The 72,089-nt window shown below is 41.4% G+C and overlaps 1 protein-coding gene across 6 annotated transcripts; it reads left to right on the plus strand.

The window, feature by feature from the left end:
• Positions 1-4,062: 4,062 nt before the first annotated feature.
• Positions 4,063-46,929, plus strand: LOC121332264 (core histone macro-H2A.1). 6 transcript variants are annotated; one of them, XM_041397552.1, is made up of 9 exons: positions 4,063-4,191; positions 11,809-12,009; positions 24,699-24,805; positions 26,269-26,466; positions 28,285-28,395; positions 33,457-33,556; positions 38,874-38,963; positions 42,031-42,205; positions 46,201-46,929. In XM_041397552.1, the coding sequence occupies exons 2-9, from the start codon at positions 11,838-11,840 to the stop codon at positions 46,364-46,366; spliced, it is 1,119 nt and encodes a 372-aa protein (XP_041253486.1). In that variant the 5' UTR covers positions 4,063-4,191; positions 11,809-11,837; the 3' UTR covers positions 46,367-46,929. The 6 variants fall into 6 exon arrangements, 5 of the variants coding, with proteins under 5 accessions (XP_041253486.1, XP_041253488.1, XP_041253487.1 ...); XM_041397554.1 differs by lacking the exon at positions 33,457-33,556 and adding an exon at positions 35,031-35,121; XM_041397553.1 differs by having other exon boundaries at positions 28,288-28,395.
• The last annotated feature ends 25,160 nt before the right edge of the window (positions 46,930-72,089 follow it).

Below are 72,089 nucleotides of genomic sequence, written 5' to 3' on the forward strand. Positions count from 1 at the left end.
CATTTTATTTAAAGTATTTTGAAAGCAATTAAACATTTTCTGACAGTGGGTGTAAACATTGATAAAAAATTTCCATAACTGACAATTTTTTAAAAGAAAGCAATGACAAATGGCATACATGTTTGAAAATTTACACAAATACCATCTTGGGGAAAACAGTAAGAGGTCGCCTGCCTAAAAAGATTTGGAACAAAGTAAATTACTGGTACTAACTTATCTCTGTCTTCCAGCCTGGGAAAGAAATCCTAGACATCCACTTTTTGTGCCCTGGAAGTATTAATCTCACCATAACATATCAGCACCAGTCAGCACTTCTGCTACAGAACAACACGCCTGGCAATTAATAGTCACCAGTGCCTTGACAGTGTCGCGGCAGGAGAAATGTTCTGAAGAGGGAGGATATCCCAATTGTCATGACTTGGATGTCAAAGCAAAGATTGACTGTTTGAAAATGGAATTAATCCTGTTCACCTGTGGCAGATAAAGAAAGGCTGAATGTAAAACAGCAGCTCAGTTCAACAGTCAGCTCTCAGGTTTTGAATTGTGCTGAAACCAAACTGCAGTTCTCTGGTGGTCTAGATAGAGGAGATAAAAAGGGACCATTAAGATCAATGGCTCTGACCCTGAAGCAAACAGGTATCAAACATACCATGCTTCCAGCACCAGTTTGTGGGCAACCTTTTTTGCAGAACTTCCTGATCTTGATGGGCTAATTTTGAATAAGAGGGAAGCTGAGTTTCTTCAGAGTGGCTGGAAAATAGAGGGAAGTGAAAGCAAAGGCCTGGCTCACACACATTCAGGTCCTGAGGTGCGTCATTCCTCAGGATGGTAAGAACACTGGTGGATTACAGCAACCTGCTGGAAGGCCAGGATCAGCCCTCTGGAAGTCACAGCTTGTACTCCCATGGGACAGGCAGTAGGTCTGTGGGTCACATTAGGAGCATGAGCACTGAGTGGATTCAGTACAAAGTCACTGTGCCCCTCTGATGATGAAGGCAAGAATGCCACTAGCATGATGCACAGTACAGGTATATTTATCTGTGTCACTGTAACCTGAAGTTAAGAAGCATGGATTAGTCACATGGCCTGCAAAGAGAGAGGAGGCTGAGCAGCTGAAGGAGGTTCAGAGAACCCCTTCTGAGAAGCAGCTCATATCTGAGGAATCTGTACTTGAAGGAAAACAGCAGGTATCCACTGGTTAGGCACACAGCATCCTGAAGGAATATTTCAGCAATCTGCAGTAACCCAGGACAGGCATTTCACTAGCCAATAAACATACAAGAAATACCAGTGCCAAAAGAGGTGACACATTTAGAATTAGGATAGCTATCCCAAAGTGAAAACTCTTACCTAAGTTTAAGAGGATTACCCCCAGCCACAGCCCTTCCCACGCTGCTCTGCCCCCTCCCAGTTAATGTTTCCTTCTCCACCACCTCTGCTGCATAAACAAGTTAAGTGTTTGTATCCTCAATCACTCAGAACTTTCTTCTGCAAATAGTCCCTTGAGGTTCTTAGAATTGATTATAGAATCAGAGTGTCAAAATAAAATAAGAGTAAATAAATGTAAGAATATGAACTGTTTATATTAGGAATAAAGGCAGTGGAACCCTGGAAAGGTGCTTTTTATCATTCTATAGATAAATAAATATATCACAACTGGCAAAGAGAACAAAATCTAAGCCAAGGTTTGTTTCAGTGAGGTAATTAATGTAGTGTAGTTTCACAGGCTTTTGTAGAAACTTCTAGACAGTCATGATACTTTGCGTGCTTTCAAAACAGGCACTCTTTGTAGATCCAGCAGATGTTCAATATAATAAATCTGTATTCTGCTGGGAGGTGAGTCAGTCAATGCTAACATTACACATTATCAACAGCAGTCTTCATGCTACCATCCTATTCCATGGACAAATTGTTTAGGCCCTCTGCAAACTCAGGCAGCTCCAGAAATTCTCACCAATTCAGAAGGCTTTGAAAGATAAAATTGAAAGTTTTGAAGGCTTTCTTCAAAAGCATAAAATCCATAGACTCCCTTTCAAATGAAAAAATGAACAATGACAGTAGAAGAGCATAGAAAATGGCCTTTGGGTTGTAAGGGACCTTAAAGATCATCTAGTTACAACCCACAAGTCCTTACCCCTTGCAGCCTTCCACCAATCCCACTAGACAATGTTGTGTGTTCTTTAATCTTACACAGGCCTTTTCAGCTCATATCAACAAAGATACTTGGGGGATGGTTGGTTTTGTGGTTTGGGTTTGTTTTTTGTTTTGTTGGATTTCTCTTTATTTAAATAAAGCTTGTGTGGGTGCCAGGAAAACAAAGTGTGAAGAGCCAAGCACTGGAGGACCAGCTCTGTTGGTGCTCTGCACAGCATACAGAAAAGGTGACTGCGTGGGCAGCACTACCACCAAGGAAAAAAGGGAGCGGGCCACACGGGGGAGGAAGAGGAGGGGGAGGTGGGAAGGAGATGATGTGTGTGGATAGAACACAGGGAAAGCAGAGTATGTCCTCAGCTTCCTAAGAAAAGCCCTAGCAGATGGCCTAGTAAGGACTGTATCCATATCCTTGGGTTAAGGGAAATCAGGGTACTCACCCAGCAGGGAGCCTTTGTTAGGCAAAACTGCCCCACTGCATGACAGGCAGGGTACAAACAGCACTCATGGAGAGCAGTCAGGACTAGGCTGCATTTGACTGTGTGCTGCACTGAGAAGTAATGAGAGATGTCTCAGGAGACAGTGAGTTTAGCTCTGTTAAAAACCAGACCAGGTCTGGCCATTTAGATGGATGAGAGCACCGCAATTATAATGCCTGAAACACTTTTTGAAAGGATTTTCTCAGACCAACCACACATTTTACATAGGCTGTTCCCACTCCCCTGTTTTTTCTTTTTTTTTTTTTAAATCCCCTTCTTCCTTTCTGCTTTCTATTTTGTATGACAAAGGCCCTGTAATGATATGCTGATATTCAGCAAAATAAGGAGAGCTGGAGCTCAGAGTGGTTGATGAGAAAAGCAGGAGAGAAACTCCTTGTAATCCACTAGTAATGGCATTATGCCACTTGTCACCTAGTACAGCTCTACCCATGAAAGAACAGCAAGGGACACTGGGGAGGAGGCTAGGGGCTGGCATTCTGCTTTGGGTACTGAAGAAATAGGATGCTCCATTCAAATGGCAGCGGCACAAGAGTCTGGGAGCATTAGCAAGCTAGTAATCTTCCAGGACATTCAAAACTCCAGCTGTTTCTAGTCCCACCATTGTCAACACAGAGGCAGTCTGCTGTGACTTGTCTGTCCTGACTTGTCCATCCTGCAGCCAAGATCCGCTGTGGCAGCTCCTCTTTTCCACTGGCAGCCGGTGCACAAGGCAACTGGGGGAGGAAGGAGAGGAGAGGTGGAGAAGGGAATGAGCCCTTGGTCTGGCACAGGGCGTGGGGGCGAGGGGCAGCAGCAACCCAGCACGACCCATTCCGCAAGGTGACCTCAAGGGCATCCGTGTGGCCCATGCACAAACGCCTCCAAAGGCTCCATCTGGGGCCCTGGTAAAATGGCACTGAGCCATATTTGTATAGCACGAGGAAGAAGGTGCGTGCCCCTCACGGAAAAATCCGGCTGCTCATTCTCTTCCCTCCGTGAACTTCATTCTCCAGAGAACACAGCGCGAACCCCTCGTTCTGACCTCCCCGTCCTGAAAATTTGGGAGCGAACACGTTTGTACACAATGGCTCGGCCGGCAGCAGCTGCGGAGGCCGCGGTGCCAAAGCCCAGCCCCACGCGGGGACCGGGCTTTTCAACAGCCGGGCCGGGCCAGCTGCCGCCTGCGGCCCGTGCGGGCGGGAGGAGAGCCAGCAGAGCCCCGGGAACCTCCGGGATCGCGGCACCCGTGGCCCATCCGTGAGGGATCGTGAAGAAATCCGTGAGGGGATCGTGAAGGATTGTGAGTGGAGCATGGGGAGACCGTGAGGGGACGGCGAGGGACCGCGATGAATCGTGCGGCGCCGCGAGACGGCCCCGCCGTGAGGGGCGGGCGGTGGATGTGACGCGCGGGCGCGCGGGGCATTGTGGGAGCTCCGCCAGCCCGTCCAGCCGATCCCGGTGGCCCCGCGGGCGGAGCGGAGCAGCGGGAGCGGCAGCGGGGACGGGAGCGGGGATAGGAGCGGGGCCGCCGCCGGCCGACCGGAGACATCTTGTCCGCGCCGTAAGTCACCGCCGTTGTCCGCCCGCCGTGCGGGAAGGAGGGGGCGCGGGGGGCTCTGTCGCGGCGCGGTGACACCCGGCGGCGGTGGGGGGGCCGCGAGCCGGCCGGGCGCGCCGTGGGACGGAGGGGTGCCGGTCCCCTTCCCTGAGGGAAACCGGGAGCCGGTTCAGCTGCTTCTTGCGGCGCCTCGAGTGAAGCCGGGAGATCCACCCGCGCCCCGCGAAATGGTGGCAGCGGGGCTGTGTTTCCCTGGAATCCGCTGTGGAATGACGCTGTGGGGCTGGAAGGAGCCCGGCGGGGGTGCAGGAGCGGCCGGGTGTGCAGCCGTGGTCCCCCGCGTCCCCGCTGTTCCACGCGCGGACGGGCTCCGTCCTTGTCGTTCCCACCGCGGGTCGCCGAGCAGGGGAGGATAATCGAGCGAGACTGCGAAAAGCACAAGGCAAAAAACAGCAGGACTCGTTTTCCGTGTGTTTCACTTCGGGATGAGGCACCCGTGGTGTAAAAGTTACCTGCCTCGTGTGAAAGACTTAATTTAAAAAAGCCTAATGATGTATTTTAAACCGCAAGCAGAGGCTTCTGAGAATAGCAAAAATAAATGTTTGTCTGGAAACAGGGCTCCTTATTCTTTTAGGACTGTCACTTCTCGTAGGGGCTGCAATATGTCTGCCTGCAGGACCGGAGCAGCCCGTACGGACTGGCGGGGTGTGGGTGTTCCGCCAAGGGGACTGCGAGTGCTGCAGGTGAATGCAGCTCCTGGGGCTCCGCGCCGCCTCCAGCGCAGCGGCGCTGGCACTCAGACTCGAGGCTGATGTGTTTGTGCGTGCAGGAGACAGTGAGGGCAACAGACCGATTCTGTGGCTCGCATCTCCCTGTAATCCTTTTGTTTCTTCTTTAATTTTTAAAAGTAAGTTGTAGAAGGCCCGTGAAATTGTGTCTGAAGGCAGCAGTTGGAACTAGCTTCTATGCAAGCAGGGTGGTGTAAAGCTGAGGTTGCTTCGTTTGTAGAGATGGAAAGAGACTTGTTGTTGAAATATACTTGGATGAGACTTGTTATTTACCTCTTGACCATGCAAGTGAACAACCATTTTTTCTCCAGGACTGTGTGTGGCTGTCACTTAGCAACAGGTCTGTAGAGAACTTGGCAGATCCACTGCCTCCCCCATTCTGAAGAGTAAAAGAAATAAATTAGTGAAGGATCAAGAGTGCCATTAATAAAAACAGTACCTGGGTTCTCAGGGGCAGCCCAGAGTTGAAAGACTTATGTTAGAACAAGACAATTAAAGTTGCTTTGAAAATCATGTTTTAATGCAGTTGGGTATGAAAGATTTTGCATCAAGTAGTCCCTAGAAAACTACCCAGTGTATTTGGGAGTTCGGGGCTTTTTTTTTTTTTTTAATGTTGAGAAAGAAAGGTGTTCCATTGTTTACTTAGTAATGGTTGCAGGTTATTTTGCTGCATTATGTTTCGTAACCTTTCTCACTGAAATCTAGGCCTTCTGCGTTTCTGAAGAGTAACTTTGCTTTGCTGTGTGTGCTGTATACCCTTCTGATTGCCAGTAAAGCCAAATGTTGACCAAGCCAAGTGTAGATTAAGCCATAACTGTTATAAAAACTAGTGGCAAGATTAGAATTTGGTTTAATGACAGTAAAGTCAGTAAGGTGCTTAAGCACTGCTTATTTTGTAGAGCATGAGCAAAAAGAGAAGTCCACCACTGCAAGCTTAGTCTTAAAAGAAACCAGTGTGTTTAAATTTGTTCTTACGAGTTGCCTAGTTCTGCCAATACATAGCAATAAGCTTTGATAAAAGATACTCTCTTGATAAGGTAGGTGATATAATCACAGTCTGGAAGAGTAATCATGAACCTTTGCTCTCAGAGAAGTACAGAAATATTTTTGTGCAGCTCTGTCAGCTAGGATCAAAGCCTGCTGTCTGTTCCACAGAAAAGGTAACCTACCCCAGCAAGGTTACAAAGTAGGAATAAAGGAGCAGGGGTCTGTAACTGATGCCACAAGTGGAGAAAAGAGCCTCCAGATAGATCCTCCATTGGGAGAGGAACTGTTGGCCCTGTGGGTAATGCTGAGCATTAGGTTTTGTCATCTCAAGAGATAAAATTGGAAAAGAAAAATGCAGCACTTGTGGAAAGACTGCAAGGCTGGCTGGCTTGCTTGCTTGCTTGGGAAGGATGCTGTGAGCACACAAAGAAGCTATAGTTCCTTACCCAGGCCCATTCTAAAGACAGGGTGGTCAGGATTCAGCTCATGGTCCTTGTTCCAGGAGTGATGCAAGAATCACACCATTCATGACCTCCGTGATGGATCAAGTTCATGCAATCCCTTCTCTCAGCAGTATAGTATCTATATTAAATTTTGTTCTGCTTCTGAATTTTGCCTTGGAAGCATCCACATGAATTTTTTATTATGTTTTTATTTTCCTACAAAAATGTTAAGGGACAAAGTTGTTTTCAAAGTGTTATTTAAAACAGTTTTTCTGCATTGAATTCACCAATGGTCCAGTGACTTAAGGCCCTCTAAATTTTATGCTTGCTATCTAGTATACAAAAACCTATAATGTATAAATGGTTATTTCAGGCCAGTTCTCCCAGCAGTGGTCAGTGAAGACAATTGTATTTACATTTTCCTGGCTATTGGTGGCAGGATGCCCAGCAGAAACTCTCGTCACACTCCCAGCACTGTTCTTAGTGGAAATTTGCACATTAAGGGGTATTTGTTTTGGTTTTTCAGACCCACTGTGGGAGGGAGGGCCTTCTGCCAGTTGAATACAATTGTGCAGCAGTATTTTGTTTAGCACACAGATTTTGTGAAAACATTCTTCCTCTTTGTCCCATCCTTTATGTTCCTGCTATAGGAATTTTAATTGTCTTAATCTTCAACAGAAAGTACATCTATTGTGCATTCCTAGATGGGGAGTGTTCTCTTGGTTGTCCAAGAAAATGAAAATAAATGTATGGTGCTACCTTCTCAGATGAGAAGTTAATGGAGTTTTGGAACAACTGGTTTACAACTGTTTTTCACTCTTCTGTCTGTTTCAGACCTCAAAGAGTTACTGCTTTGATAAAGAGCTTGAGCTAAAGTTTGAAATCACATCAGATCAAATGATAACTGAGTGATTGGCTCTTTTTAGTTCTGTTGTACCTAGAAACCACAGTCCCAGGCAGGGACTCTGTTGTGCCAGGCAAGTATTAGAGACCATTCTATACCATTTTATGAATATGCCAGAGTAGCTTCTGATTAGCTAAGAACAGAGCAAGTTCATTGTCACAGCAAAGTCAAATGCATGTTTTCAGCAAGAGTTCAGCAAGTGGCTATTATTATGGGATATAAATAGATTTAAGAGAGAATGGCAGCACTTACATTGTTAATCTTTTGAAACAATGGAAAGAAAAGAGTATTGCAGTTAATCTCTTGTGATACAAAAATGAACTTTCCAGCTTAGTCTTTGTACTGAAAGAAAAATAATTACTACATCTTAGTATTTTTCCTATTGTAGTAATGATCTCCTGGATTCCACTACTTACTGATATGATGTAGACCTAAATTGAATCATCTCTTTGCTAAGTGCAGTTAATACACCAGTGTGAGCCCACAATCAGAACAGTTTCTGTCTGACAGCAGTAAGATTCATAGTAATTTATTTAGTCACTGAGAGCCAGTACCTGAAAACTGCTAATAACAGACTGGGTTTATAACTGCTGTTTGATCAAGGTGTCAAATCAACTGAACTAATGAACTGCTGGTGTTTGGAATTTGGGTATCGCTTTACCAGGATGTTCAGGTTGTGCTTTAAGAGTTATGTGACAAACATATGCCTTTGTGCATTTGAGGAAGATGGTATTTGAAAGTGTGGTTCAGCAGGGAAATATGGCCAACCAGAGTTACTCCAGCCAATTTCAAAGAGAAAAATGTTAAATATGCTGATTCCATTGCTACACCTTAAGGTTGTTTCTTAGGAAATGTATTTCTGGCTCGCAAAGACATGACAGCAGAGGAGCCTTGTAGCTTGAATCTTTGCTGTGACCCAATTAATACCTCATCAAATCTTATTTATGCATTTGGAGATCTTAGAAAGCAGTGTGAACCTTGCCACCTTTAAGGAGTTTCAAAAGGCTGTAAATCAAGTGCTAAATATCAATGGTCACCTGTGTCCAAGCACATCAGAGCCACTGAAGAATATAGTGTTAGATTTGATTTGAAGTCAAAGGTGAACTTAGATAGTTGACTCCTCAATGATATCCCCTAATTATCACAGTGATAATTTTGTGAACTCTCACATTGAAACAAAATAATTTTATTGTCAAATCTTTGGAGACTTCACAATGTATTTGGTAAAGTTCTCAAAAATTCCATTACAAAGGCAGACAGAAGAAAGCAAGGAAAGTACTGGTCCAATGACTGTGATTTATTTAAAATATATATTTACCTACTTTTATTATACTGCTGAAATCTTGTCTGAGCTATGATGTGTGTGATAAGGTTGCCTTCGGTTGCCTCTCTGATCTGTGGGCTCCCAGTGACTCAGCAAACAGCTCTAGTTCATTAGTGTTGGCAGCATGCCAGAGTTTCTGGTGGTACAAAGATAAACCATTTCGGAACATGTAAGGCATACAGCTTTCTTTGGTTTTTGATCTGTTGCCATGCTCTTTGCATTTCACCTCAATACATTTTCTTGTGGCTTTTGCAAGTGAAATCTCTTTCTGTTCTCTTTTGGTGGAGAACTAGAAATAGGGAAGAGGCATTTGAGAGTTGGTTGGGCCATCCTGCAGCTCAAAGGCAGGACAAACAGGTTCTGCAAAGTAATGATCCTGAATACACAATTAAGCTCTGAAAAAGGTTTCCATGCCAAGCTCTCACTTTCACCTTCTAAATGGTTACATGGTTGGTAACAGTAAAAGTGGTACTTGAAACCTAATTGAAGTTTTCCTCCCTCCACCCCCAACATCTAAGCAATCTGAGCATACATACAGGAATGGGATCCTTGAGATGGGAAAGTCTGAAACTCATCTGTATCACATTTCACCTTTAATACTGGAAGTTTCAGAAGTTCTTGTTTTTTTTCATTATGCAGCCCCGTGCACCAGCACCTTTCGGATTCAGGCAAAGTTTCTCCTCAGAAATAAACTCAGAAATAAAGCTAGAAAGGTCTTTAATATTCCACATAAGGGAATCAGGTGAATTGGCAAGCTGGTCACATTACTCATATTCATATTTAGGATACCCTGGACCTAAGTGCATAAAATAAAGAGAGAAATTAACCGTAGAATTTGTAGAGGTGATAAAGTAAGCCTATGAAAGAAAAAAAAAATACACCATTTTATATATGGGTTGGTATTATTCTGTATTGCTACCTACTTTACTGATGCTTTGGTGCAATTGTTACAGAAGCTAATAGCTAAAATGACATTCTCCCAAAGAAAGAAAACATTAGGAAGTAAGGATTTCCATATTCTCTTCCAGCTGTTCCCATATCCCATAAACTTACTAAATGATTAATGGAAGTTTACTGGTTAAGGCTTGCAGGCTTTCTCTAGAAAAATTATGTTTTTCATCACTGACCTCTCAGTTACAAACCAAATATATTGCAGGGCAGCACAGATATTTCTTATGCCACTTTCCATGGTGTTTCATTCAGTGAACCTCTCAGCATTTGAGGTTAAACATCCCTAGTACTGTTGATGAAAATGGATTATGAAATATGAAAATAATTCCTGGCAGAAGGTCTATAGACAAGTCAAGGCCCCACCCAGCCTTCCTGCTAACAAAGACAGAGCTAGCTAGATGACAAAATGCAATTAAATGGATGGTTTAAAAATCATTGGTGAGCTGCATTTGGGTTATTTCTCAAGGCAAGAAAATTGGCTTTTGTCCTCTTCTTCACAGAATAATGGCTGTTACAGAGCTGAGTCCACAGCAGATGAAAGGAGAAGGAGCCCTTTTGATGGCTTTCCCCCTTCCAAAGATTCCTATCTGTTTCTGGACATGAGTTTCCTAAACATAGTGTGACTTTCATCTGGTCTATGAAGATGGGATTATTTTGTTTACTTTAAAAAACAGTAAACTCATTGCATTTAATTTACTTAATGTGCCATGCAGGTGTAGATGGTGGTGAATGGAATGTGAAAGCAGAAAGAAGAAGAAACCTCTGATACTCATGTTTCTTTAGCTGTTGTGACTGGTATTCGTTTGGCAGTTATGTAGCCTGAATCTTATTGACTCATTGAGAATTGAAGGGCTGCAGGATGTGTCAGCACAGAACAGAAACTGCAAAACCTAGCAGTGGGGTTGATGAACCTGTTTTGCCTTATTCTGAGATAACTTCATTGTGGATTCTGGCATGTGGAAAATACAGTTAGGTTCATGAGAGCAAGGAGAGAATTCAGGATAAACAAGTGAAAAATAGGGGAAGTAGAGAAATGGTGTGCTGGAAAAGCAGGACTATAGGGGTTTTCATTGTGGAGTGTATAAACACATCACTGAATTTGTGTGTGTGTTGGGTAGGATTTGTGCAGCAAGGGAAGAAGTGGGGGCACAGAGCTGTGTCTGTATCACTGATGCATTCCGCTGGTTTCCCTGGAGTTCAGACAGGAGGGAGGGGAGAGGTGGGGAGATGGGCACTGTCTCCTTTCCTCTGAGGTAATTTCAAAACCCAGTGAGTTGCCTAAACCTTCAAAGACACCTTGAGAGCCTGTGAACCCTCCACCTCTTTAGATTTGTCAGTTTCTATTTACAGCCTGAGCAGAAATCAAAGAGAGGACAGAATATGTTTGACAGCTGTATCAGCAGTAGGTTCCCTCAGCGAGATAAACTGAGATACAGTTGTCAGATACGTGCTGGGTGTTCAGAGCCCTGTGCTGTCAGGGAAAGGTGGCAGATAGAAGATTGTCAGATTCCTGGAGGGAATGTTGAAGCAATATGGTCTTCAGTGTAGAGATGGCTGAGTTTTGGTAGGTTCAAATCTCAAGGGGTTTATTTCTAAAAATAAAATATCTACTGTACAGGAGATGTATTTTGCCATCAATAGGCTTTTGTTCTGTCAATTCTCACACATCTGGAAAACTTGAGTTTTTTAAAGGAGGTGAATACACTTTATGAAAGCTTCAATGGATGTGGTTTCTCGTAGTTTGGAATGTAATTATGCATGAACCTAACTGCCCTACCACAGCTGTTCAAATGCCCTACCAAAAGGTTTTCATAGAGATAAGAGGTTGTTTTTCCTTGCAGAAAGCAACCTCTGCCTCAGTGCAGAAGTTCTCTTTTAAATCCAGTACTTATCACTCTTTGCTCCATTAGTGGTATGGGGTTTAATCTGTTAAGAATTTCAGGAAAGTAGATTCTTAAGAAATAACTTGTTTATATATTTTCTGTTAAAAAAAGTTATACCAAATTACAATGGGAAGTAAACATTCTGTGGGAAATTATTTTAGGTTCTTGTTGTGTGTACTCTAAAAAGACAACTTGTCTGTATGTTTTAGACACTGTAATGCATTGCCTACCCCAAAATGCTGATTTACCTTGGAATTCACTGTGTAGTTTTATAGTATCAGTCCTAATTAATAACCTTTTATCTTCTGTTCCTTTTTTTTTTATTTCTTCCTAAATACAGAGTGCTGTTTCAGACCTGATACAGACAAGATGTCCAGCAGGGGTGGAAAGAAGAAGTCAACCAAGACCTCCCGCTCCGCAAAGGCTGGGGTCATATTCCCTGTTGGAAGAATGCTCCGGTACATTAAGAAAGGCCACCCGAAGTACAGGATTGGTGTTGGTGCTCCTGTGTACATGGCTGCTGTACTGGAATATCTAACTGGTAGGTGTTGCTGAATTATGTGAAACAGTAGCAGTAAAAGTTAAATACAAACTGAATTTACACAGAAAAAATCCCAAAGAAATAAAAAAAGTTACAGCTGAAGTGTGTGTTTTGCTGATCACACATCTAAGCCAAAATCAAGGTACCCTCACCCCTGCCTCAGAGTCTTGATGACTTTTGTTCATTCCTGCATAGAATTTGCTTTCACCACTTGTAAACATACTCTTTCCATGTAGTCAGGGTTCCCACTGCCATCAGTGTGTGGACTACATTGTTGCAAAGCATCTCTTTGCTTTGGTTTTGTGCCTGATCAGTTTGTTTGGGTTATAATTGTCTGTTAAGCATATACATTAATTTTAAATAGAGAGTTTCTCCATGTTTACACAGGGCTGAGACTGTTTACAGCCTTGTTTAAACATTTTTGTTCAATTTGCAGATTTCTTTTCAGACTACACTTGCTGTTTGCAGTTTGTTTGATTGAGTCTGTGTATACATGCAAACTGTTCATCTGCCCAGGATCTACGCAGCTTATTTACTTACAGTTGTAGTTCTAGTTCTGTTCCTTTCATCACATCAGAATGAGAATACCTTAAATAATTATCTCATCCTCATCTTCTCACAGGACAAAAGTATTATTTTTTCCTCCATTTAGAAATAAGCTTCAAAGGAATAAAATGCTTTGCCCAATGACATAAACAACCAGACATGCAAGTAAAGATCTTTATATAGTTAATTTGTTCTCAAACACAACTTAAGACATTGCAAGTTTACCCTCTCCAAACAACATTACAAAAGCAGTCTTTTGACAGAAAACCCCAACTGTAATAGCATCAGCATATGGGCTTTTTGCAATAATGGTTTGCTTAAAATAAAAAAAAAATGGATAAGAAGGTTCAGTCATCTTCATGTGGCCAGATTGATGTCTGAGTATATACCTGTGGTGTAGGGATCTAGCAAAACACACAAGTGCCAGATAGTTGAGTGTTTGGAACCAGATTCTGTTAGCATGACTAAGGAAAAGTTTAAATTGGATCTTATTTCTCAAAGCAGTGTTTCTTTTTCCAGTGCATGTGCTTGTGTCGGTGTTCTTGCCATAGGTTCAAGTGTTTCAATGGACAGGAGACTTTAAGCTGTATTGGTGTGCTGAGCCTCTCAAAGGTAGAGGTTTTTCTTTGACTCAAGCACAAAGTTATAAAGCATTGACTTTTCTGGGAGTATTTAAAACTGAAGCAACCTGACCGTACCACAATATTTGATGCATTTTATAATGGCTCTTGACGTTGAAGGACAGAAGATTTCTTCCTATAAAGTTTCTTCTTCCCCTAAAGATAAATATTGGTAATATTACCAAATAATTAATCGAGTGCTTGTTTTCTGTAGGGTATTCATACCATCAAATATATTTTTTTTTCCTCCTTCACCTGTCAACATTCAGTATTCTTTATTTGGGCCTTTTCTTTAAAAGAATGCTTTTAAACTTCATAGATGGCCTTAAAAATTAACATTTCCTTTAGCTAGGTTGCTGCTTACAGCAATAACAACTCAAATAAAAGACTTCTTAGGGTGAAGGGTGCTTTGAATGCTGTCCTTTTAAAGAAACAGCAATACAGGTGAGCTTAAGGCTCTGTTAATAAGCAGCACATGTTACAGGTTTAAATCATTTAAGTGTTGACTGAGGCAGTGATAGTTTAGGCAGTTAAGAATAGGCTGGGGAAATAAAGGTGTGCATCTTTGGGAACTTGTCTGAGGACATCACCAACAACAAGAAAACCAAGGAAAATAACATACATCACTTTAGGAAAAACAAAAGGCAGGAGGAAAGAATAGCTGAAGGAAAAAGTACTTTCCTTCTGTATCCCTTTAAGTATTTTTAGGCAGTTTTGCTGTGGTTTTTCTGTCTCCTTGGAAGTCTAGGTAGATAATCCTAGTAACCTGTATCACATGGCTTTCTTTCATTCCTGTACATAGATGCATCTCAAAAGCACAGATACGCCTTTCCTTCTAGAGTTGGTACTGGTTTTATCATAGAATTATTTGGGTTGGAAGGGACCTTGTAGTTAATCTTTTTCTAATCCTCTTTCCATGGACAGGGATACCTCCCACTACACCAGGTTTCTCCAAACCACATCCAGTCTGGTGGCCTTAAACCATCTTGGCCATTTCCAGAGATGGGGCAGCCACAGCTTCTCTAGGCAACTGTGCCAGTGCCCCAGCGCACTCACAGGGAAGAATTTCTTCCTAATATCTAATCTAAATCTATCCTGTTTCAGCTTGAAGTGATTTCCCCTTGTAGTCCCATCACTACAAGTTCTTCCCTCTCCAGCTTTCTTGTAGACCCCTTACTGTTTCAATCTGGTGAGTTTTTTTTCCCTTTCTCTAAGTTTTTCACACAATGTATAGTATAATTTTTAGCCTTTAGTGCTCAGTATGTTTTCAGAACTTCAGGTCATTCATCTTTTTCAGTGTAATTCAGAAACAGCCCCTTGAAATGGAATGCTTGGAGATTTTTGGTTTATGTTCTTTTTACCTCTTGGCATTTATTACTTCACAAAACCAGAGAAATCCTGACTTCTCTCCAGGAGAGTTTTTAAAGATCCTTATGTTAGCACATGGTCTGAGACCAAATCAAAGCATTTCAACCATTTCAAAGTAAAACCAGGAACGTGACATAAGAGGAAGGAGACCATGTGAACTAGCATGCTAATAAATTGGCTAAATCAAAAAGCAATCCTGTGTATCCTGGAAGGAGAAGTATAAAATATCAAAAGGAGTCATAGGAAAGAGAAACTTCAGAAACCAAAACGGGAGTGGAAATGACAGACACATGACCTAATAGAAAGGAATCTACAATGGTTTAAACACTGGTTTATCAGTGTGCAGAATTTGGAACCAACTTTCTTCGTTTAGAAGGTGAGGTGTTAAATTTTGCTGGCCTTTTCTGAGGTTTAACTTCGATGTAGATCTGAAATTAGCCCATGATGTGGTCAGATATGGGAATTTTTGTTCTATCTCAGTTTGAGATTTGAGCTTCTGAAATGCTTCCAGCTGTTCAGACTTGAAGGTCTGTTCTGGATTCATCTGGAGTTATGACTTTCCACTTTGTACTTTGAAAGTAGCTTATTTTTATCATTTATCTACAACTCCTGATCAGAAAGTAAGAGTACACATTCTATGATTTCGCATGTCCTTAGATTTCAATATACTTCACAATTAAACAAGTTGCACAGTGAGTATCCTCCTTTTCTTACTTATTCACTAAAGGTTCTTGTTACTAGAAGTAACATTAGAAAATAACTCTCTCATCAGCACAAGCTGTGTATCCAGTTTGGTTTCTTAAGCCAAGTTGCTTATTGTTTCCAGTTTTTTATCTATGGAAATAATGTGTTATGTCCATTGTAAATAGGATGCAAGTGTGTCTTTCATGGGTAAATGTGCAGAAAGTACCTTTGAGTGTTACCAATATTGAAGCAGGTGGATATGTGTCCTTTTTTTATGCTGGAGGAATAGTGTGGATGCCAAAGAACTATAAATGCATGGTTCTTTCTTTTCCTTCTTTGAAGCAGCAGTTCATGCAATGCTTTCTTGCAGGGAATAGTCAGAATAATGTATCAGTTCTGCAGCATAAGCAGAAATTAATTTTAACCATTATCAACAGTTTTCAGTTGGCACATACTGTGTTGGTGATTCCTATTGTCTTCTTTCTTTATTGCACTTATTTGCACAATGGTTCCTCGCCTATTTGTCTTTCCAAATGTGGACTTCAGAAAACATGCAGTCCCCCCCATAATTTCTCTGCAAAGTAGTGCATCAGTATCAGTTTATGTCAAAAAAGAACTCTAGGTCAGTCAAGAGAATGGCCACAGACTTCATCTGGGGCATTGCAGCCACTTACATGAATTTTGGTGGTTTCTGTTTGTCAGAACTGGGCCTGCCATACATCTCATCAAGTATGGTCTTTTCAGGTGTAGAGCTTGCACAAGTTACAATATGTAATCCAACCTTTCCTACTAATGGAAATAGATACTCCTTTGCCCTTGAAAAACAGAAATCTCTTGAGCATATTTAAAGGCAGAAAGAGCCAGGCCTGCAAGTGATTTCTGTTCCACCCTCCCCCATCATCTGTTCTACACTGTAAATCATTTCCAATTGCCAAAATGTCATAGCAAATGAGGAAAAGGAGAAGTTTATAAAACAGCAGGAGCACAGGAATACAGAAGAAATGAGACTGATTTATATTTGTTATGTATATATGAAGGTAGGAGAAAATGTTAAATACCTGTTTTCTCCATTAGATCTTTTTCTCAGCTGTGTTTTTGGGGTTTTTTTACACAGGGGTACTGTTGGTCATATATTTTCTTGAAATGCAAAATAAGCACTTCTTGAACCCCATGGTTAGAATTGCATCTGAGGCATTCTCGTATTTACCCGAGTTTTTGTTTTCAGGCTTTCTGATGTCACCAGAATCAAATAATGGGAGTTCATGTGCTGGAGCTCAATTCATTGTGTTTTTATCTTGATGAATTTTCAATGTGGGAAGCATTTTTGATCCAGCTGCTGATTGGCTGTAAAAGAAAAGTCCTTCCTGAGAGCAGTAAGTTTAACTGCTCACTTCAGATGCTCTTTGCAATGTCCAAGCTGAGCAAATTGAACTGCTGTTCACCTCTTGTGTTCTGCTCACTGACCAAAATCTTCACAGGGTCACAGAGGAAAACAATGATTTGCCCTTTCTGTCAAAGCAGATGTTCCACTGAACTCCTGCTTGGAAGCAGAGGGGAGCTCAGGGGTCCACAGTAAAAAAAAGCATTGGTTAAAAGCAGATTCAATTTCCAGATAGTCTGAGACTCCTATAAATAACCATGCTTGGAGAGTAATGAAATCTAAGAAGATAATTAATTGACAATATCTTTTTGATACCATTGAAATGTGCATTCAGTACCAAAATACATTTCTTCTATTTAAACAGGCAACTTTAGAAACTCTAGTTCATTTTATGGTGGTGTACCAAAAACTCTGTCCCAAAGATGCCAGAAGAAAATGAGGGGCTCATAGGACCCGTGCCTTCCCTGAGCAAGCATGAAAATGCCTCTTTGTATGTAGTGTGCTTTCAATATGGATTAATACCGCTCCTAAAATACAGCAGGGTTGTTCATGGCAGTAACCTCACAAGCAGAGACCTTTTCACTGTATCAGCACAGGAAAACTTTATAACATTCCTTCTACATAAGACTCATGTCATGCTCTCAAGTGAAGTGTCATTATCACAATTTAAAATTGCTTTACTTGTAAGAAGTGCAACTTCAGATATAAAACTTTGCACGGTTATCAACTGAATGACCAACATTCTGAATTATAAATGCATGAATCAGTGTCTTTTGAATGTATGTAAATGAAGAGTTTTCTTTCACTTAGAAGCCCTTCCTTGGCTCCAGCCCTGTAAGCACTTATGTACGCCTCTGTCTTATTGTGTAGTCCCGTAAACTTCCATGGATCTCTGAGTTACAAAAGCTCAGTACAAAATCTCTGACCTGATTACTGTCCTGATACATTCTCCAAGCTGCAAAGGTCAGGTTTGATGAAAAATTATAAGAACCAACAAGTATGTTTTCTTGTAATAAAAGCTCTAACAGTGCATACTGCTATGTCAGCTTAGTTCAGAGGGGTAAATATGCAACACTGGAATATGTGACATGTGTTGTATTGCAAGAATGTAAAAAATGCTGGATGGGGCTGGTTTAGTTTTTATGGCATGGTCAGTGAATATTTCCTCCTTTGAAAATGTTAAATTTTTTTTGCTATATTTCAGTTATATTTTAACTAGCATGAAATACTTCTTATTCTAGTAAGTAATTTCATCTGTTTTTTTTGGCTAAGTTACAACAGAGTAATGACTTTGTCTTTATATTGCTGCTCAGTTTCATAGTGATATCAGCCTTGGTTTGGAAGAATGGAGAGTAAGACAAGCATAAAACAAAAATGGCTGATTTTGTTACACAGTTTTTTTCCTACTCCTACCTTTGTCTTACATGGAATTCCTTGTTGAGAAGAAGAATAAAAGAATCTACAAAACTGAAGTCTTTTCTTCTTTGGTCCTTTATTCTTGGAATGACAGTTGTAGGATAACTGGGTAGAAGCAGGAAGACATTCTGACTCTACAGTGTATTTACCAAACAGTTTCTTTCCTCAGATATTCTCAAATTTTAGCAGTTCTTGCATCAAGTATCGTAAGCATGATTTTTTTCACCTTTTTTCCGTGAGTTTTATTTAGAATGCCTGAGTTCAGCTCATGTTCTGTTTTCAGTCTTCTATTTTTCCAAAGTATATTTTTCCCTGATTTACCTTTAGAAATGAAATTCCATGTGGATTCTTTGGTGCCATCAGATGAAATGCTCCATCCTCGGTACAAACTTCACTGGGGAAAAATAAATTTAGGGGATATACAGTGAAATACAATATTTCTAAACCATACAGGAGGTACTTTTCTCCCAAATTTCAAAACTGTCTGTGGTATAGCAGGCTTTGTTAGTGCATGCTGTTACGGATGCTAAATGTGCTAAACTTTTCTGAATGGGTTCAGAAAACCATGAGACATACCCATAGGAGTAAAATCTGTTGGAAACTAAACAAAATGACAGCATTTCTAACTTGGAAAACCACTCAGCTGCACGTGGCTGAAATCAGAGGGAATGTTCTGGAAAATTTGCTTGCTCCTTTAATGCCCCAACCCACCTGCACTTGGGCAGTGGCTGAGGACCAGAGGTCAGGCTGGATGTTGGCTTTGCTCCAAGGAAGTTACAGCAAGTCCTCTTGATTTCTTCAGTGTTTAGAAATGCAGCATTAAAGGCTAAGCCAGGACCCAGTCTCAGGATGTGAGTAGTCTCCTGTGTTCTTTAACAGCCAGACCAAAGCATACATGGAATCATTTAGATTGGAAAAGCCCTCCAAGATCATCAAGTCCAACTGCTAACCTGGCGCTGCCAAGTCCAGCACTAAACCATGTCCCCAAGTGCCACATGCTGCACTTGATCAGGTAACGTCTGGCAGCAGTCACTTTAATCATGTTTGAGTGCATTTTTAAACATATGTAAGCTGTTACGAGGAACAGCAAAGTGTACTGCTAGGTAGAGGAAGCTCCACTGAAAAAAAGGCTGATTTGAGTTAGATCAGGATTCTTCTGGAAATGAGCTAGGCTATCTCTTTGAATTAGTATTCAGGGTGCAGCCATTGTTATAAATAACATCTGAGTTGAAATTCAGGTTTCCCTGAAAATTGAACTCTCATATCTTTTACAGTTCAATAGTAAACAAGAACTTAAAATAAAAAAAAAAAAAAAAGAAAAAAGGATGGTATTAAAAAGTGTAGAAAAAAGTGGAAGAGATGTGTAAGTCAAATCAGAAGGCTCTAAGTGGAAGTGGCTTTTGTGGCCTGAATTTGTGTTTTGTGTAAACAGCAGTCTGTCATCTGCCTCACAGAAATGCAAAAATTCTAATAACTTGGCAAAGTTAACAGTTTTTCCTTTAGGGGGCCTAGTTTTGATACAGCTCAGACACTCAAGGCTGAAAGGATTGGGGTTTTTATCACATCCTAAGAGAACGATTGCCCTGCTGAGAGTTAAGGTTTCATCAAGGCTTGTTCAAAGCAGTAAAGTTTCTTGAACTGGTTTTCACTGCATCAGATTTCCACAACTTTGAACCAAGGCTGTTTTATTGGAATGCGTAAGAGGGAAAATGTTTTTAAATGATTCTACCTTTACTCTTGCAACTGCAGATTCCAGGGGGATTGGGTGGAATACACGGAGAGAAGAATGCAGGAAACTCTTAACAGCCTTGGTTGATTGGGGTTGATTGGGTTAAAACCTTCCGGAATCATGTAAAATGAATCTCAAGTCAATAAAATGCTGATGGGAAAGATGATTTGTTTGAAGTACAATGAGTAGACTCCTTGTCATTTGGTTCACTCTGTAGCAAATACATATTTTTCTCAGTGGAGTCGTATCAACATTCATATTTCTTTGATTTCTGGATATTGTTTTCAATTTTCTTTTAAGGAGTGGCTTCGCAATTTTTTTAGAAACCCCTGACTTGTTCCTGTAGGAATCTGTGTGTTCAGAAATTGGCCTTGTATCAACATATCACCTGTTAGTTGTTAAGAGTTTAATTTTCAAAGATATTATTTCATCTCCCTGAAGACAAGGTGGACAAAGAGATTCGATACAACAGCAATGATTTAGTTTGCGATGTAAAGCAAAAAAAAAAAAAGAATTTTGGGGATTAAGTCAGACCAATTGAATTTACTGTTTACATTGAGAAAGGTTACAGCCTGGAATGCATGATAAGCTAAAGGATTTTTATTTGGGCTTGAGAGGAGTTTTAGTCAGTAATGACCAGTAATATTTTGTTTGAAAACCACTGATAAATGAACTGGAGCACTCCTCAGGAGTGGGAGGAGAATACATTTGCTTTTGTAGCATCCAGGTCTGCAGTTTCTACTGTGCCTGCTTTGTTTGGCCTAATAGTAACTAGTTTCATTTTAACCATGTGTTGTGTTCTGTTCCAGAATTTGCAAGTTGTGAAATACCAATGTAACAATTCTCAGGGCAGAGCAACCCCCTGTGAAACAGGGAAATGCAAGTAGTGAAATTGGGAAGTTAGTAGGGTGTCTAAGAGATGACCAGGTCTCTGAAGGTAAAGGATGCGGAACACTGAAATCTAAATCCTGAATCCTGAAAACTTCATCCGGGATGAGGTTTCTGTGGAGACTTCTGACACTTCTTCGTTGTGTTTGAGTAGGAAGTGTCTTGAGAACAGCTTTTCCTGTGGTCTTATCTCAAGCTTAAATATGAAGGTACACAACCGGTTTGGTTTTCTCCTTCAAAAATATTTAACTGAACTTTTAAAAACCTCTGCTGAAGAAAAGCAGTTTTGGTCCAAGGGCTCAGAACAGGCTTAGACCAGTTTTCACTCCCCATATCCCAGTTCTAACTATTACCAAGAAGTTTTTCAAGTGATCTAAATGAAAACTGCCTTGGTAATAAATTTTAAAGACAATTGCTTAACTGTTAGGGTTTCCCACTCAACACTTCTACTTTAATAGTGACTAAAAAGAAAAATACTAATCATAACTGTCTTTTACATCAAATTGATATGCTCACAGTATAGTCAGATTTCTGAAGCATCCTTTTTTGCTATTAAACAGCTGTCCATACATGAATATATCACATGCTGGCATTGCATTCCTAGTTAATTTTCTTTTCCTAATTATACAGCTCTCACACCTTTTTCTGGTTTGTTTTATACCTGTACTTAAAGCGGTACATGTTGGTTTGCATTTTTGTTTGAAGTTATTCAAAAGCACAGAAAAAGTCATTAGTGCAGATGGAGTTTCTCTTCATGTTAAGCTGATTTAAGTATGTATTAGTTGAAGGATACCTTCCAAACCATATATTGAAAACTTGGGATTTTTCTTCATTTTTTAAAAAATAGACCTCTTCATGTTCTGTAGTTTTGTAAAGTGAGTCTTGCAGTTGCCTGCTGCCTGAGTGGTAGTGATGTAATTATTCTCTAGGGGGGAAATGCCTTGAGTAAATATATGAAACGAATGGAATAGACATTATGCAACTTCCATCCTTTTTGTGAGGCCTCATTTTTGTAAAACATTTTTGTTTTGGTCTTCTGGCTGGATAAATACAAGCTGAGTGAAACCTGATGTCATGGAAGTTCTTAACACTTTCTTTGCCTCAACAGTTCTAAGCAAAACTTTCTCTCTTGACCCTGCTTGGTTGCTGGAGTTGATTTTTAAATGTCTGTTTTCTCCTACTGTGGGAAGATTGCTTTTAATGAAACAGAACTCCTCAGTGACTCAAAGCTTTGAACGTGGTAGAATGACACTTCCAATGTGATGGGTTGACCTAAGAGTTCAAGTCCAGTCTCAATTTTAAATACTTTTTACCACCTACTCATTTGTCCAGGTAAATCCATAGTTACTCTTCTGAAAATTTGAATCAGCTCCCTTACAGAGAGATCTAGATTTTTCTCTAATTTAAAATTGATTTTAAAAATGGGCAAAACACCATTTCAATCTCCAGAATTAAAGCAGCATTAAACAGATGTGAAAGTAGTGCTGTCTGCAAGAAAAATCCAGGCAAGTAGTCTGAATCCTGTCTGCATCCAGAAAGTCTTCGTTTCCAGCATTTCTAAGTGCTCTGATCTGTTGGATTTGGATTAGGTTTGTCTCTTGTCAGTTCTAAATCAAAAAGCTGTTGCCTGTGTTGGCTTCAGTTTGAATACCTCCTAATCCTCTGTTTTTAGCTAGGAGAGTCCCCCTCTGACCAGCCTTGTGTACATAGCTGAGTTTGGCAGGTCTCAGTGCTGTGGGTCTCTCTGCATGTACAAGCAATACTTGATTGTTGTTGGAGCACTGAGAAGGCCAGAAGAGAAATTCCACCCTCCATGGCCTCCTCCTCTCTCCCTCTCCCCAAGCTCCTCTTTTGTGGTCCTCAACACCAGTGCAAAGCGTTCTCTTCCTGAAGAGGAAGTGGGGTACCTCAACTTCCCTAAAGGACCATTAGAAAACTGTAATTTCAAAATGAGTTTCCTGTCCAAGGAAGAGGGCTTAGCACTTACAAGAACAGTTCTCCACTGTACGAGGCAGACATTTTAGTTTTATGAGGAACAAATAAAACATTCCTGTGTGCTTTACAGGCATAACACTTTCTTAGAGTCTTTAGTTCCAGAATGACCTGTCTGCATAGCTGTGCTGATCAGTCACAGAGAGTAACACGGCCTGACTGTTCAGCAGGGCCAGTGCCGGAAAGCAGAAGAGGTGGGGGAGCAGAGGCAAACCAAAAAGCAGCAAAGCCTTCCCTTGATTTTCAGCTGGGATTAAGTCTGAGGTACAAACAGTTGCATTCCTGGTGTGAGGTGGTGGAGGTGGTGGCGTTACTCGGTGACAGAGCCTTGCTGAGGTCAGTGGGGATGCCTGGGGTGCACCCAGGGTTTCACCGTGTCCACTGCAGGTGATGCAGGGCTTTGCCACCACAGGCTGCAGGCAGCAAAACCTCACGTGTCTGAGCTGGGCTTGCCAGAAGTATGTGAAAAGGATTATGCCAACTTAATTCAGTTCTTTGGAGGTGTGGAAAGCATGGGCAGGTTGACCTTACCCTGCTAATCCAGCTTTAAAAATAAATTAAAGCAATTGTTGTCAGCATGAAATGTTGAGTTACTTTGGAGTTTAGACTTAATATTGTGCCTCTTGCTATAATAAAGTTAATTGTGTGCTTTGAGGAACACAAAAATGGTGAAAACACGCCAAAATCCTCAATGACGTTTAACTGTAGAATGTCCAGAAGCAGCTGAACGTTTTCCAGTAAGCATCATAGCCTACTTGTTATGGGACTTAGGATGAAAAATAATTGGTGAATCATGTTAAAATCAGTCTAATGAGAAGCTGTAGTCTGTGCTGTATAGTATTACTGAAGATTTAGTGTGTCCTATGGTAAAGGCATGTGGTCACATGAACTTTGATTTTAGTCTTTTTTGTTTCCAGGTTAATGCCTTATTTCAGTTCTTTTTGCCTCTAAATCAAGTTTATGGAAGAGCTCTCATGGTATAGTCAGTTCTTAACTGTGAAATCAAGCTCATACATTACTGTAATGTTGCATTTTAATATTAGTGTGTATTAGATGTAAAAAAAGACATTTCCCTTTTTTTTTCCCTTCTTTTTCTCCACATGTTACCAGATATGCAAAAGGAAATCTACCAAGTGCAATAGTGAGACACAGATTGTAGAGAGGGAGATGAAAGGTTAGGTGAAATGGAGACAGCAGTAGCACATAATTACTGAGTCTGATAAACATGTTATGTCATTTTTTAAAATTGTTCCCCGGACTTTCTTGTAATTAATTGCATCCTTGCCCAAGGTTTGTTGAGCTGCAGATAAATCAGTTAGCAGGTAATGCTCTAGTCTTTCTCTTCAAAGATCCTTGCACAGGGAGCAAGTTCATCTTTCCTAATTCAATAAAAGCCATTAAATGCCTAGCTTTTAAACATTATTTTGTCAGCACTGGAAATATCTTCTAAGGAATAATTTATGAGGAGCAAACAAACATGATTCATCAATTACTTTTTCTGGTTAAAAACTTCTTCTCAGATAGAGAAAAAAAAAATCTTTAAATGAGTGTAGCAGCAGAATTTGTATTTTTAGTGTCCTAAGTTGAATGTATGCTTACATGGTTCCCTAATGCTAAAAATGAGTCATTGAGAATAGTGTCTTTTCCAGTAATAAAAAAGTAGAAGTGATGCAAGCCAGAACTCACATCTGACAGATTCAAGAAAAGGACCTATAGAATTTGTGTATCTACTGTGCTCTGTCCTCTGATAGGAGACGGGTCCTTAGAGATGAGCACACAGTAGCCTTGAGAACACTGAAAAGTGAGGATTCTGGGGAAACTGCTTCAAAAGAATAAAAAAAATAATACTAGTTTAAAGCACAGGACTCAAGTGTGCATTTGTTCTTCAGTGATTAGACGTATAAAAACAAAATGATGATTTTAGAGTTAGATGTCTATTGCAGGTATCTACAGCAGTTAGGAGGAACATGATGTAATTCCCATACCTTTTTGCATGGATGCTAAATAACACATTGACTTTTCTTAATGACCACACTGTAATTAAAGGAGCTTACTTTTTCCCCAGCGGAAATTCTGGAATTGGCTGGAAATGCTGCAAGGGACAACAAGAAGGGTCGAGTCACTCCTAGACACATCCTGTTGGCGGTAGCAAACGATGAAGAATTAAATCAGGTAAGAAAAACCTCTGCCATGTGAAGGCCAGGATTTCCTTTAGGGCTTCTTAAATTGTCTTTTCATATAGCTGACTTGTAACTCAAGACCTCTGCTTATTGAGCAGCACACCAGGAAACACTCACCAGCATGCTGGCTGTGCAACTAACTACAGCACTCAGCTTAATTGTGTATTTCAGCTCTCCTAAAATGTGTAAGAATGCAATGGAGATGTAAAATGATGTTTGCTAACACTATTACAACCAATCCTGTTGGACTGGGGTATTGTCATAAGTTCTTCAAGGACAGAGAAAATCCTGCAGATGCTGGTTTTTTGTTTGTTTTTAGTTTCCTCCTTAGACAGCTGAGGTCTCTGTGGGACTTATCCTGTTCTCGCTGAAGTCTGTTATTGTGACCACAGAAGAGCTCTAAACTCTTACAAGTCTATGTCCTTTGCAGACTTAAAGATGCTTTTAACCTGGCCATAAAAAAAAAAAAAAATTGGCATTATTATGACAGTGCTGTGGTGTCAGCCAGAGGCAGTGGCTGGGATTAATGTACCTTTCTGTGAGGTGCTCTAAAAACCCCTCTGAAAAGATACTTTTTCCAAATCTGTGCATCATGGAGCAGGAAAAAATAATATTTCCCCAACCACTCTCCTTCTTGTTTTGCCTGAAATTTGGTAATACTTTCCGTTCGTTATCCCTTTGTAAGCTTGGAGCCTCACTAAGTTGAGATTGGGGAGCAGTAAACACGAATCAGAAGGTGGGAGTACCTGGGGGACTTTGATGTCACTGTCTGTATCCTCCTGAATAGTGAATTAGTCCCAGTTAGATGTATAAAAATGAGTTAAAGTGGTTTTAAATACAGAACATTATATATTTCACCTCCGCTTTTAAAGGCTTGAATAAACTGCACACTCTTGAATATTGATCTTCAGCTGCATATTTTTTGAAAAAATACAGGTATAGAGATTTGTGTAAATGTTGCCCTCCATTTTGAAGTTTCTTTTTCTTAGAAAAAAAACCTTTTTAATAATACAGTTGCAGGAAAATGCAGCACTTGGGACATATACTGGGTTCTTAACAGTGTGGCACCTGCTGTAGTCTCAAACCCTGGATTTTGGGGTCCCGTTTTTCTCTCACAGGCTGCCCTGCTGGGCCCTCAGGTGTGTGCCTGGGGCTGTTGTGTTTTTCCTCATTGGGTGACAGCCTTCATGGCATGGATTCAGAGAAACAGATCTCAGGTGAGCCCTAGAGATCCTGGCAGTGACAAGCATGTGTGCAAGAAGAACACATGCTCCCTTTATAGTTAAAATCAAGTATGTGGTTGGCTCCATTTCATGCATTTCTCATCTCTTCTTCAAGGATAATGGTGGAGAAATGCAAGGCAGTATACAAAATTTGCAGTAAATCCTATTTTCTATTTATCAGTGAGTAAACTGGAATTTGTCATGTACAATTTTTTTTTTTTTTTTTGCTTAGCTATTGAAAGGGGTCACCATAGCCAGTGGTGGAGTGTTACCCAATATTCACCCAGAGCTGTTGGCAAAGAAGCGGGGATCAAAAGGAAAACTGGAAGCCATCATCACTCCACCCCCAGCAAAGAAGGCAAAGTCTCCATCACAGAAAAAAACTGTATCAAAGAAAACAGGTGGCAAGAAAGGAGCAAGGAAATCCAAGGTAGAGTAATGTGTTTATTTTAAACCCAAAGCTTGCCAGCAGTAGCTGCAGGGAGCTTCACACTGGGTCAGCTCTCTGTTGCATGTGTTGTTACCAATGGTGATGTCAGCCACAGTGGGAGCAGGGGAGGATGAGCTCTGCCCTCTCCCTGGTGTGCCTGGAGCCTGAACACCCTCAGGAGTGTCCCAGGTGTGCATCACACAGGTGGGCCATAAATACTCTGTTCTTTGTAAGAAACATTCTGAGGTGGGCAGAGAGTATGCCAGGAGACAAGAGGAAAGAGTCTGGGGCTGTACTGGTCATGCCTTACAGGTTTCAGTTTGTAGGAGTAGGAAATCTTTCCTATGTGTACATGTGTGGCCAAGGATGTTTTTTTTTTTTCTTTTGCAAAGCAACTACAGTTAAGCAATACGTTTGGCAAGTAGGAAGAAAAGTACAGGAATTTCACATGAAATGGACAAGGAATGTGAAAGTTCCCTCTGGGTCAAGCAAAGCTTCTTTATTTATCCTGTTTCTGTTTACTTGGTCTCTCTTCTGATTGTTTCACTCTTCTGGTTTTTTGAGCTGTTGAATTTAGTTTTCTCCCTCAGAACCTATTAGTTGACATTTCAAATGTAGTGCTTCCAATAACCATGCACTAATAATTCCCCTAAATCTGGAAATTTTTTGCCCTGCTTGATTACAAAAGCAGGAAGTCTGTTGTGGGGTTCTGTTTTTCTTCCACACAAGAAACTGTATTGTCTGCTTACTATATTGGTATTTGGCTAACAGTAAACTCCTAGGGAATTTAAATAAGACCCATGAAAATCAAATTTTCAAAACACTGTAAAGTAAAGCATGGTTACAGCTTCCAAAAGCACAGTGTACCCTTGCATCAAAGTCATTTTGGTTGCTTGGCCTCAGACTTAGTTTATATACTTTGAAAAGGGTTAATAGGAGAACAGTGGCTTGCTGAGTGTTCCAGGTGTCTTTTTTTTTTTGCTTCAACACAGATATTGCTGAGGCACCAAATATTTATATGAAATTGTAAGTAATAATTTTATTGAAAATGTGAAATTGGCACCAATTGAGTTTATAACCACAGCCTTTGTGAATTGACTTCCTTTTCAAAATGTTCTAATCCTCCTTTTTGTTCAGTAAACCAATTAATTCCTGAAGCCTGTTATTTCACTGCAGTAATAAAGTTGAAAAAATAAATGGTGGTTGAGGGGAACTCCTTCTCTCTCCTCCAGTAGTTTCACTGGAGATGAAAGTAGGTGATGATGTTAAATAAAACAGAAAATAAATAAAATTGTTCAGCCCATTTCCTGCAAGCAGGCAGATAGAAAGTAGATGTATTCTCTTGACACTGCTTCTAAGGACAGCCACATTGCAAAGGAGAATTTCTAAAAATAAGTCTGTGAAATCTGGGAGCACCTCCCTTCACAGATAAAATTTATTCTCTGACAAGTCGGTTTCTAGCTTACAATGAGTGTCTGCCCACACACAGAGATCTGTAATCTTTGTCCACACAAGCCATTAGAAACCTGTTAAAAGTTTGGGGCTGTTTATATGTTTTCCTACAACATTTAAGACAACTGTCATCTCAACTGCACTGCTGTGGGCAAGAGGAGGTGCCTGCAGATCTGCAGACGTTGAGGTCGTTTTTCCTATTGATCCCTTCAGCTGTTATCAGGCACTACAGTTTAAAATCCAACACCACTGTTTGTACAGGCATTTTATAGCCTGCTAAGCATTTAGTGTATGTCATATATCTTAGTGTCATTAAACTGTTTTTCTCAGAACCTTGAGTTAACTAATTAACTATATTTCTGAAAGAAGAAGCAGGGAGAAGTGAGCAAATCAGCCAGTGCTGACAGTACAACGGAGGGAACTCCTGCAGATGGTTTCACAGTCCTGTCCACCAAAAGCCTGTTTCTTGGCCAGAAGGTATGATCCTGCATTTTTATAAATTAATACCTATTTTTCTGTGCTGCTTAGGGAACAGCCCCCTCCTACTACACCCTTTTCCACAAAACATCTAGGTACAATGGACATTTCCCCACTGAGCAATCGAGGAGATGTATGATATCAGTTTCCTCATCAAAGAAATTCTCCGAAGCAACTTCTAGAGCATTTTAAAAAGTACATAAGTCTTCATGTGACTACATAATTAAATACCTAATTAGAAGGAAAGCCTGTGTGCTTGTAATCTGTCTCTTTCATAAACAACGTAATTGTTACAGATAAGCATCTGCCAAAGAGATTTTTCTAAGAATAAAATGTATTTTTTCCAACAGTCAGCCCACTTCATTGCTGATGTAAATGATTTACAGGCTTTTATCAAAACCTATTTTAGACATTTGTTCATAATAATGTTTTTATGCTGTGTTCTGCTTTGTGATTTATAGAAGTTAATGTTGTGTAATAATGAATGATGCTTTTATGAAAAGCTAGAGATCAACAATTCTTTTTTTCCCTGTGAATATGATTTGGGATGTGGGTTGGTTTAATACAAATACATATCTGCTTAAAGAGGATCCATTAAAAGAGATGAGTCATTAAATTAATTTGGTCTTTTATCCTGAAACCTGCCTTTAATTTGTGATGCAAAATTTTCTTAAGTAAAACTGCATCTTTCTGCTATCATTCAATAATCAGATCATTGTGTTGTAAGCCATAAAAGATGAGCCATTGTCCATTGTGGAATGTAACTCCTCTGACTCATTTTTATTTCATACTGAGGTTGTTCTCCATTTATCCTCCAGTTTGTTTGCCAAGTAACATGCATGAGAGTAACATTTTTTTCAATACTTCTGATTTTCCACATTTAATTTTACAGCTACAACTAGGTGGCTGGTTTGGTAGAGTTGGATTTTATTTTACTCCTATTAGTGGGGTGGTTTTTCAAAAACATGTTGATGACTAAATTAGAACCCAAAATTTATAGTCTACATTACTGTTTCAAGAAATCAAGTAACTTCAGACTTCTGGAGCTGATTTTGAGCTCATTTTAGTTACCATAGGAAACCAGTAATAAGACCTAGAGTTGTGTTCCAGCAAGTGACCCAGCAAATCAGTGGGGCTTTGCTGTTGAGCTCAGTGGAAGAAAATCATGAACTCCAGGACTGCTTTAAACTGTGGTGGGCAAAGCCAGTGTCTGTTGTACAGCTTCCCAGTGAGCCCTAATACTGGGGAATGGACTTACTGGCTTTCTCATTCACTTGAGTCCAGCCCCCTGAGAGAATTACTGGTGTGACACATCCATCCCTGCACTGGGTCCTTGTCAGTTAGCCCTGCACATGAGAGGGACCAGGTGTTAACATTTTGCTGTAACACATAATGAAAAGAGAAATTAAAAGACAATGCAAACCTGTTTGTCTCCTGTGAGGGAACAGTCCAAATCAAACAGATCATGTTGTGAGGGTTAGAGAAGGCATTTGAAGAATTGCTGCTGAGATCAATCAATCAGGATCTTTCAAACCTTCTGTGACATTCTTGAACACTTTTCCAGCACATCTGTTTGGTTTGCAAAACCATTATCTGCCAGATCAGAAAATCCTTTACTAAATGCAGAGAGGGAAGAAAACAGTCTTGGTTTTGATATCACACCATTCACAAGTATTCAATGGAAAAAAATATTTTTCTTGGCTCCTTTATGGAAGGGAAGGGAAGGAACTTATTTGCAAGAGCAGCTCTTCATCCTTCTAATAACCCTAAATTTAATTTGATGCAAAAACCACAAATGACAATGTTGCAAACTTGGGTATTGTTCAGTTTTTAAAATTACAGTTATTGCATTAAATGTTTAACTGCTGACAGCTGGAAATTCTTAGAGGTCATGAAATGGCAAAGAATCCTTCAGTTATACCTGTAGAAGTTTATTAGTGCCACATTAATTATTAAAATCTAGTTAATATGTAAATGATTGCACATCCATAAGTGACATCCCAGTGGAAATGTGGCATTGTGCACATTAACTAGTTTGTTTTTCCTGAGAGTATTACAAAGTAGGGGCAGAGTTGCAGGATCTCAAGCCTAAGCTTTAAGTTTTGGACTTTCCAAGAGACCTCAGCATTTGGTCTGCACTAGGCATCTTCTTTCACTATGAAACTCATACCAGAAAAAGTTTCAAGACTTTTAAGGTAATTTTGTCTGAAATTAGAAATGCCAGGTTTGGCTTAGAAAATATTTATGGATATGCTAAATGCCACCTGCATTTTATCTAACTAACATTTAATTGAAATGTTACCTCAAGTTATGTCCATTCTTTGTTGCACATGTATATGCAAGTTGTGTCTATTTATTTTTTTAGTGGCCCTTTAGGGGATCACTTCTGCCTAATACATGCTTCATACTATTGGGTAGTGAAATTGAACAATTACTCATTGGAGGATTTAATTCCACAGGAAAAATTCTGATTAATTTTTTATTTGTTTTTGGCAATTGGATAGCTAACATACATTGAGTAATAAATGCAGAATTTAGTAAACTAATACTTAGCTGCCAACACATGCTATCAGTCTTGGGCAGCTTTTTAAGCATTTTCTTGTTGTTGCTAAATTGAAACTTTAATTACCAGCTGGCTGTTATGTAAATCCCATATATGAGTAGGCTCAGAAATAGATTTAAGGTCCAAAACAAAAACAGTCTGCAGCTGATAGATCTGGGGCAAAAACTTGTAGAGCACAGAATTTGGAATCAAAAAAATCACTTACAGAATGAGCAGAATATGTTTAGGAACATAGTATAATCTCCACAAAACAGTCGTGGTGTGTGCATGTGTTTTGCTGTTGTTTTTTTTTTTTAATTTTAAAATTCATTAAGCTTTTTTAACATTTTGCTTTGATTTGATTTGATTTGACTGGTTTTTTAAACAGCAGTTGCTTGTAGTCAAACTCAAGACTCAAACTCCAGTATGAATAACTCACCACGTGTGAAGTATTAAAGGATTCCAAGTTATTTGGAAAGGCAGCTTTCTGAGATTTTATTACAGACATGTACTTAAAACAGGGCTGAATTACACTCATTTTTAGTCAAAATCACCCTAGTTTGAGGTAACATAGTTTACGTAAGCAATGTATGCAAATTATATTAAATTGCAGGTTTTTAAAAAGAGAAAGAAGGTCAATTCATATAATCAAGTGAATGAAATGGAAATATTTTCTTCAGAAAATTTTAATATAGGGATCGTGGCCTCCTTAAATGTCCCATTCACTTGTATGGGTTTCATGGACTGGCTCATATTCCCTGTTAATAAATTAACATACACAAAGAAATTATTTGAAGAGTTGTCTTTAAGAATGTGGGCTACAACAAACAGATAAAATTCTGATATGGATGATATAAAGTGCCATGCCTGAAGATGAATGTTATGCTTTGTATGCTGAGGGCTTTGGATTAAAAAGAAAGCCTGGCCTAACTGCAGCTGGTGGCAGGAATTGCATAAATGAATGAGAGCTTTCTCCTTCGTGGTTGCTCTCCATATCACCCAAACAGCTACTGGAAAAATAAGTTAAAATACATATTGTAAACTCAGGTGTTGGTTATGCTGTAGCTAATGTACTTCCCCAAATGAAAAAGTCTGGAAAATCTTTTGCACTTTTAAAGTATTTAAAGTTTGTCAGTAGTAAACATGGTTCCTGTGAAGTCAGACTTCCAGCAGAAGCTGTGAAGCAGTGTCAAACCTGCTCAAACTCTGATTAGAAACTTCCCATAGCTGCAGTATTGACCTTTGCCAAGTTTAGCATTCCCAGTAGATTGCATCAAATTGTAGAGTTTTGTGTTGTGGGTCACATCCTATGAGGAGACCCCCAAACTGTCTCTTAAGAACACACAGTGCAAATGTGAGATCAGTCTCCAGATCTCTGTGCTTCCTCCCACAGTCCCCCTGTGTGCCTCAGGAGAGAGGAGAAATCTTCCTGTGATTTCAGGAGAACTCCTCCTGATTTATAACAAGAAAGAAATTGGAAGACATGCTTGAAATATTTGGGGGTACTTAGAGGAGTAAATGAGTATTAATGGGTGGGACAAAAGGAAGTAAAGCAAACAAAATAAAAACTAGAAGCAATGAGCACGTAATATGATGTGCCTGCTTATGGTACCTCACCAGACATTCCCAAAGGCTGCAGAACTTTAATGAGGACTCAACTGCTGTGATACAAAACATGGTGACCACTGATAAGGAAAGAAAAAAAATCACATCCCCTTGTTAGGATGGAGGAATTGGTGGAGATAAGTGTCTGCTTTCTCAGAGATAGGCTCATGTTTGCTGGCTTAAAGAAGGAGCAGCAGCAGCTTTGATCCTGTTTCAGTGCAGAATAGTCCCAGCACATCCCTGTAACTGATGCTTAAGGGATGCTTAGGGTGTCCTTCATCTCTGTACTTGGGGAAGAAACAAATACCGTCATTTAATGGCAAAATTAGAATCACAGAATAATTTGGAAGGGACCTTAAAGCTCATCTCAGTCCAACCCCCTGACATGGGCAGGGACACCTTCCACCAGACCAGGTTGCTCCAAGCCCCATCCAACCTGGCCTTGAACACTTCCAGGGATGGAGCAGTCACAGCTTCTCTGGGCAACCTGTGCCAGGGCCTCACCAGCCTCAAAGGGAAGAATTTCTTCCCAATACCTCATCTTAACCTCCCCTCCTTCAGTTTAAGGCCATTCCTTTTGTCCTGTCACTCCATGCCCTCATGAAAAGTCCCTATCCAGACTTCTTGTAAGCCCTCTTTAGATACTGGATAATAATAAGAATCCCAAATAGTTATCAGTGTAAAACCAAAATAGAGTTTACTAGTTAGTACACTCATCTTCTCCCAGTATGAACAATGTTTGAGTCTTGTGTTTGAATTTTTTGGGCTAATATGCCTTTATGACCTGCCTTTTATTTTGCATATTTGTTTGCAGTGATGCTATCTCCATCTGTGTTGCAAAGCTCACTTTTCTGCAGCTTCTCTGTGATTTCCCAGCTGTCCTGTTATTTCCCACCTCATGCTTTTCTTTTCAGCTGAACCTTATTCACAGTGAAATCAGTAATTTAGCCGGCTTCGAGGTGGAGGCCATTATCAATCCTACCAATGCTGACATTGACCTTAAAGATGACCTAGGTAAATGGGGCATGGGTTGACACAACTAACGGTCACATGGAAATTATGGAACCCAGAATTTACTCTCTAGGGCTTCATACCTTTAATCAGAGCAGAAATTCAAATCTTGCAGGTCCTGCTTTTTTGAAGATCTACATTCAAAACACTTTTTGACCAATTCTGAACACTTGCAGCTATTGCTAGTCTTCAAGCTGATTTCAGTTCAAAAAGTTTAAATTCTTTTCCATAATGATCATATGTGACTGTTAGCTATTTTGGGGGGTTTCTTATTTGGATACTTTGAGGACTAAAATACTTTTTTGTCAGGTTTTCTCAAAATAAGCAGTTTCTCCATACTACCTGCAATCTCAGGGGTTTTATTTCAATACTTAGAGTAGTTTTAAAAATTTTGGAAAGGGCTTATTACACAATTAGCTGTCCCAAATCTTCCATACCTTGATTTGATGTTTAATTCAGTCAGTAATTTGTTTCCATTATGTTTCAGTTCTTCCCTGTCACTTTTACATTCAGCTGGAAACAAATACTGCTATTATACCAAGAGTGAACTATCATGGGTGCAGAATCACTTTTGAAGCCTTTCTCTTGTTTCAGATTGATAAGAAATCAAAAAATCCTTCTTTAATAGAAGTTAATTCTTCAGCAAAACAAAAACTGCCTTTCATGCATTATGTACTGCATTCCCTTCTTATTTGAGTAGACCTGCTGCTGACTTTTTTTTGGAACTTCCTTAATGGAATACAACCCATAATTCTAATACTGCTGCATTTCCTATGGGAATGTAGAGAAGTAACATCACAAGAAAAAAGATCTAAGAAGGCTAATTTTTATATCAGCATTTCTTAGAAATACAGATATTGCTGCAAGTTAGCTATTCCAGCACATAATTAAAAGATATGCCTTACTTTTAAACATACAAACAATATTTGTATTTTTTAAAGCAAATTCTGTACAACCCTGGCTGCAGATACATCGTTTCCTACAGGTGAAGGAAACTGGCATTTTTAGAAACAAAATGATGAATGGCATTACATATGAAAATCAGTGGCTGTCAGTTTATTAGTGCTGACAAAATGGAGAAACTAATTATTTTGTTTGTCTTGATGATCCTGAATTTCTCTTTTTTAAACAGATTCCATATTTTAATGTCATGCTCTGTGGGGAACTGGTTGTTCAAGGTTTCTGCAAAGTGAAATGGGGCATTAGCTGATTTTAAAACTTTGGAAATTATCTCATGTGATTGCTCTGACTTGTCATTTTAACATTTATTTGATCATGTCATACTCAATATTCCTCCTCCTGCTCCCTACACCCCTTTCTCTACACACACCTGCACACACAACTCAGCATACTCCTTTGGCGCAAGGTTTGGAGATGTAAAGGTAGGAAAATATGGACGTTGGTACATGTGTAAATGTAGAGCCTGTGCTGGGTCTCTGTCCAACGTGGTTGATATACATCTGTTTACCTGTTGTAGTTGCAAGTTGTACAGGCTGACATTGCCACGATCGACAGTGATGCTGTCGTTCACCCGACAAACTCTGACTTCTACACCGGTGGTGAAGTAGGTAATGGCAAGTTCAGTGCTGCGGAGTTCGTATGTGTGTGCATGGTCGATCAGCAGCCACCAGCTTGTTGTAGCTATGCAGATCTGCATTCATTTCTCACTTCCAGCAGTCCCGACTGATCGTAACTACAAGTGAACTATTACAAACCTAGTGGGCATTTTTAGTTTTTGTTGCCAAATCAGCCTTTCAGAAGTAACCACGGAGTGCACCACCAAAATTGAAGTGCAGGAACAGTGCGTTAAATGCAGGCACGTGACCAAGTAAATGAACCAACATTGTCAGTTTGACAGGTGCCTGAATGTGGTTTGTGTCTTGATCTTTAAATTTTAACCAGTTCCAGTGCACCCTCTCCTTGCCAAGTTTCAGATGTTCGTGTCTGGATTCACAGGCTGGATCTAACCTGTTTGTATTTTCCAAACTCTTAAGATTATCCTTATGGACCGATGAACTTCCTAGCTCCACGGTCCTCACACCCACGAGCCCCGGCTAGGGCTGCACACACATCAGTCACCTGAGCTACAAGGATGAGAGAAGGCATGACAGGAAACAGGACAGACTTCTTAATCCAGCCATTTTAACTGTCCCTTGAGTAACTCTTCTCCTAGCCCTTATCTTACCCCTCTGATGTACAGAATGTTGAAGGATTTTATAAAAGGATAGGAGTACTTTGATTGAACTGCCTTGGTAATTTGAGAAGGCAAATCAGAACTTGGGCCAAATGTAGAAGTTGCTGGCAGTGCTTAAGAACAGCTGATCCCAGCCTCTGTTCTACATCTCTTCTTGACCTCACCATCGCTGTGAGAATGGGCTCCCCCATGCCCGAGGCCTTGTTTTCAGTACTGACTTGGAGGGACACACATCCTGCACCACCTGTTTTTTCTGAAAGGGCTGCATTCTGAGTAACAAGCAGAGAAATATAGCTCTGGTTGACCTGTTGGGGCAGAAGCACTGTGACTTTGCTGGCTAAATAATATGCAGAGTGTCATAGTAGCCTGTACCTGAAGAATATGCTTCCAAAATCTGTCAGACCCATTTAGCCAATGTGCCTGTCTCCTACCCTGTGACAAAGAAATGCTTTGCTACTCTGCAAAGAAAATTGTGTCTTGAAGTTGGACTGCTCATTCCTTAGTGTAGGTTCCTGTTGCCTCTGACTGCTGTAAGAAAGAATAGAAGTGCACAAATGCTTAGCTTCCAATGATTAACTTTTACCCATCTAAATTTTTTTAAATTTTTTGTTGGTTTTTTCCCTAACAATTTAAGTGTACTGGGGGCTTATCCTGAGAATTTTAGAGCCTAAATTTCTGCTAACGCTGTTTTCAACACTGATACCAATGCCTGCTTGGAAAGCATGAGATAATGATCTTATTCTCATGGGAGTGGCACATATTTATGCTTGTGAGCAAATAAGCTACTAACCTTGAAGCTGTGAAGCAAGACTTTCCTCAAGAAACTTGCTAGTGTAGTGGAAAATGGTTAATACAGTCTGTCCTTTGCCAGATTAAGCTAATTTACAACATAGATGTCAAGTATGATTTCAATATAAACCCTCACTATTAATCAGAAGAAGAGCATAATTGAGGAGTAAATGCAGAATATTTCACTCATTCATACCAAATATTACTTTTTCTCGTCTTTGTACCAGATCTGCAAGAAGAGAGCTCAATGGAATAAACTGACATGGTTGTTCATTGCTTTTAATTATAAATTAATTCCCAGTAGAAGGGAAAAAGCTGATCCTTCTGGATTGAATTAAACCAAACTAGGCTAAATTCCATTAAATGTACAACAGCTTTGCAATGGCAAAGAAATGACCTATTTAATAGAACTTTGCTGTTCCTAGGTTCTGCACAAGGCTTAATTATGTTTCTCCTTGAAACAAGAGAAATTAAGGATTATGAATGTCATGGGGTTTAGGACTGATCAGAGTCCATGGACTCATGGGGAATATAACTGGCATACATATAAATATAAACAGGAATGATATGGAAATATATACAACAAAAATATAACTAGAATGGAAGGCTGTTTCATTCCCTCTCCATCCCTTCTCAGTCAGATTTTATAAGACCCTAGAGTCAGCCACATCTGCTGGATGGACTCAGCAAAGGGCACAGGGTGTTCTGCTTTACTCACTGCCTTTGCAGGGCAGAGTGCTTCCAAGCACCTCAGTGCTGCTCTGGATCTCCTTTCCCAGCACTCTCCTAAGACACCTTGCTGCTACAAATAAAGCCATTACTGTCTTTTCTGAGAGGTTTGTAAGGTGATCCTCCTACTCAGTTGTACTGGGATAGGCAACTTTAAGTTCAGAAAATCCTTAGGAGTTTAGCTGAAGTATTTATATTTAAAAGCTTAAATGAGCACAAACAGCAAATTACACTCTGACCTACACAGTCTGACCTTGCAATCCAGTTTTTGGCAAACCCTGTTGTGAACTGGTTATGAAAAAGCCAAAGAAAAGGCATAGCTTTTGTAATTGTCCTCAGCTTTTGTACCCCAAAAGCAATAAAGTCCCATGAACAAAATAGACTCAGGGTCACAGAGTCAGTTTTTGAATGGAAAACAAATGCATTGTTTTTAACTTTTCAGTTTGGAAGAAATTTAGCAAAACAAAACAAAAGCATCTTGCAGTCTTCTTGGTTCCTAGAGCTATATAACCTGATTTAGTAACTGGAATCTTGGAGGAGGGACTCTGCTTCCTAGAGCATATAGTATGTGCACTTCCATCAGAAATTGCATTTTTTTTCTTTCTCCATCAGTGGAAGTAAGGGGTGTCACCAAATAAATGTCTAGATCTTTAGAGATTCTAGTTCTGAACTTTTGGAAATCAGTTTTCAAAGCAATATCTCAAATCAGAGCCTTTATGATATCACTGCTTTTTATTTATCTACCTTTATAATTAATATGCACAGTGCAAAATTATGTGGGATGCTTGTGTAGTTAGGAAAATGCTTTCTTGGGCTGTTTTTTCCTTTCATTAATATTTAAAACTAGAGCTGCAAAATAAGATCTAAACCATTTAGTGATGGACTGCCTTTGTAAACAGCATACCTTTTGGTTGCCCTGACACACTGCACAGCTCTTCTCCTCCCAGAATAACTTTCTCCAGCTCCTTAGTTGTAGTTAGAGAAGTTCATTGGAGGAATGTGTTCCTTAGAGATTCTCCTTATTTCTGAGGCTCTTCCTCTTGGTTAAAGGTGGCTCAACAAGCTGGGCAGTTACCAAGTAAAGCAGCCCGCTGCACTCACGAGACTGTTTCATTCCTGGGGCCACCTGTTGGGGTCAGGGACCAAGATCAGGTGAGTTTCAAATTCTTATTGTGGCAAATGGCTCTTTAAAACAATTTGTAAGAGAAGAGGGGAAATGAATCCTAGGGGAAGGAATTACGAACCTTCAACCACTGTTGAGATAGCACATTCTTCTGGAACATTTCACACTAAGAGATGCTCATGAGAAGGAAGGAGGTAGGGATCTCATGTCAGATGTTTTTTGACAGTAAATTCAAGTCTGAGAATGTTAGCTAGGGATACCAGTGTGAGGTTTTTGGGTTGTTAGGGTTGTCTTTTTGTTCTTTCTGTTATTGTTGTTGTTGTTTTTAATGACTAGCTAATTCTCAAGTCCCAAAAGGTTTAGATCTTACTTTGCAGTCCCCAAAAAATGTTTGGGCAGAAAACTCTAGAGTGATGTAACAAAAGTGAGTGATGAGTCACATGTCTGCTGAGACCAGAGGAGTAAACTAACAATTCTCTGTTCAGGGAGCACTTTGGAAAAGAAAGGTGGCAAGGAGTTTGTGGAAGCCGTCATTGAGCTCCGCAAAAAGAACGGGCCGTTGGACATAGCCGGAGGTGAGGCTGCGCTTCGGGACCCCCGCCCAGAGCCCTGTGGGAGTGGGCTTGGCTCACACGGCCCAGCTCCCCCTGCAGCACTGCTGGGGCTCTGCTGTCTGCAGGCAGCTCCCAAGGGCTGTGTGTTTGTGTTCTCCACAGTTAAACTGCACACATTGCATCTTAAGTAACCTTTACCTGGGAAATGGGCAGTGCTGTAGTGTTACAGTAGAGCCAGGCTGTTCACAGGTATGTGCATGCACACACAGTGTTGATCATTAAGGGCACAGTTCAGAAAAGCAATTAATGAGATGCTTATTCTTGAGACCAACTCTGTTAAACATCTGCTTTGCTGAAATGCCGCTGACTTTCACTGAACTTAAGCATGTGCCTAAAGTTCAGCATCTGCTTGGGTACTTAGTTTAATCAGTGCCAAAATCATCACTATAAAAGCTTATGACTTTTTGATGCCTAGTTATCAAAATTTATGTAATCTCAGAGAAAAATCTACTATGTGAGTAATAAAGTTTGATAATGGCAATATATAATTTTACACCATCTGTGAAATTGCTGATCCATGTTGTTCATATAGAAGGCTGATTCTGCCATCTGTGTTTATGCTATAAAAATAAATACAGTGTGCAGAGTTTTGTAAACGAATCCTAACTACAGCCGAAGGGGAGATGTAAGAATTCAGCTCTGACAGGAAAAATTACAACTGTTTACTTCTGGAGCTTAATACTTTGGGGTTTTCTCCCTTGCATTTTAAAAATTTTAATGTTTTTCTTGGAATTTTTGTTCTGTGAAAATATGCAGAATCAATTGCCCACTTTTTTCTTTTTACTAACTTCTGCACAAGATTGCTTACCAGCCCAGACCAAACTGCTCCAAATAGGTGGCAAGTTGAAAAGAAAAGTTTCTTTTTCTCAGCTGTTAGTGCATCCCTCAGATCTGGAGGTTGCTTGGTAGCCTTACTCCAGGGCAGCTCTGACTGCACTGGAATAAACTGGCTGGTAGGGATTGGGGTTGGAGGACTCTAGAGAAGAACTCATACATCCATTTTTCAATCCTACATATACCCAGGGTTCAGATTTTTCAATTCTATGGGCATCCCTTTAATTTACCCATAACCAGAATGCTTACCTGGAATGTGACTAGCACAGAATAAGTCCATAGTTGGCTTTATCTTTCTTACTTCCCATTTCAGTGCATTTGCATTTGAAGTAAAGGACAGCTGCTCTTGGTAATGAACAGTTGTCCTCATCAGAATTCTAATGAGTTAATTAATGACTACCCTGGAAAACACTCCCTGAGAAATATTAAAGTTGGTCATGTGTATCAATACAGTATTTTATTCTTTCAGGGTGAGGATGATATCCACATTTCACATCTGACTAGAGATATGTCATCTGCTTTTAATAGATTTTTTTGGGGATTTATGATGTATTCAGAATCTGCCAACGTTTTAGTTGCACATTATGACAAATTAACATTGCCTAACACTGAGGCTATTCAACATGTTGGGACTCTGCAAAGTCATAAGAACATAAATGCCTGTGCTTCCATTGTCCTTCAAAATGTTCTGGTTAACCCCTGGTCAGGATCCATATGACAAAGTCTATTTTCTCTTTCCTGCAGCAGCCATGAGATCGTATCCATATGTGATGATCATGTGCCAAAAGTTATCTCTACTGTACTTAAATAGCAAAATACCTCATAAACATTCCAGAATGGAATAGAGGATTTCTATAAGCACCTCTGCTTATAGACTGATTTTTAAATTTTTTAAAAAACTTGCTGGTATTTTTATTATAGTTTTGTGAAGACATAAGTTACCATTTTATACCAACACTTTTGTGGGGTATTTTAGGGGCTGACTCTCTGTGAAGGATCACTATATGTTCTTGTGAGATTTCAGATAGATGTTTTTCTTCCCTCGGCTTGTAATTAGGGTGGCTTGCTTCCCCACAACCGTTGTTTTTTTTTAACAAACCAAAGTTACAACTTTTTATTTGCAACCACAGCCTAGTGAGTTCGGAAATGACAGAGATCCTCCTACCCTGGCTTCTGGCAGGCAGAGCACAGTCTGTTGTTGCTCTGTGATGGGAAGTGGTGAACCCAGAATGTGTTCTCCTGCAGAGAAGGAGGCCTCTCATCTGGAGAATCCCTGCCTGTCAGCAGTTTGTAGGCAGGGTCTGCTGCATCTTCTTAGTCTCCACATGTCCATGGTAATATTGTGGTGATAAGATATGATTAGCATGGTAAAAATTCTTTTTCATTTCTTTGTGCATACAAGGCCTGGCTTGTTGTTACACAAACAATGTGAATCAAACACTGCAAATCTGTAAATGCATCTACACCCTTCTGTCAAGAATGTGATGAAAGAGAGAAACTAAGCCCAGCATTGTTCAAGTGATCTTGGATGACCCATACACAGAAAAGCTAAAATAAGGCCAGGCCCAAAGTCTTGAAATCACACAAAATGTCTTCATTATAGTTATTCAGAGACAAAGCTGGCAATTAAGCCAGAATCTTAACTCACTTCTTTTCCATCCTTCCTTTGGGGTTTGCAGAGCACTAGTAGCTCTGAACTGCTCCAGTTTGGGCTGGAGTATGATCAGAAGCCAGCTGAACACTGTACATTTAGCAAGAGTAGCTGAAGGTCACTGGAGTTGTAACTCCTTGTGCCTGTCCAGCATCCTGGTATTTACTGTATCTCTGCAGTAAACCCAGCCAAAGCAAGATCATCCCTTGTCTGGGTTTGGGTTCTAACAGATACTGCCCTTCTCCTTACCCAATCCTAAGTATAAATGTGCTTCCTTTGATGTCAGCCATGAATTCTTGCTCTCTCTCAAATAAGCTCGATCCTAGCTATGATTTATAAATTATCACAGCAAAATGCAGCTGGAAATGGAAAACACAAAGTCTCTGTAATCATGTTATATTTTAAGGCTGTGTGATTTGTAATCTAAAACATTCTCAGGGGCTAAGGGAATGCCTGTTGATTGTTTGCTCTTTTAATCACATGTACACTCCTTTAATCCTAAAGAGAGGAAGGTAATTATGTTTCATTTTCAATTCTTCCTAGCTGTTGTCAGTGCTGGCCATGGATTGCCTGCAAAATTTGTGATCCACTGTAATAGCCCAGGTTGGGGCTCAGACAAATGTGAGGAGCTGCTGGAGAAGACAGTGAAGAACTGCCTGGCTCTGGCTGATGAAAAGAAGCTGAAATCAATCGCATTTCCTTCCATTGGCAGTGGCAGGTAAGGTTGTCAGGCAAACCTGATGCCAAATAGGTCACATTCTCTAAGTGCCATCTGGTGTTCCAGTCCCTTCCCATGTACAAAACATATTGCTACAATGCTGGCTTTTTTCTTCCTTGTTTGAATCAGTTCTCTAAAAGAAGAGTTTCTTCTAGGTTTGTCCAGGCAGTGCTTGGAGCTTGCAGTGTTTCCCTGGGTACTGGTTTAGTGTTGGAAGATCTCAGAGTGATCCCTGCAAATCTTAAAGCATGCAAATGGGATAAAGAGTGTAAAATGAACTTTGAAGAGAATGTTAAAAGACTTCTTTCAGACAATCAATTCATTCATATAAATTTGAGATGTGGAAAAAGAACATGAAGAAAAGGGGTCACTGTTGCCTGATTTTAGTGCATAATGAAACTTACCTGTCTTACAATGGCCAGAAGACATGGCTTAGTGTTTGTTTAAGCAGCAAACCTATAGTGCTTTGATTCTCAGGATTTGCAGAGTCACTTCAAGCTTTCATCCAAAATCCATAAGCTGAATTCCATAGAGTTTACATCATGGGACTATTTCTTTAAAAAAAAAAAAAAAAAAAAACAACCTTAAAAACCCTTGCCAAGGTGTTGGAAAGCCTCAGTCTAAAGTTCAGGTCCTCTGGCTCTGTACAGTGTGCTCAGTGCCTTTGAAAGTCAGATCATCTTCTTAAGAGTCTCAGTCCAGACTGACTGCACCTTTAGTCTGAAGCTCTTGGGTTTGGGGTGCAGAGGGAGGTTGGGGACACCTGGCCCTCACTGATGGCTCAGTAGGAAGACCAAGGGCCAAATCTAGGCTGAATTACACAGTTGTGTCTCTTAAACCTGAACAACTGACCCTCTTGAGTTTGCCATTAAAGAAGTTGGCTGGTGTACAGCAAGAATATTCTTCCCATTGTGCTGTTTTGCAACACTAGATTAATTTTTGCATGTTCTGTGGGCCAAGGCAGAAAACAGTGTTTGAGGTTTTGGGTGAATGACAAGAAATAAAAGTTTCATTAGGATGCTAAATTTAAGCAACTTGCATCATAGAAATCTCCAGCTAAGGTTAATTTGCATAGGTGTCATTTTTAGGAGATAACTTGAGCAAACTCTGCAGAACAGTAGAGAAATAAAGCAGGGGGTTCATAGTAACTTATTGGATTAGCTGTCAGGGTCACAGGCTGGTCAGTACAAAGAGAAGCTCTGAATCACTCTCTGGGAGAAATTCTATTCCTCCATGGAGTAATGTGAAGAGTGCAGTGTGTCTGTGGAATTGGTTATGTAAAAGTGTAAAGTGTAAAGTATCTTCCACACAGCCCTGTCTTTTCTGGATAGCTCCCAGCAAAGAACCATTCCCAGCCCTTGTTGTGAAGTAGGTGATTGGTGCTGGAAGATGATGAAGCCTTGAACAATCCTCAGGATTCATATTCTGTTCTGAAATTTGGTTCCTGACAGGCAGGATCTGGGGCAAGTCCTCCACTTGGCCTATACATGTCATTGTTACTTGAGCCAGTTGAAGTGGCGCTTTTAAAAGATGCAGAGGAATCAAAAGGCCTTGAGTAATATATGAGGTTGTGTATTTTTCATTTTTTTCCCCTTAATTAGACATACTCAAGCATAAATTAATTTTGGAGAGAACATAATATATTCTGACAATACTCTCTACTTGTTTTTATGAAGTCAAAAGCATTAAAACAAAGAAAAAAGCTTTAAAAGATAACAAATACCAAAGACACCACATGTATGCAGCTGTTCTAGTACAGGCATCTGTCAAGCAGACATCACCCAATAAACCCACATAAACAGTTTCATTCTCTTTTATAGCTGAGGAATGGGATTACATGAGGGCAGTTCAAATAAATCACGAGGGGAAATAAAATAGCATACTTGTAGCATTCATTGGGCCAGATGCTCAGCTACAGCCAATGTATGGAAAGCACAACTTGGGTTCTGTTCAGAGGTAGCCTGGAGTTCAGAGGTGGGGCCAGCAGGAGAAAAGGGAAAGGAGAGTTAGGGATTGAACATGAACTCATCCTCTGAGAAGGGATTTCATTCTGAGGCTCCGACTTTGATCTGAATTGACACTGGTTTGGCTAAAGTCCCAAACTGCCTTTTCACAAGAATTTAACTCAGACCCATAGATCAATGCATCAGGCTTCTGTTTCTTGCAGCCCACACATGGCCATCAGGCTAGCACCCTTCTGCTGATTTTTCTGCTCTCTCTTGTTTCTTTTGGGAGAGGTGTCCTGAGCAATGCATTGTTATCAGCTTGCCTGGCACTGTGCCTTCCTTTCACCAGGCCACTCTTCTTCCATGTGCCCTGGTGTCACACAACTTCCAGAACACTTTGAAGTTGTGTGACTTCAGAGGCCCCTGAGAACACTTCAGAAACAGTGTATGTCCCTGGTTTGATGCTGCCCTGCATAACAGCTCAGGAGCAAAGTTCCTGGAATGTCTCTTCACTGTATGCCAGGATGCAGCACTCATAACCTGCAAGTGCCCAGGTGTGGAAGCTGCTCTGGTGTCAAAACTGGTCTTAGTTGATTAACTTCTCACACAGCTGATTATCCCTGACCAGCTTATTTGGCTTTGGAGCAGTACAAGCTTTGCTCATGTTTTTCCCTTTTTTTTTTTTTTTTTTCTTCTTCAATAGTAGAAAAAATCAGGCATTTTCAAAAAAGAAAAAAAACAGTGTAAGCTATTTCATGCCATTGTTTTTGAAATACCACAAACATTGTCTTCAAGACAGCACATATAATATCACACTACAGGCAGGACTGACATAGAATTGCTCTCAGAGTGTTTTTTGATAAGGCAATGTGCAGCAAGTGGGCCACGACACAGGCAGTTGCCCTTGACATTTAGTGTGTTGCAGCACAAAATAAGAGGGAGATTACACAGCATTTTACTACCAATGTGGTGCTTCAGTGAGCAAGTGCTGAGAAATGTTCACCTGTTATTGCCAGAGGTGGATTTAGCCCAGCTTCCTTGAACTGCTCAGGAAATGCTGAGAAACTCATCCATCTGTGTAATCTGTAAATTATTTGTAGTATTAATAGTACACACTTTATAATGGGGAGTATTAACTACCAGGTGTCTGTAAGTGCACGTCAAGGAACCAGGTGATGTTCAACAGGCTCTTTCAGGTTCTTTTTGGGTGCTATTCCTAAGAGAGTGGTCATGTCCCATCACCTTCAGACTGACTGTGGAGTGTACCTCACTGAGGCTGGGTGAGGACTCAGAATTTGGCAGGGTAAAATCACGGTCTGGGTGAATAGCAGTACTTCAGGAGTAACACAGCAACAAAGTTCAGGCCACATTCTAAGCCGTTACCAAGTGTAATTCCAGAAGTTTGCCATGATCTATACAATTCAGATCATAAAGTTCAGGTCATAGCTTTGTTCATACCATTCTACTTGTGCTTGACTTGCTTTGAAAATAGATGAGTCTTTCAGACAAAAATTCCTAGATAAAAATGTGAAGAAGTTTGTAAAGAAAGGTTGTCAGGTTAGGTCCTGTAAAATCCTGTTCTTAGTTACTATTAGTAGTAGTAAGACCATATTGCACTTTGGGGCTTTTCATGTTTCATATTCTATATCAAGTTCTCTGTCCCTTCTTACTTTTCTTTAACAGTTGCTTTGCTTTCAGGACAGGTTTAATTTTGCATCTCTATACATACATTGCTTTCCAGAACACAGCAGGCACTTGGTTTACTTATGTGTTAAATGAGAATAATTGACACATCAGGTATTGTGAGGTTCAGCCCAACAGTGTGTGTAGACTCTGTGTTCACATTTTAGAAATGCTTTTCTTCTGTTTGAGCATTTTAAGTCTTACCTAAATCAACAACTTTAATTCACACTGTAAACGCTGGCTTTGCAGCTTTATTTGCTGTGAGGTGTTGGAGAAAAGCTGGAGCCTTCCCTCAGAGGTTAAACCATCAAAAGTTGGTTCAGCAAGTCTTGATTTTCTTTTTTTTTTTTTTCTCTCTCCTTCTAGAAATGGCTTCCCAAAGCAAACAGCTGCTCAGCTGATCCTGAAAGCCATCTCCAGCTATTTTGTGTCTACAATGTCCTCTTCAATCAAGACGGTGTACTTCGTGCTCTTCGACAGCGAGAGTATAGGGATATACGTGCAGGAAATGGCCAAACTAGATGCCAACTAAGCCTAGAAAGCTACAGTACCAGCCCCCTCTTCCACCCATCAGCATCCCCAAATCCTTAAATCATTGTGAGGCAGAGCATCCCTTATTTTAAATTTTGCTCATCTAGGGAAATAAAGGTGGGGGCTTTGTTGTTTTGTTTTGGATTTTTTTGTTTGTTTTGTTTTTCCTCTCTAAAATGTTTTATGTTGGCACTGATAGTTGGCATTACTGCTGTTAATGCACTGTTATACCAGGCATTGTCTGAAGTTAGTGTAATCTAGAAGATTTTATAGTTTTATTTTAATGAAGTATGAATTGAAGCAGGAAGCTGTTAGGAGTATGTAGTCTTTTACTTGTGAAAGAAACAGGCCAACCCTATTTTGTAACTGTGTTGTGGTGCTTTATCAATACATCAAGTGGCGTTCCTTTCATTTTTTAAAAGAACAGATGCTATAAACCTAATTTGTGTTTGTTTATTGTCTTAATGATTCTGGAAGAAAAAAAATACAGAAACCCTGTTGTCCTTAATTATATTTACAATTTTGAAACTGTGTGAATTGATTTAGTAAAATGTTTGAACTGTTGCTCTTGGTGTACTTGGATTGATTTTTCCTTTAAGCCTTCATTTTTTAAGTTCTGAGAAGTTAGCTCTGAGAGGGATGAGAGCAGATCAGAATCAGTAACCTGGAAGCTCGTTTGGATATGCTGGGCATCTTCCCTGTGCTGGGTGCATGTGAGTGTGCTCAGTGACACTCACAGCTGGGATTTTTCCAGAGAGTGTTCACCCTTCCCAGTTGTTGCTTTGAGATCCTCCTGTTCAGAATCTGCCCTAATTGCCTATTCAGTTTGGGAGGTTGAAGCCTTTTAGATCAAGCAAGGCCTAGGATTTTTTGAACTCTTTCCAGTCATTTAATACTGGCCTGTTTGAAACTACTTTGTATTTTTTCCAAATATTTATGAGCCCTGTTTGTAGTGGTGGCCCTGTCCTTTGCACAGCTGAAATCCATACCAACGTAGACTTTATGGAAGCCACTTGGGTTTGTACTTTGAGAAAAAGAAGTTACACTGTTAAAAGCTATTGCATGTGGATGCTGCTCTGAGGGAGGCAGCTCTTCCTTTGAAGTTTTTAACTGATTGCTAGGTAGGAGGCATACGTTTTCCATCTCTGCTGAAAACTTCATTTGCTGATGAAAGAATATTTCACATCCAGTCTGGATTAGCCCAGAACAACAAGCAGACCAAATTTGACTTTTCAGTAAGTTCAGGAATACCAAATATTGAAAATGTGTAGCTTGAACTCCTGCAAAAGTTTGGGGATTTTTTTGCAGAAGTTGAAATACTTGGAGCCTTCAAGTGTAGAGAAGCAGTGGCACCAATAACAGAAGGCAAAATTTAAAATACAAAATAAAAGTTAGTTATTCTAAATATATACCATAAGTTAAAAGGAACAAAGAGTAAATTATTTTTGTGCTTCAAATGCATAAAGTGTTTCACCAGAATATGAGCTCAAACTTTAACATTTTTAATGGCCAAAATGCATTTAGTGCATTTCTTAAACACCACCTTAAGGACAGAAAATGAAATAAGATAGAGTACTTCAGGCATTTAATTGTGAAGCATCTACTACTGCAGTTGGATCGATCCTTGGAGTTCAGCTGAACTTGCACTTTCCCCAAGTTTCACTAGATGTCACTAAAAGAATTGAAAAACATCAAAAAACTCTCATGAGCAGCTAACTTGGACTGAAATGGGCCTTGATTTTTTTCAGTACAAGAGGGGATTTTTAACACAGGAGAGCACACATTACACTGAGCATTCAGATAACAGAATCCTGATCTGTTAGCAGTGTAGAATTTGCTACTGTATTACATCTCACTGTTTTAAACTCTGAAGGCTTTAATGTCAGCTGAAGTGTTTATCCAATTTATTTTCTAGGTGGTTGAAAGTACAGTCTCCAGTGGCATTTAACAGATCTCACTCACACTGCACCAGGCTGGGAAGGCCAACTTTTGTCTTTCAACTAGAAAATCCTAAAGCAAACTGAATTGCAATTCAAGTCACATGGACTTGCTTCTTCTGGACTCACATCTCAGCTCCTTATTTAGCTGTGGGCTTCATAAGAAGCTTGTCTGACTTCATTGGGGTCACCTGTGATGTGCCATTTTATTTGCTGGAATTATGGTGCTTTTGTAAGGAAAAAGCAAAACCAGAATCATTTGCAGTGTTGCAGCTGGTCTCATGAGGGGCATTGCCATGTTCTCTCTCCCTACAAACACCAGAGCATCCTCTTCTTCCTCCTCCAACAGCCCAGAGCCATCTGTGTTCACCCACATCTCCCACAGCCCAAGGAGTGCTGCTCCAAGGTCCCAAAATCCAGCAGGCTCTGTCAGGAGAGCCAGAGATCCCAGAAAAAGCTTGACCTCAGGCAGCCTGAGTAGATTATGGCATCTATTCAAGAACCTAAAAAGTAACATATCAGGTTACATTCATAACAAGGAAAACAAGAGGAGAAATTCCTGCTACCATGTGCACTGGGGCCAGGATATTACTTTGGGAATCTCTGTGGCATTTGGCTTGTTGGAGCTAAAGCAAGCTTCACTTGCCAAAAAAAAAAAAAAGCCCCAAAAATAAAAATCACACTTTGGGAAGACCACACATGGAAAAATGTCAGTGAGGTGCCTTTACAGCTTTTTCTCTTACTGGTAAGTTAATTCTGTATTTAACCTGAACACAGCAGTTAAAACACATTCTCTAACTTTTTCAATACTTTCAAGGTAAAAAAGTAAAAAAGTTTAAAGCATTTTGTGGCCAATAGCATTTTCAATTCTCACCAGTAGTAGTCACGTGGCTGAGCAAGGATGACCCTGACAGACACATGGCAGAGACTTTGCCTGTCCTGATCCCTGTTGCATCCTGGACATCCCACTGCTCCCTATTTTCGGGCAACCAGGCAAAGAATAGGTGGGACTGCATTGCTTCCATGTGCTTGACTCAGAGGTTACAGGTCTGACACTACATTTTATCATCAGCATTTAAACTTGCAGCATAGTTGAGAACAAATAATTGTTCTAATTGTTTAATGAGTGATGGATTTAAAAAAATAATTTTAGATTAATTACTCAGGCCCTCATAACCATAATATTGGAGAAGCAGTGTGCAGCAGGGTAAACAAAAGCACCAGTGGAACAACATCAGGACATCTCCAGAAATTTGTCACCAAAAATGCTTCCATGTAAAAGATTTTATCACAATTGGGAAATGCAATTCAAGGGTCCATTGGGAGCAGTATTAACATAATCATAAGGATAATATGGAAATACAAAAGGATAGGTGCTAATGGCTAGATAGGACAGTGTGTAATCCTTCAGTACCAAGTACTAAGGAAGAGTCACACTGAAGTGTGACTGCAGTTTTGTAAAAATTTGAGAAGACTGGAATCATTAGGTGTGAGCAAAGCATTTTTGGAAATACTTTTTTCAGCAAGAAGGTGAACCAGGAACCTTCCTGTCTGTATAAACTCCAAAAACCAGAGTCCTGGGATGGTTTGCGTCAGAGGGACCTTAAAGATCATCTCTTTCCAACTCCCTGCCTTGGGCAGGGACATTTCACACTAGACCAGGTCGCTGAATCCACCCTGGCCTTAAACATCTCCAGAGAATTCAGAAAAAGCACTCCAAAAGGGAAAACAATAACACACAGACAAGACATCAGAACCATACTCAGACTCAAACAACCAGAGAGGCAAAAGTTTACAGAAAAATAAGGCTCCAGGTTTCCAGCATTCATTAGCTCCAAGTTTTTGTGAGCTCCCTTCCCTTGATCCCAGCTAAAATTGGGGTTTCTAGCCTGAGAAACATCACTGACAGGAGCTGCAGGTGCTGGTAGTCGAAGATGAGGTCTGTAGCCTGTGCTAACCAGTCACACACTCTGCCCTGTGCTGGTTTTACAGAGGACAGTAATACCTCAAGTTGTAACTGCAACTCGGAAGGAGCAGCATAATTGATAGGCCTGAAGAGTGCAGGTAAGTAGGAGGATTGTATTTATATCCCTGGCATGAAACCCAAAGGGAGCCAGGCTATTGCACACTGGCTAAAGTGCTTGAAAATTGCCACCGATCCCTTTTTGTGTCAAGTTCTTCAGAGATTTAGTTTGCTTCTCCAAAGAATCCCACTTAATGCCTCCACAATTCATGTTTAACCATTATCACTAGCAACCTGCTCATAAATGCTTCTTCCTTGTTAGATTCCACAACCAGGAATCAAGGGGAGATGATACTTCTGTTTCCTAATACAAAGGAAGGAGCAACGATGTTTCACAGCGCAGCCCATAAAATCCCAACTCTTCCCCACTTTTTCACCAGCCTGGTTAACGGAAGAAATTTGATATTTTTGTACCTTGAAATGACTAACCTTCTTAGGCTTAGGAGAATAAATTAAAGTTGAGTCAAATATGCCTCAGCTGCAGCAATGGGCAGATTGATTTGCTTTCCATCTGGGAGATTAAATTCCACTGCCAAAAAAATGGCACCAGCATAATTAGCTGTCAGTCAAGTTGCAAAGAGACAGACTATGTGGGATAATTGAAAGCCCTGCAGCTTCTCATTACATACTACAGTAGCCCTATTTGCAAATTTCCACCTTGAGGAGGTTCTCCCAACGTGGTCAGGATTGTACTCCTTCCTCCTGGCACATTCTTGTGAAGTGAAACAGGAGTGTTGTGCAGGGATGGATTAATTTTAAGTAACTCGCTTAACCTAAGTTGGTTTTAATATATTTGTCAACAGCCCCTGACAGCTCCACTAGACTTTAATTGCAAACAAATCCAAACAGCTAGAAGGAAATGGTATATCTTCCACTCTGGGTACGCCCAGGAGACACCTTTACAGGCATAAAAATCACCTCCCTCCTTTTACCTTTCTTTTTTCGTCGTGCACTGTCCCTCCCGCAGGAATCCGCCCATTCAACAAATTGTAATTCATAATGAACCCATCAGTATGCAATATTACAAACATGTACCTTTCATAAAATAATGAACTCTCTTCTTTCTCCCCTGTTTCCTGAGGCTCGAGCATGCTTCAGCAATTGCTGAGTGTACAGGAAAGTTTAGAATCATAGATTAGAATCACAGAATGGTTTGTGTTGGAAGGGACCTGGAAGATCACCTGGTTCCAACCCCCTGCCATGTACAGGCACACCTTTCACTAGACCAGGTTGTTCATCCAGCCTGGCCCTGAAACAAGTAGCTCTGATGATCAGTCCAAGCCTTACTGAAGGGTGTCTAGTAATCTTGGTGATGAGGCAGGAGGAAAAAAGGGTTCTAAGAGTCAAATATGTTACAGCTGTCATCCTAAAACTATAGGGAATATGTAATCCAGATTTTTCCTCCGACTATAATGGGAGTCAGCACTGCCTGCACTCTCCTTTTAGGGTGAGATGTAACTTCTGTCCCTCTTCTCCAATAAACTAAGGAGAATTGGGTCCATCACACTCACCAAGCTCCCAGTTTTAAACAGGGCACAGCTCCCAGCAGCTCCTGATGGGTGCCCAGCCCATCCTTCCCTCCCCAGGGGAGGAGGCAGCTGTGCCCCGCCTCACAGCTGGGCGTTACCTGATCGCATCTACAATAATGTGGTTTATAGCAATGTCCCGAGGTGGGAGGGGTGGGGGAGATTTCGGGCTCTTCATCTGCTTTTGGCGGCTTCCAAGTTCTGAAACCCAGAGAAGTTTCTGATTCCCACAGAAGAGGGAGCCAGTGTCACACCTCCCACATGGCTGTCAGCCCTCCGAGCTAATAAAGCCCGGACTAATACACTAATAACTCTTCTTAAACCAGAGCTTTCATTATAAATGTAATTTATGTTCACCTTTAAGAGCACCACAAGCCTGAGCCCTCTCACAGGCACATATTTGCCTCTTGCCTCCCTGCAGCACTTCCTCAACGCTGGGAGGAATGAGCCTTCCTCACTGGTGTGAACTGGGAGCCAAACTGGGAACAGAGCAGGTGGCTCATAAAATGAGTAAAGCCAAAGTAATGAGTTTGCTGCTGTGATGTGGGAGAAGACTGGGCTGGCACGACAGAGCAAGACAGAAACTGCAGAAAACGGTGTGAAACTACTCCTGATTATTCAGGCTCCATCAGAAATATAAACACGCCAATCTACTCTTGTGTCTAGAGGGAGCAAGTCAGGATTTAGCACACAGACAGGTCTCACACTGGCTTATCCTCATGTATGCTAGGAATGGGAAAATTGCTCCTCTTGTCTGTGCACAATGCCCCTTTATGATTTATTAGATGGTCCTCTTTTTTTGCCTCAATTACTCACTTCAAAAGAGGGTGGAAATGGGACATTCCTAGCCCTAATACTAAATGCATGTAGTCAATAAAAAAGAAAAAACACTGAAAAATGTTTAAAGGGAGGGTGCTTAAGTTATTGCAGCCCTTGGGAGCATTAATATATGTGCCAACAAGTTACTGTATGTGGCTTTAACATGCTTATTTATTCTGCTGTGCAATAAAACTCCCTCTTAAATAGTGCCAAAACCTGTTTGCCATGGCAACCCCTCATCACACATGTGTTCCAGTAGTACTTACAAGCACCTTCTTAAAGAGAAATACACAGCAGGATGAATGTCTTGTGACCTTCAGGGCATTTTACAAAGTTTTAAGCACCCAAGTAAATATTGCTTTGGACTGAAATACTTATTCCAGGTATTTTTTTTTTCTTTTTGAGCAACATTAAGCAGTGAAGCAAAGCTTGTTCCTTGCTCACTTCTCTCCAAGTGGAGCTCTAATGACTTGGACAAAGCACAGAGCCTGGTTTTTACCTGGCAGGGCTCAGGTGTTGCCAGTTGGCTGGGGGAGCATGGTAGGGATCAGCTGATCTTCTATAGTTTCAAGTGCACTGCAGCTGTTGCTGGTGTAATTAGTCATCCTTTGTACTGCCACAAGAAAAAAGATGTTTTCCCTCCTCCCACACACACACAAATGTTTGCTCAGTGTAGCCACTGGCCTGGAATCCAAGCATGCACATATCCCTAATAAAGCCACTGACACTGGTGTTACACTTCCAGCCCTGCAAGTACCCAGGAAGGGGTCAATCCTGGTTTCTTCTACCACTGTTTGATTTACTGCTGTGCCTTAACACAACCAGCAAGACCAGCTCATTTCCCACATCGTTGGGTGATATATCCATGGACCCTGCAGGAAACTGCAAGGAGCAGCCCTTGGTTGTCCTGCTGAGCCACCCTCCACAGCAGGAGCTGCCCTGCTCCCTGTCCAGCCAGCCCCTCTCAGCTGGAGGCAGCACAGGACACAGGAGGTTCCTCAGCCCTCCCAGGCACGAATGCCCAGTGGCTCAGCAAGAAAAACCTGATTGAGAGTGGCCTTTTTAAAATCATCATTGGCTGTTTGTGCTGTTGTGCCCAAGCAGGACCAGTGGAAGGAGCAAGCCAGGCAGGTTCTGCCCAGAGAGTGGGGCTGCCCCCAGGAAAGCTTCATTGCCAGGAGTTACCCTCTCTGCCCCTCCCTCCTCCCCTGCTTCTCTTTGTGGGGTTCCCACTCCTTTCCTTCCCTTTTCATTTCTAAGAACATTATTTAGTGTTTCCCAATCCCATCACAGGGCTGTACAGGATGATGAAGCACCTTTATTCCCCAGGTGTGGAGAGGGCAGGGCTGGCTCACTGAGCATCAGAAATGGCTGCTGGGGCCTCCAGAGAAGCCACTCCCCAACAGCTGCAAGGACCCTGCATAACAGCACGTCCTGGAAGCCCCCACAGCCCCCAAGAAGGATTCCCAGTGCCCTCCATCCTGGAGGTGGTACTGCCCAGATGTGAGTTAATGCTTGGGGCATCCCTGAGGGCATGTTCACTTCACTGAATTCTGCCAATAAGATTGTTAGGGGTGAAAGTAAGAGATATTTTAGTCCTCTGGCATCTTATAGAACCACAGAATATTGTAAGTTTGAAAAAAAGTAAGATTATCAAGTCCAACCATTAACCTAACACTGCCAAGCCCACCACTAAATATCATGAATTTTTGCACAATAAAGTTCAGTTTAATCTTTAAAGAAAGAAATCCATGAATATTATCAACCTCTCCTGGACCATGCACTTTCCTCAGAGCTGACAAACCTTGCCCACTTCACTGCCCACCTAAATTCCCTGTGCCAGGCCCTGCTGCAGACTGTGGAGGGAAAGGGCTGGTCCCAGCAAGGCACAGGAACATTACCAGATATGGCTGTACAGACATTCCTTCTTGTAGCCAGCTCCAGGGAAATGCTCCCTCCAGCACCCAGGAAAGAAATCCTAGAAAGCACCAGAAAACAGTCGTTTTAAAAATAAATAGATGTATATAAAGCAAGAAAAGAAAACAGTGTATTCTTAATGCTCCATTATTAACGGTGCTCAGGAAGGGATTTTCTGCTTTACTGGAGCATGTAACAGGCTTAAATAAGAATCCCTACCAGAATATAATTTTGTAATTATGCAGATAATATTTTGTTCTTGTAATGACAACATGAACACTCACAAGCTACATTACTTACACATTTCTGTAAATAGCAGGGATGTCTCTCAGGTTGCACTTCCATGAAGACCACAAGCGTGTCACCCTGAGAAACCACAAATCATATAAGACTCCAGGCATTTAATAGTGTTGTCCTGTTGGTTTTAGTGAGGCTTTCAGCTCCTGGCTCCTGGCAGGATTCCTGAAGCAGTTGTGCCAGGCAGAAAGCTGATTTCCCAGCCCTGTTATTAATTAACTATTTCAGCACCAACTCAGGTGCATCCTTTGATGCTCAGTGAAGCCTGTACAGAACCAACCATCCCGAGGGCTGTTTTGAAATGCCTCAGTTTTACTCTTTATCTCCCAAAACAACAATACCACACCTAGAAAGAAATAAATCATAGAATGGTTTGGGTTAGAAAGGACCTTAAAGATAGCCCAATTCCACAGCCTGCCCTGGGCAGGGACCCCTTCCAGCAGCCCAGGCTGCTCCAATCCCTGCCCAGCCTGGCCTCGGACACTCCCAGGGATGGGGCAGCCACAGCTTCTCTGGGCAGCCTGTGCCAGGGCCTCACCAACCCTCATGCTGAAGAAATACCCTCTTTTTTTCTTCTTTATTTTCTCAGTGACTAACAGAGAATATAAACACAGCACTTGCACGCCTGCAGCTGTGACAGGACATAACTCAAAAATTCCAAATGTACAGAAATGAAGTCTAACAGCTCTGTAAAGCAAGTGATTCCTTCTGGAAAACTGTGACCCACTTCTGTGCTATCACAGCAAATATGTGTTTTACTGCTCTGGCAGTGGGGTCGATCCCTTCCACAGTAAGTGTTTAAAAAGATACATGCTTTGCTGGAGAACTGGTTTTGGATCAACTCCATTTGAATGAGAATTCAAATTTGTGCTGAAATGTCTAATTATGAACACTTCTGTCATGTCTTACAGCTTCCTAAATCCCAACTGGAAAATATCTTTATTTTATACTGGTGTCATCAGTTTAGACAAACATATAAAGTTCCATTTATTGAGCTGCAATTTTGCACTGCATTTTCAAAATTCAGAAAATATGTTAATGCGTGATTCCTCCAAAAGGCAGGCACAGAAAACACACGCTGATCTACTTGTGCATGTGTTTATAATTATTTTTGTACATTACTGTGTCCAAATAGCTGTTAGAAAAAACTCCAGGCTAGTGTGGATATGTTTAGTTTTACCCCAGTGTCCATAAATGCGTAAGAAATCTCTGCTGCCTAGAGACTTCTGAAAGCCTTGCTCTAGCTGGAATCAAATATCAGGAATGATACCTATTACTGCATCCCCCTTGCCTGTCCCATTATAACTTGGAGGCATTGCAATATTTTCTGTCATTACATAGTGCTGGAGGCATGAAAATTCTCCAGGCTGGTTAGCATCCTAGAATTTCTCACACAAGCACCTAATCCATTGGAAAGGACTGTTGGGTCTCAGCTGATCACTCATTTGTCTCATTGAAACACTATGAGTCCGTTTTTAAGAGCTTTTTTATAGACTCGTATAAAGGAGAAAGTGAACTTTTTAACATGTTTGCACTTCACTAAGTCAATACACATAAAAAGAAGTACAACTGGGGTTCCTACATGGATATACAGCCCAGAAGTGCTAAGCTGGTAAAGAGATACAGCTACTAGCTAGGCAAGAGATTAACTTTATTTATTTCCTTTTCTTCAATTGCTAACTTCTTCCTAGAGATGCAAGGGACATCCAGGAATGTGACAGCAGGATGAGCCAGATCCCAGACTCCCCAGACAGATGTTTTACCCAGTACATTTATATGTGATTTTTTTTTTCCCTTAAATCATTTTCTTGGAGTAGTCTGTGTTACTCTGTGAGTTGTTTTGCTGTTGCTTTTCTGTCCTTTGAATGCCAGATCCAAAAGCAGGGCAGGATTCCCAGAGCACTGTCATTCCTGTCTCTACAGAACCTTAAAAGCAGCTCAACACACACAATCTCTGTCCCAACAAGCTTTCCTGGGAGCACTTTGCCCAGTTACCTGACAGGAGGGTCACGGAGCAGCAGTGAGGATTAAGGGCCTCTTTCTCCTACATGAAAAACTGGTGCACTTGTCCATCCTGCTGTTAAATATCTAGTTTATAATAGTCTATAAAGCATGGTGGGGTGTTTGACCATCCCAATTCACTGAGAGCATCTCCTTCTCCCCAGCATCCCTGCTTGTTGTCCTGATCATCCCCACACCAATACAAAGGTCTGAATCATGCGAGAGAAGAAAATCAAGTTCTCTGCAATGGTAGTGTTGGAGGCACTTTCCCCCCTCTCTGATGCCTGTGAGATGCCAAGAGAAAGACTTAGAGGAAGCAAGACAAAGAATCTCCGCAGCTGCAAGATGCAGCACAAAAGATACATGTTTTTTAAATAGAAACCATCAGTACCAATACAGTTGTCTACTGTGCTTTGCCCAAGTGAATTTTTATTAAGCTCTGTAAAAGCTTCCAAATCTGAAACTTTACAAACTTTTTTTCTGTTTAAAATGAAATTTAAAGTGGCAAGTTTTATTAAAAACTAATGTCAAAGCAAGAGCATAGCCAAGAGAATCACTGAGATGAATAACGTTATCAATTCTCATTTAAACATCTACATCTTCAAGAGGCATCCAAAACCTGTCAGAAGGAAGACAATCAGGATCTCCCACCAGATGGCTGAAGCAGCACCAGCCAGCCTTTCCCATGGATAATTGCCTCCTTCATGGTCTAACTTCCAAAACGTTCTCATCTCTGACAAAGTTTAAAGAAAAATGTTTGGTCCAAAATTAATGACATTGGTGTAGCACCATTGATTGCTCAGTTTGCAAGAACCGGAGTGGCATTCAGGAAAGCACCAGAAATATGAAAAAAGAAGAAAAGAAACTAAGCAAACAGAGATTCAGAAAGTCCAGTTATATTCAGAAGAGAAGAACCCTCACATCAGCAACACAAAGAGAAAGTTACAAGTTGTCTTGGATGGCGTTTTAGTTAAAGCTTCTCCAGGTTGGGGATGGGGTTTTTTTGTTTCCTTGAAAAGTACAGATATTACTCCAAGCCCTCTAAAGGGTTGGGAAAGTCACAAAATTCCCAGCCATAGCCCTGCATTATCCTTTCCTAAAAATATTGTTCTAGGCTGTTATTTGACCAAAAAGCTGAGAACATTTAAACCAGAGTGAACCACAGGCTAGAGACAATGCTTATTATAAACAGCCTCAAATTATATATATTTTTATTTGTATGCTGTGATCTTGAAGTTATATAACAATAATTCTTCTTGGAAGATAATCTTCCTGGAAGCGAGAGCAGAAAATTACGCTGCCCTCTCCTGACACTCCATTCAGAAATACCCTGGCAGTTCATGGTTTATTACCATGAAACGAAAGTTTAAGGGAGGAGATCTGTCAGGGCAAGCAGACCTGTAGCTGCTGGATCAACATAAATACATACAACAGAGGAAAAAGTGTTCACAGCTGAGTCTAAAACCTGAGGGAACCCAACTCTTTGCCCAGTTCCACAGGTTTAGTACAAGTAACTACATTACTGTAACTGCCACAACTGCATCAAGGGCATAACTGCTGCTCAACCTGACCCAGGGAATCAGGCGCTCATACTTGGATGAATCTGGAGCTCCATGATGGCAGCATTTCCATTTTATGGGGGACCCACCAAACCCAAGGCTGTGCTCTGCCAACAGCAGACAAGATTTCCGCTCCCAGGCCAGTTTGCTGTGGAGGATTAGGGATGAGCAGGGCTGGGCCCCAGGAGCTGGATGACAGACATAGTGAGAGCAACCCTAGCACAGCCCCAGTGCCCCCAGAGCATGTTCAAACACACCAACATCAGCTGTCAGATGCAAAAGGGGGTTGGGAGCATGCAGAGTATTTTCTCCAAGTCTACACCAAGCTGCAGTCTTGAAGGGAAATCTTGATTTATGTTTCTATAGTCCATAATCAACCTCATGACCCAGGAATTAAGGGGATCTTGAAATAATTGCAAGCTTCTAATATAACTAGGGAATTAGTTTTTCATTCCCACCCTCCAACAAAAAAAAATTTGACTCTTCTGCTTCTACATGATCCCATACCCTTCCCAACAACAGGATCATTAACTTTTGATCCCAAAAGGATGTGAAGAACAAAAGGACATCAAGGTCTTTGTGTGCATGAATGCAGGACAGCAAGCCATATGCAAGCAGTGTTTGAGTTTCCTACTGTTCCCCTGACTCCCAGAATTCTCTGAAAGACCTGGTGGAGCTCATGTTATGATGGGCAATTTGACAACAATCTGAAATATGTCCTATCCAAAATACAGTCTTTGACACAAGTGGTCTAGGCAGCGAGTACAATGTTTGCCCATATGTTATGATTCTATGAACATGTGGAGTAGTATAAAATGAGATTTTTAAATCCTTTAGAGTTTAACTTCATTACCTCACTCAGTGCCTCGTTAACTAGGTCTAATTTTAATCAGCCAACAGTCCTAATTGAGCAGAGCTGTCTTCCAAGGGATAGTGGGAACAGCATCACTGCCCCATCACATTTATTCAAGGCACAGCATTCCTGGAGTGCTTGTCATTCCACAGGCTTTGTTTCAGAAAGCACAGGCAGTATGATTTTACTCAGCTCTGGTGAGTATTTCATCATATTTCTCACAACAGGACTGTGGGAGATCCTTCCAAGTTTCTAAGCAAGATCACCATGACTGCTCCCATCTCACAAAAAGGTGGGAAGAGAAAGTAATCCCAGAGATTTTGGGGCAAAATACTCAGGCCTTTCAGTATTGGGACTGTTGATTGAAAGGTCTCTAATTTTTAGGAGCTCTAAGAGGTAATTTTTTCAAGCAGCTCCTTCCTTTTTTGCTCCTTTATTAAGACAACATATTTCCTTTTAATTAAGAAGCCAGTGGTCTTCTGAGAGATAAACAAAAGGGAGGGAGATCCCCAGCCAAGTGAACAGGATCCACTCTCTGATATGCAGTTTGTGCATGGTTAATGGATGTTGGGCATTAATATTTCTTACCCTTTTGTCTGTGTTCTCTGTAATAGAAACCCCTGTCTAGACTGAGTGGCTACTACAAGTAATCCCAGTAATATCCAATAAAATCACTCTGAAATGTGATAGCTATAGTTATCAAGGAGCACCGGGATTAACTTGATTGATTGAACAATGGACTTCTGGTTTTTAACATGATCTATATGTGTCCCAAAAAAAATTCAAAAATATACATAAGGTTGTAAAACCTTCAATGCTGGGCAACTTATCATAGTCTGTAAGTGTACTGACACACCCTGAAAGGAGAGGGATTAGTGCTGCTCCAAAACTAAAGGGAAAATGGAAATGGTCATAAAGAAATACTTTCACTTAACCAGCTTCTGCAAGGACAGAACACATCACCCTCTCACTGACTGACAGCAAACAAAAACATAAATACTTAAGCTTTGCTTGAAAGTCCTCTGCTGAAAATACTGCAAAAGTCTTCATTTGTGATCCAGGTCCAACCATGAGAACCACCTGCCTTTCCTAGAGCGGCCTCTGAAGTGTCTCAATAAATACATCTTTCATTCAACAAGGAGAATTAGGCTCTTCCAAGAGGTATGAGAGCACATGGAATGCATTTGCTGTATTTACATAAGTAGCAAGATCTCTAAGCCCAGGTGTGGAGCATCATCCACTTGTATGAGCCCATGATGGCTTTGCTGCTGACCTAGGTCTGCAACTGTGCATCCAATACTTGTGCCTTGGGCTTGTTTGGTTTAGGGTGGGCATGTCTGATCTTTCTGGAGACTGAATCACATCAGTGGATAATTAATCAGTCAGAGGTATCTTGAACCAAAACCCCTGCACTCATTTCCAGCTCTGCTCAAAGTCCTCTTTTTGAATTTGTTCAAAACCTTGAGTTCTTTGCATGGGCTGGTAGAAGTCTGGAAATTAAAAAAAAAGTTTCTGCCTAGTACAAAAGACAGAACATTCAATAATTAAATGCATGCTTAAGTTGGAGATTAATTAGTCTCAAACTAGAAAAGTATCAACCTTTAGTAAAGTTGCTCAATAAATCAGTTTAATCTAAGGAATCCCCACTCAAAGAATGGCATTTTATTTCCAGAGTTCATAATCAGTGCCCAGGAAATTGAAAGGAAACTATCCTGAGTTTGCAGCAGTACACAGCTGTAGAAAGGCAGCAGTACTGACACCAGGAATTTTGGTGAGGCACAATCTCTTAGGAATGGGTTTTGAATGACCTGGCAGCAAGAGGGGGGTTTTTGCTCCTCTGTGATATACCAAAAAACAAGTCTGCAAAGGAACAGAAAGCTACTAACCTTAACAAATTCTTCTGATGTGCAGGTTATTTCTGCACCAGATGTGCAATGACACAAAGCATTCAGGCACCATCTCACACTGCAGCAAAAAGGCAAGCTTCCTTCCCCAGTACCTCTGCCTTCCCTTTAAAATGCACCTGTGGATCACATTTCCCTTCCTTCCTGCATTAAAATGGCAGAACAGGGGGGTCAGGTTTGTTTGAGAAAACAATTAAAGGAGCTCTCCCTGTACTGCCAGTTGTTAAGTAGCTCAGTCTTACTCACCTGGGACTGGTCTGCTGCAGCAGGGCTGCTCGTTCCCTTTGTTCCTGCAAGTAATCCAATTTGAGCAGGGAAGGAAAGGGAATTCCAACCAAAAGTCATCCATTCACTAATAATTTTTTGTTTTTCTGGTGGAAACATTCTTATTGCTGCAAGCTGGGGCTGTATACCCACTGCCCAACTTTTCTCAAATTCCAACCAAATCCAACATTTAAAATAAGCAAGAGGTGAGTACTTTCAATACTTCCCATCCACCAGCCACTATGGAGCTCTGGCAGTTTCCTAGAGAAGGATATGGTCCATGTCTAGCAAAACATGGTTAAAGAGCTCCCTTTGCTGACCTGACATTGAACCTTTCCCTGAGCTGTTCCCAGTGCAGGAAAATATTTATTTTATTACAGCCCTGCAGAACTCATCCCAGTCCAGGCACTCAGATTAAGACCAAATGTGCTGAGCTTGCATTAGGTGAAGTTATGATATCTGTATTTGGGATTTTATCTTTTTTGTAGGTGCTGGTGGTGCTGAAAGGGCACAAAAGAAAAGAATTGCAATAATGACAGTGCTCATGGCAGCATGTGGGTTCTGTTCATAAAGGGGATAGCCCTATCCTGTGTCAAATGTTGTTTTCAAAGTCTTATGTAACACAAGTCTCCCTGAACCCTAAGAAATTCCCTTTACAAGGAAATTCACTGGCTCTCCTGACTGGCTGAGCAACATCAACCCTTGGAGCCTCGGCTGACGTCAGCTCCCTGCACACCACAGACATCTCCAGAGCCAGCCCAGCAGCACCAGCAGGGAGATGGAGGAGGGAACCTCTCCCTGGCCAAAAGGGAAAGGTGTCCAGGTGGGGAGAGGTCACAGGGCACACGTGTCTCTAGGCATAACCCAAATCTGACCCTGGGAATCCTGCAGCCTGAGAGAAGAGAGCATCTGACCTGCACTGAGACCCAGCTCAGGGGTGGACGTGCAGGCACCAATGAACCACACTCATTTATTTCTGATTTTCATTAACAGCTATTTCAAATAGCAGTGAGAGAACTGAAATCTAATGGGGTTAGACATTGATGAAACCATTAAGGACTTTTCTCACCAAAATATCTAAGTAATCCATGTTCTCATAGTAACAGCAAAATCCCTGTTTAAAATATAGTTGCAAATATCCTGTTTCTTTTTATTGCTGAGTTGATATATCAGACCTGGGATATGAGATATATGATATTTCCATTACAACCATAATATCTCCTTGGGACCTATATGGTGTCACTGTGTATTACCAGACTTCAAGAGTGATCCTGAATACAAGGATTTTATTTACTAAAATATCACATATACCAGTTCCTGATCCTTCTATTGTAATATGAAGAAAATGAAAACTAATGAGAAATAAATGCTAATTCAAATATTTTAAAGACCAAGTATAAATTTCCACATTTACAAAACATGGTAGGGAAAAAGAGAGGGGGGAAAAAGTGTGAAATCATAAGTTCTTTTATCTGATCACAAGAGAAATGCCAAATTAATAGCATGAGGGTTTATTAGTGTCTCTGGGCTTGTTTCTGAGACTGTGTGAAAGGAGCCTTTATAAAGGAGGCTTTATTCGAGGACCCCCCCAGTTCTCACACAATTTTCCAAAAGTGTAACAATAGATCACTAGTACAGAAACAGAGATCTGCCACAGTATTATCTGTGCATCTATTTGAAAGCAGCTTGAGAGGCGAGGAAGGGTGGTGAGGTGCAGATGTTATCAATTAGCCAAAGAAGTTAACAAAACAACTTCAAACCCAGCAGTTGTTCCAGCTGAGAAGGCTGAGGTTTGAAGTGGGTATTGAGCTGTTGCTGTGTGCTCACTGCTTTTGTATGTGCTGATAGGAAACCAGCCAGACCACAGCTGTGAAATCCCAGCTTTGGGAACCAGATCCTCACTTTCAAATCCAAGGGGCAGCAGGCAAGGCTTGTATTGCAAAGGATGCACAGTCCTAAGGTGAAAATCACAGCTAAAATACAGCAGGCATTGTAAAATGGTTATTGATTAACAAAGTGAGAGAGAGACAAAAGTAAACCCATTTCTGTCATAGCAAAAGCAGCAGTGACATGAAGGTTATGTAAATTGCTATTAAAAATAATTCCTTCAAATCATGACACATAGGCAAATGTGTGGATAAGGATGACCAAGTCCAGAAATAAAGGGAAAATGTGCTTGTTCTACACCTTGAAATGCCACTGGGTGAGGTGCAATTGCACAAAGTACTCAGATATTTGCAAACATTACTTCATCCTTGGGCCGTGCTGAACCCTCGGCACCATCTGCTGATCACCTGCTAGAACACCCAAACTCTGGCAGAAGGAAAATCAGGCATTTCTATTTCCTACTGACAAAAAATAACAGCTACCCAGAGCACAGGAGAGCCAAAGAACCTTCCTTCCCAGGGCAGAACTCCCAGCCTGTGTCTCTCTGTGTGTTATTTAGTGCAGTTTTGGCCATCCCAGCAGGCACATCACCTCCAAGCAAACGTGGTGCTGAAATCCAGCCTGGGGATGCTCCCAGGTGCACTGAAGTGACTGCACTGGCAGCAGCCAAGGGCACTGCAGGTTCCAGAGCAGCCTGAGGACACTGCAGGACAGAAGGGCAGTGTCTGAAGCCTGTTGGAACAGGCAGTGGTGCTTTCTGTGGAGCCTCCATGGCCTGAGCAGAAGCTGCTCATCACCTCTGCAAGTTTCATCCTGACCTGCTTCTGCAAAAGTCAACACAGAGTCTAACAAACAAGAAAGCTCAAGATAAATACAGATTGCCTGCAAAACGATGTCTTGATTGTGACAAGCCTCCTGGGGTTGTCCTTGGCCCAAAATCTTGGGTGGGAGACAAACACACGGTGGTGTTCAGCCAACAAGGCTCCGTGGTGACAAGACCACAACGCAGAGTTAACCAGGGAGAGAGAACCAGGGTTGCAAGGTTGGAAGCAATAGGAGGCCAGAGCAACCAAGGGCAGCTGAGTAATTGATCTTACAACAGTTAATTAAAAAATCAGTGTGGTTCAGAAGAGTGCAGCCAGAGGTTTATAAGGCAGTGTGCTGTGGAGGGCGTGTGCTGGCATGGTTTAAAAGAAATAACAGCAAGAAATACAACATTCTCTAACCCTGAAGTGACAAGAGAGAAACAATAAAAAGCTGCTGTACCTGCAGTTTGTCAGTGAGCTCTGCGAATGGGAGTGAAAGACTTGGTTTCACTGCCTTGGAGCACAGAGCCATCCCTTTGTTTCCATGAGTCCTGCGTGACGTGGCCACTAGCCCAGAGCTGCAGCCACCCCTGGCGTGTTGCTGGGGTTGCATCTGCCTTGTCAGAGTCAAACACTGCCTTCACTGAGTTAACTGGCAAGTGGTTGCACCAGCAGACAAGCAATTTGAACGAGGTCTGAGTCACACAGCCGTGCCATCTGGTGCACAAGTCCTTGCAGCCAAAAGGGCTGAGAGAGGCCTCCTGGGCCAGCCTTGTCTCCTGCTATCGCAGGCACCATGTTGTATAATCCCCTTCATAAACAGCAGCAGCTGTGGGAGAAAGGCCTGGAACGGCTGAGGATGCTGAAAGTGAGGTGTTACAGGGTCCTGAGTCAGGGGGATTGGGAGTATGTGAGGAATGCAGCTATGTGCTGCTCAGAAGAGCAACATAATATTTTATTAATGAAGCTGGAAAGTCATACATCCAGGGAAACATCCAAGACCTTAATTATGCCAGAAAGGCATCAGGGTAATGCAGTACTTACTTTCTACTTCTGGCCTTGAGTTCAGAGAATTGTTTTCTTCTGTTTCAACATTTGGTTGAGTACAACATGCCAGCAGGAGAGAAAAAAAAACTGGTTTCCATTCCTGTGTCTGGTTTAAATCATGAGAGAAGGAGACTTCTAATGAGGCTGATTCATATAATGATGTATTTTACAAGCTATTCTTAGCAGATTCACTGCAATATGTCATTCTTTATGTACCATGAGAGATATATGAGCACACGAGCTTACAAAGGGTGGGGAAGTCTCTGAATAACTGGCCAGTTTTGCACCTCATGTGCTGGAGAAGGGAAAGTTCACAGAGACTATTGCTTCCAAACCCTCCAGACCTCAGGTCAGCTGTGAACTCCACTCCAATAAACCCCAACATTACAAGACTCATGTCTTAAAACTCATTTCCAAGGAAGTGTCTCATTTTATTGCAACACGAATAGGAGACTCTAAGGTAATATTTACTTTGGTTTACATTTCATAAAAAAAGAAGACTGTAATTTCATGGAGGCTCTAACAGAAATTCCTCTTTCCATCCAAGCGGAAGAAATCATGTTCAGGACCTTTCCCCAAGGGCTCAAGGAAAGCACATTAACATGGCAACTCCCACTTTGCTTTATTTGTGAGTTACCCTTGCAGGAGGATGAGGCTGGAATTGAGACAAGCTATAAGTGGACTAACAGGCCAAAGCCTGTGACATTAAGGGGTAGGCAAAGATGCTGAGAGGATGATCCCAAAGGTGCAGGTCTCCAGCAGATGAAAATCAGAAGAGCCAATAATCACTGAGAGATTTTCACCTAGACAGAAGGTAATTGCAGGGGCTGTCAGCACAAGGGTGCAGTGGTCACTCCAGTTCTGCCTTCACCCCTGCCGCTGCTGACCTTCCCAGCACTGTGTTTTAAGATGCTAGAGGAGGGGCTGAGGCCCTTTTGATGAACTGAAGGATGAGCAGGAGGCCTGCCCAGACCAGCAGTGGGAAGAGAAAAGACACGTGCAGCGAGCCCCGAGCACGGGGGAAGCAGAGCTGCTGCAGACACAGGAGCCACTGGAGCACAGGTGAGCCCAGGACCTCTCCACACTGAGCCTGAAGGAGCTCTGGCCAGCTGGGACAGTGCCACAGCCACGCCAGAGCCCAGCCCTGGAGCCAAGGAGCTCGGACAGGTGAGTGGCTCCTGGCGGATCCCCGGCAGCCCCATGTGCTGGAGCCCTGCTCCAGCCTCCCTCAGCACTGATGGAGCAGCCTGGGCTCTGGCACGGGGAGCTGGCTCTGTCCCCTGGCCGGGCTGCCAATGGACCTCTTCCTTCTGGCCCCAGGGGCCACCAGAGTGATCCAGGCTCTGCCAACCCTGTCAGGGAGCCGGCATGGAGCCCAGGCCCAGATCAGAGCTGCTCCCTGCTGCTCGCCTGCAGACCAGCCCTCCTGGGTTTCCTAAGGGCAGGCTGCCCTCACTGACTAATTTTCTTAATTTTTTGTGGCCTCATCGATGACTTAGTCATAACACCAGAGTCAGCCACCAGCTGCTGCCTATTCCCACGGTATAACCTGCCCCTTCACTGTCTTTCCTTAAATGTAATACGTGGTACATTTGTGTCTGGTACTTTCTCTTGTTTCTGCAATTGAAATTTTATCCGTTCATGGAGTGCCCGAAATTCTGCAGAGACACTTGGCCTGAATACTCATTTCATTGCTGAAAGCCAATACTGCTTTAACAGATGCAGTAAAATTGTGAGAATCTAAAGTTCACTTTTCTTCTTTAACTGCCCCAGATGAAAGAAGTCCACTCCACACAGCTGAATGCCTCTCTTGTGTGCTGGCACATGAGCTTTAAAGGTGTTCTGGTAGTTTTCAGTCCTCTGTGCTGCTGGAGTACTTTTGTCCAGATCCTCAGCTGGAGGAGATGGATGCAGCTATGCTGCAGCCAGCAGAGCTGTGCTGATTTATACCCCCAGACATACTTTTTAATGTGTAGATATCCTTAGAAAGTAATCACCAGGCTCCCTCAAGCTGATTCCTCATGACTTGCAACTGCATTTTCAAAGCAGTGCTATTCCTGAAGCTTAGGTACCCCTCCCACACTGCGTAGGAATCTGTCCAAGGCAGGAAGGAATTTGGACCCGCACCAGTGGCAAATTCACAGCCTCTACACAAAGTGTCCTTCATCCTTAGACATGCTTGACTGTATAATTATTGTATTGCCTTGCACAATTTCAAACAACATTTCACGGCAGAAAAACCTCCAGACCAAGTTGTCAAATTATTTGCATTGCAATAATTTAAAAAAATACAAAATCTGTCATTTCTTCACCTCAGGGAAATGAAACCAGAACGAGCCAAAGCTTTAGCACTGCACACTGCGTCTACAACCCAAGTCTTTAGATTCTCTTTCAATATCGTTTCTGCCATGTGAGTTAGACCAGCGCAGACCAGTTCCCTTCTGCATTTGCAGCAGTCAAACACCCTGTTGAGATGTTAGGCTCTGTTTAGTGTACAGAACTCACAGCCCTGAGTTACAGGGCTATCTCCATCCAGCACTACAGCCCCTCTATTCTCTGCCGACCTTGCAGGTTTGTCACCATTTGAAAACAATTATTTTTCTCCTGATTTGGCATTTTTGGCTCCTACCCAACTCCTTGCGGGCACTTTGGGATTTATAGTTAGAGCTCCTCAAAGGAACAGTTATCTTAAAAGTTGAAATTATATCCAAAAGGCTAAAACATATCTTTCAGCTGAGTGTGGTTTTCCCTGCCAGAATTGCTTCACATGGATCTAGCCAATTCATTTTCCTGCAATGTAGGGGTTGCAGGAATACCTAAGGGAAGATTGGGCTGAATGTCTCTTACCACCAGGGACTTGACAATAGCAGTACAATTTACTTCCCTTCTGAGATGATTTACATAGCAGACAAATGTGAAGCAGATCTTCTAACTGAATAATTTTGTATGAAGAAATAATGTAAAATAAAGTAATTTAGCTGGTAAGTAAAGGTAATAAATGTTTTTAATGCTCACAAGAGAAGGAGAAAGGAAGGTTCAAGAATTATGACCAGATCCAGGTACCACTGAAGCCTTTAGCTCCCAAACAGGGAGACACTGAAACACAAAGATCCCAACCCTGGCAGCCTGTCTTCTACCATGCACCATGAGGCTGCTTTGCCAATGGGAACACAGGAATAGGAGCTCAGCACAGAATTACCTCAGCTGTACCTGTCCTCCAGACTGTAAGCAGGATCTTGACATTCTTGGCGTTAAAAAGATTGTCTGTACTCCAATGAACATCTGTATCCCAACTTTCCTGGCTAGTGTTTAGCTGTAGGGAAGCCCAAGCAAGCTGCTAATTTTGAATAGGGGGAACTGTTTGTGTAGCAAAAGTGAGATTCCAGCCTTGAGACTGGTGCCATTTCCCTAGCCAAAGCTTTCCACACCTTGGTTTCAAAGGTGACTATTTGATAGATAAAAATAGAAATAAAATTATGTCATTGTTCATCTTGCAGTCACCCCTTACTCAGAGAGGTCAAGACATCTTTGAATCATTCCTTACAAACACGCTAGCAACAAAAACAATAACAAAAACTGCCAAAAAAAAAAAAAATCCGTGTTTCTGGTGTACAGAACTTCTTTCCTGGGGTAAGGCCTCTAGCACCTCATGCTGTTCTTGATTTTTATAGCTGTGGAAGGAAAGATGTTAAGCTTAAGGTTTGGAATTTGTGCTTTGATCACTAGTTATGTCATGCAGCAGGACGTGCCAAGTGGAACTTTCTACAGTCTTCTTAGAAACACCCTTGCACACATCCCAGAAAGACCTGGACCTCAGCCTGGCACATTTCAGACTTGCTGATTTCCGAAGTTAAAAAATAAAAAGAAACAATGCTGCTGGCAGCACTTTTGGATGTTTTTGATCCCCAGCCTTGTCATGTAGCTTGCTCATGGAGCAGTGAGCTGGATGGTCAGGACTCACAGGAAGGCTCCTCCTCACATTTCTGCCCCCTATTATGACCCACTCATTTAACAGGAGACAAATATTTCAGTCATCCCCCAAGTCCGAAATTGCAATATCTTCCTGAAATGTTGGCTTTCACCTGCTTGTTAATGAAACATGCAGGTGATGTGGTAAAAGGAAGTGAACCCACGCATTTCACTGCCAGCGAAATGTCAGCTATTTTTGGTAATGACTTTAGCACAAAGCAGATGAACTGAATGTTTAGTGTGATTTGGGTCAGGGTGACAATGAGGGTCATGCATGGTCTGGAATGGAAATGGTAGTTGACCAAAGAGGGTAACAGGAAATAGAATAATTAAAATAAATTAGTATCCACCCTGGGTTTAAAAAGGATTTTCAAGGCTCTGCCATTGGATGGGTTTGTTCATTTTCAATTAAATCAGCCTTTTCTCTCTCCGTTAACAAAAATATAACATCCTTGTAGCTGTTACAGAAAAAAACCCTCATATATCCAGCTCACCTTTAAATAGGTATTTAACAATCTATATTCCATTATAACAGGTGGCCACGAGGAGGAAAGCTGGGACTACTGAACTATAACCTTCATGCTGCTCTACAGCTGCCAGGGGAACATGATCTGGGAAAATACTCACTTAGGAAAAATTGATCAGAGACAGGGGCTGATATGAGTCAACACCTCAGCCTTCTGCAGGGCACTCAGACTTACCCAAGCAGGTACATCAGATGGAGCTGAGCCTGCCTGTTTTACAAAAAAATCATCCTACTCATATTTGGCCATACTTCATCCTGGGGAATAATTCCTGTCATTTCTTCTTTTGGAATTCCAAAGAAGGAATGATAATTTATTGTTAATAATTTTTATTATAATTTATTGGTTATTTCTCCACATATCAATGCCTGAATGATCTCCCTGTGAGGAAAGCATTCCTCACAGGGAGTGCCATCCTGCCAGGACCCTGTTTTGACTTATGCCAGTGCTACCTGCATGAACTGATCATATGGAAGTGTCTGCAGTTCCTTGGGAATCCTTTCCCATATAAGAGATCGTCATGAAAAACTGTTAGTAAATTCTGTTTATAAGTGCTTAGATCTGTTTCCTTAAAGAAAAGTGAAACCATTAGCAGGATAAGAGGGTCAGAGGAAAATTCCTAACCCTGGAATCCAATGCACTTTAGAATAAAATACGATAAATTTGCTTAGTGAGTGACAGCAGCACTTGGCAGGAATGCAGTCGTATCCCATCATTTATCAGAGCTGAGATTTGCCTCACATCTTTATCAGACAGATTTCTTTGCAGAGCTTGGCTGCATCATCATTTGAAAAGCTCCCATAAAAATGCAAAGTTTGTTCTTACCTGCCTTTGCCCTCCGTGCAGTCCCTTGGTTTGCACTGCATTCCTGACACTCTTGCCCCTTGCAGAGCAGAGCTCCATTAGCACAAGTTTTACGTGGTACTCAGATTGCTTTCGACACCCAGAGTGCTTAACTCTTCAGGCTGTCTGGAATATATTGGCATCAGTGGTGAATAATCCCTCCCAAGTCATCACATCAGGCCTGTTTTAGTAAATCTTTCCACTTATTAGGAACAAATTTAAACCATCTAAATATGCTTATGTAAGGAGTCCTTTAAAAATAGTTCATAAATTTAGGAGCCAGCATACACTGAAAAAATACAATAAAATAGAAAAAAGTCAGTGACATACTTTAGCCCAGTTTAAACTCAGCTGAATCCTCCCATCTTTTGCAAAACAAACAGGAGGTTTTGCATAAAAGCAGCCAGCAAAGTCCTGCTGGTGTTAAGACATTCTTTCTGAAATGCAAGGCAACACTTCATCTGCTTTATGAGCCCAGGGCCGAGCTGGTATCTACATTCCTGAACAGGCAGCCAGGATTTAGAGAGGTACATGTGCAGACCAGTGGCTCCCCAGCTCTGGAGCAGCAGAGAGGGTGTACCCTGGACCCTGCTGAGCACTCAAGCTCCTTGCATGAATCTTTGGAATAAAGAAGTCAGGGGAGCTGTTGTGTGACATAAGCTGCAGGCTGTTCATGGCAGCCCCGGGGAGCAGCTCTCTGTGCCAAGCACTGGGGCCAGGATACTGCAATGCTGGCTAGGAGAAATCAGCAACACTCGGGAGAGTTAGTCAAATCTTGGTTGGAGCTGCATTTCACTGAAAGGCAGACTTCCTGCAGAAGCATCCCCCTCTGCATCCTGCAGGGCCTCGTGCCCCGGCAAGCACAGCAGCCACTGCCTGGCAGGGGACCTTCTCATGCAATCACAGAATGTTTGTGCAGGAAGAGACCTTAATGGCCTTCTCATCCCAACCCCTGCCATGGGTAGGAGCACTTTCCACTGTGCCAGGATGCTCCAAGCCGCATCCAACCTGGCCTTGAACCCTTCCAGTGTTGAGGCAGGCACAGCTTCTCTGGAAAAGCTTCTCCTTGCCCTCTCTTCTGACACAAGGCACTTCCCTTTGGCTGCTGCTGAAACCTACCCTCATTTGTTGGTGTGCAAGAGGAGGTGCAGGTCCAGCCCCACGTATTATCATTCTTTACCCTGAGTGTGTGCATGAGAATGGCAGTGGTTTGGTCAGTGTGTTCTTAAATCGATGATCCTATTAAAAAGCAGACTGCCGGTGGATGGAGAATTCATTGGTATTGCAGGACTGTCTTTTAAAGATGCTCCCCAGGGCTGACTTGAAGCTTCTGCTTGACAGGTGTATGTAATGTAGCAGGATCCAGGGAGAAATCCTGTCTTGACAATTCAGCTGAAATGAGGCAACAAAGAGAAAGGACAGAGTCGGCAGGTTCGTGTGTGGGTTAATTTACAGCATCTCTGAGTGTCTGCCAGCTCAGTACTTGGAAATCCTGTCACATTCTGTGAGATTGTATGAATTATAAATTCCCACTAATGGCCTCACACA

Source organism: Onychostruthus taczanowskii, unplaced genomic scaffold (assembly GCF_017590055.1).
Source record: "Onychostruthus taczanowskii isolate IOZ18803 unplaced genomic scaffold, ASM1759005v1 scaffold14, whole genome shotgun sequence".
Lineage (NCBI taxonomy): Eukaryota > Metazoa > Chordata > Aves > Passeriformes > Passeridae > Onychostruthus > Onychostruthus taczanowskii.

Bases quoted from the DNA above. Each gene is read 5' to 3' on its own strand.
- LOC121332264 (XM_041397552.1), top strand. From the start codon at position 11,838: ATGTCCAGCAGGGGTGGAAAGAAGAAGTCAACCAAGACCTCCCGCTCC. The intron at 33,557-38,873 runs GTAAATGGGGCA...TTCTCTGTTCAG, and splicing joins TGACCTTAAAGATGACCTAG to GGAGCACTTTGGAAAAGAAA. The intron at 42,206-46,200 runs GTAAGGTTGTCA...CTCTCCTTCTAG, and splicing joins CCTTCCATTGGCAGTGGCAG to AAATGGCTTCCCAAAGCAAA.